The sequence below is a fragment of the Nelumbo lutea genome, chromosome 2 (genome assembly GCF_056320005.1).
Source record: "Nelumbo lutea isolate HS-2025 chromosome 2, American lotus-T2T, whole genome shotgun sequence".
In the NCBI taxonomy this organism is placed as follows: Eukaryota; Viridiplantae; Streptophyta; class Magnoliopsida; order Proteales; family Nelumbonaceae; genus Nelumbo; species Nelumbo lutea.
The window spans coordinates 52,714,832-52,776,959 of NC_142685.1; the positions used below are offsets into that span (position 1 = coordinate 52,714,832).

Sequence of the window (62,128 nt, forward strand, 5' to 3'; positions counted from 1 at the left end):
CTCGATAAAGAAACGGTGAAGGGCCTCCGGCAATTTGCACAGCAAGGTTTAAAGTACCATAACTACTTAACGGAGGCCAAGTTTATTGCGGTCAGCCTGAGTTCGGGTAGGTTTTTAGCTATGCGGTTTCTTGCTTGCTTTGTTCTTTCATTTTTCTGATGTCGAACTTGTTTCTACAGGTGTGATAGATGCGGAGAGAACTCATGGGGGGCGTCTATTCCAAGGTATGAAGAGGAGGAAGCGGGTCACCAAGCGAACTCGTACCGAGCTGCCCCTGGATGAGGAGCCCCAAGTTCTAGACCACATGCCGGAGGATCTGCCCAGGGAGCCCAAGGTGACTCCACCGATGCATTAACTGTCGGGGCGCCTTACGCTGAGACCACTCATACGGGCGCTCCTGCATACTCAAGTGCTCCTACTCACTCTGGGTCTGCTCATACACGGGCTGGGCCCTCGGGTTCGAGAGCTCAAGGGGAGTTCAAGAGCATGTTGACGCCGAACTGCGCTCTTCAAAAGAGTAGGGAGGCTACTTTCCCCGAGGAGGTCGCGGCGTGGACCGATCTTCCTTTGAATCAGGTCGCCTGCTGCGCCGTAACACATGCTATGGTGGTAAGTTAGATTTCGTCTGCCTTTTTCATTTTCTGTCGCTTTTGCTGTTATTGTTCACTTGTTTCTTTTGGTAGGTGAATTCTTCAATTCATGCCTTAGCGGCCCAAGTGGAGAGGAGCTCACGACAGGCGCGAGCTACTGAGGTTGCCGCTCATGCTGCTGAAGAAGCTTTCCATGCTGCAAAGGCGAATACCCGGGCTGTTGAGGCGGCCGCTTATGCTGCCGAAGAGGCTGCTCGCGTCGCGATGGCCAGGCAGGCAAGGTCTCAGCGTGACACCGAGGCCATGGGGGTAGTTGTCAAGCATATGGCGGACTTGAAGTTGGATTTGCATCATCAAGTCGAATATCTTCAGGAGGACATCAGGGAGAGAACACAGATTTTTTCCCAAGGCATTGAAGACGCCAAGAAGAAGGCCGTTGAAGACTACATTGCCTCTCTGCGTTTTGACGATCTGATGGTGGATTCTTACAAGAGGGGATTCAAACTGAGTAGGTGGATGATCCGGAATACATACCCCGAGCTCGATGTTAGTGCCATATCCACTTCGCGTATAACTCAGGAGATGGCCAATGTTGCCGATGACAAGCCGGACTCTGAAGGAGAGGCAGGGCCTTCGGGTGTTGTTGAAGTGCCTTCTGATGGCGAAGAAGTAGCTCCGGGCATGTAACAACCTTTTTTTTTTGTAAGTCCCTTCTGATGGCCAATGTACTCCTATTTCTTGCAACAGAATAAATAATCTTTTTTCCCAAGTGTTCCTTTTCCCCGAACTGATTCGTCGAACTGAATATGCCACTTGTCCGGGTTGTTATACTTTCCGCGACATGTTTTACCGTGAAATCTTTTTGCAGTGAACTGATTTTTTGCCAAGCTGATAATATGCTCGACTTCTTTGCTTGTTTACACCGAGGTTCCTCATGGCTCTGCATCGTGGCACATAGGACCTGATTTTGTCCACTTCGCTTGGCGGTTTATAGGTAGTATCGCCTTAAGTTCACGATGTTCCACGCTCGAGGTACTTGTTTGCCTTCCAAGGTTTCGAGTTCGTATGCCCCCCCCGAGCACTCTTTTTACTTTATAAGGCCCTTCCCAGTTTGGTCCAAGTTTGCCCACGCCGGGTTCGGGCACCATAATCTTACGAAGGACCAGGTCGCCGACTCGGAAGCTTCGTTGCTTTACTCTGGTTTGTAGTAGCGAGCTACCTGCTGCCGGTATGCCGCTGTTCAGATGTGCGCGAGGTCCCTTACCTTGTCCAATAGGTCAAGGTTGGTACGTAACGTGTCTCCGTTCGTCCGATCGTCGTATGTTTCTAGTCGTAATGTTGGTACTTCGATTTCCGTCGGGATCACTACTTCAGTGCTGTAGGTGAGGTTGAAGGGGGTTTTTCCCATGGCAGTTTTTTTTGTAGTTCGGTGAGCCCATAAGACACTTGGTAGCTCTTCGGCCCACAATCCCTAAGCTCGAACCAGACGTGCTTTCAATCCGCACAGGATGGCTTTGTTCATTACTTTCATCTGACCATTTGCCTGTGGGTGCGCGACTGATGTGAAGTTTTGCTGAATCCCCATGTTCTGGCACCACTCTTGGAACTTGATATCCTCGAACTACTTGTCGTTGTCAGAGATTAGTACCCGAGGTAACCCGAAGTGACATACTATGTTCTTCCAAAAGAAGTTCTGTATGTTTCGGGCCGTAATAGTTGCCAAAGGTTTGGCTTCTATCCACTTCGTAAAGTAATCTACTGCAACAACTAGGAATTTTCTTCCACCTGTTGCTGGTGGGAATGGCCCTAGGAGGTCGATGCCCCATTGTGCAAAGGGTCACGGGCTGGCGAGGTAATTGAGGTCAGAGGCGGGTTGGTGGTGGATATTGGCATGCTTCTGACACATGTCACATTTTCTGACGAGCTCGACAGCTTCTGCCTTCATCGTTGGCCAGTAGTATCCTTGTCGAAGTGCTTTTTGGGCGAGTGCTCTACCCCCCAAGTGTCTGCCGTACAGGCCTTCATGAGTGTCGCAGAGTACAAACTCAGCTTCGGCAGGTCGCAGGCAACGCAAGTAGGGGAGCGTGTACGACCGTCGGTATAACCGTTCGTCTATTATGACGTATTTGGCTGCCTAGCGTTGCACCCTCTTGGCCACATTGCGTTCTGCAGGGAGGGTTCCGTCTATCAAGAAGCTCTCGAGTGGGTCGATCCAGCTTGGCTCTGCTTCCAAGACGGGAGCGACCTCCTCTGTCCCCCCGAGAATACTAGGCCGAGGTAAGTCCTCTATGTAAACAGTTCTCATGTTGTTGTGACTTGTGCTGGCTAACCGGGACAGAGCGTCGGCCTCAGTGTTCTCTGACCTCGGGATTTGCCTGATGAAGTGTGACTGGAAGTTGAGCAGGGCTTCTTTTACTTTGGCCAAATATGCGATCATGGAGAGCTCGCGTACTTCATACTCGCCCGTAACTTGGTTGACCACGAGCTGGGAATCGCTACAGATGACCAAGTGTTTTGCCTTTACCTTTCGTGCTAGGTCCAGCCTAGCTATCAGTGCTTCGTACTCTGTCTCGTTGTTGGATGCCGCGAACTCAAAGCGTAGTGCATATTCTAATTTTGTGCCACCTGGGCCGCATAAGACTATTCCAGCTCTGCTGCCTTGCCGGTTCAAAGAACCATCCATGTGAAGGATCCAGGGCTCCTCATCTCAGTTCGCGTTTCGCCTGACCAGGAGAGATGCCACACTGGCTGCTACTTCACAGGGTTCAGACTCTATTGGCTCGGGAGCTCCGGGTTCGCCCGAACTGGGGACCTCGGGCTCGACCTATGGGGCTTCGTGGCTAAAAGTGCACTCGGCGATAAAATCTGCCAAAGCTTGGGCCTTAATAGCGGTTCTTGGCTTGTACTGGAGGTCGTACTCGCTGAGTTCGATGGCCCATTTCGTCACTCGACCGGAAACCTCGGGTTTGAGTAAAACTTGTCTTAGAGGTTTGTCAGTCAGGACGATGACGGGGTGAGCCTGGAAGTATGGGCGGAGTTTCCGAGCTGCTGTCACTAGTGCGTATGCTAGCTTTTCTATCTGCGGGTACCTTGTCTCTGCTCCCTGCAAAATTTTACTAACATAATAGATGGGTCACTGGACCCGATTTGTTTCTTTTATTAGTACCGAACTGACCACCTCGTCGCTTGCCGAGAGGTACAGTTCTAAGACCTCACCCTCCTCGGGGCGGGCTAAGGTTGGCACACTGGTGAGGTAACCTTTTAGCTCGCCAAACGTGAGCTGGCAGTCATGGGTACACTCGAACCCTTTGCCTTTGATTGCTTTGAAGAAAGGTAGGCAGTGGTCTGCCGATTTGGACATGAAGCGGCTTAGAGCAGCTATGCGGCCGTTTAGCTTCTGAACTTCTTTTACTTTCCGAGGTGGTCTCATATCTAGAATGGCTTTTATCTTGTCCGGGTTGACCTCAATATCGCGCCGATTGACAATGTACCCTAGGAATTTGCCCGAGGTGACGCCGAAGACACATTTGTTGGGGTTCAATTTCATGTTAAAATGACGCAGGATTTGGAAGACAGAATCTAAGTCTTGTATTAATTCTTGTGAAAACTGAGTCTTGACGACCATGTCGTCTACATAGCATTCTATCTTTGTGCCAATCAGGGGCTGAAACAACTTATTTACAAGTCTTTGGAAAGTCGCCCCGGCATTTTTTAATCCGAAGGGCATGACCTTGTAGCAATATAGGTCAAACTCGGTTATGAAGCTGGTTTTTTCCTCATCGGATGGGTCCATCCGGATTTGGTTGTAGCCCGAGTAGGCATCCAGGAAGCTTAGCAACTCATTTCCCGATGTCGCATCCACTAGGCGATCAATTCTGGGGAGGGGGAAGCAATCTTTTGGGCAAGCTCGGTTCCGGTCGGTGTAGTCGACGCACATGCGCCACTTGCCGTTTTCCTTTTTTACCAACACCGGGTTGGCCACCCAGCTCGGGCAATGGACTTTCCTTATAAAGTTCGCTGCGAGGAGCTTCTCGACCTCCACGTCGACCGCCCTCCAGCATTCTGGGGCTAAGTTGCGTTTCTTCTATCTAACAGGTCTAACTATAGGGTCAGTATTAAGTTTGTGAGTTATCAGGTCGGGACTAATGTCGGGCATATCAGTCGCGGACCAGGCAAAAATATCTAAATTTTGAAGTAAAAAACTCACCAGTTCGGTTCGTAGGGGTTCCTCGACGGAAGCCCTGATCTGAAGTGTGCGAGCTGGGTTCGTAGCCGAAGTCGGGATTGCGACCATTTCCTCCGTGGGCGAAGCTCGTTCCTCACCTTGCTCCGCAGGCCGCTCCAGTTCGAGGTCGTCAGCCGCCTTGGTTTTTCCCTTCAGGGCGGCAACATAACACTTGCGGGACTCGAGCTGGTCGCCCCGCGCTACCCCCACACCGAAGTCCGTAGGGAACTTCATGGCCAAATAGTAGGTGGAGACCACCGCCCGTAGAATATGCGTGATCGGCCGCCCTATTATGGCATTGCATGGGGAGGGGGTCGCGACCACCAGGAAATCATGGTTGAGTCTGACCGCACAAGGCCATGTGCCGACTTCCACAGGTACTGTTATTTTTCCGAGGGGCCTGACTTCCTCTCCGCTGAAACCCACTAGGGGAGTGTTCGCGGGCTTCAGCTCGCTCCTCTGTAACTGTAGCTGGTCAAATGCTGATTTAAAGAGGATGTCCGCTGAGCTGCCCGAATCTACGAGTATGCGTCTGACCTCGAAGTCATTGATCCTTAGTTTAATGACAAGCGCGTCATCATGGGGGTAGCGGACCCCTTGTGCGTCGTCCTCCGTGAAGAAGATTGGTTCTTCGGTCTTTGGTCTCTTTGGGGGGTTCCGTTCTTCGAGGGCCACTTCGCGAACTGAAGTCCGGGCCGCTGCCGAGGTACACCCCGCTACCACCGAACCTCCCACAATTACATGGATGGTTCCCCGAACTGGCCTCTCTTCCGGAGGTTGTCGAAGCAACGGTTCGGCAGGTCTGCTGCTAGACTCGGGGGCATCCTTTTCGTGCTCCCCTTGCTGATGAACTTACAATTTATCTATAATTTTTGAGGACTTTAGCATGGATTTTTATGCCGGTTTTATTAATTTTTGCCTTAATTTAGCTTAATGCTAAGAATAGGTTCAGGGATAATCAATCCAAGAGAATGAAGGAAAAAGGCAAGAAAAGAAGGTTCAAAAAGACCAATTTCAGTCCAGCCCGGTCGTGGAAGCAAGAGAGAGCACTTCGGCCCAAAAAGAGCAAGTGAATTCCTTGAGAAAACCCCAGAAAATAAAGCCTAGCTATGAGGAGAATTCGGCCCAGCAAGGAAGGCCCATTTTTAGCCCAAATAACAGCCTAGAGTGTAGCCCACATGAGCTCAAAAGCAAGCTAAGTTGTAGCCCAAATAGCAGCCCAAAGGGAGCTAGGGGCGGCAACTTCTAGGAGTTTCTTGAAGAGAATGAGGGAGCACTCTAGAAGGTTCATGAGGGGTGTAATACACCCCATTCTAGAGGCTTCAAGAAGGGGCAAGAGCCCCTTGAAAAACTATATAAGGAGGCCTCTAGGAGGGGAGAAAGTTGTTCAATTGCTTGAGAGAAAGGCTCTCCCACTCTTAGAGGTTCGGCCACCTTGAGAGAAGAGAAGAGAAGAAGGCTAGGCGCAAGGAAGAAGAAGAAGAAGGGCTGAAGGAAGTTCAAGACAAGCAAGCTAGAAGAAGAAGGTGAGTTCGAATTGAGGGATTGTGATTCAAAGATTTTTTGTAATAAATCATTTGTAGTTTCATTCTCTTTTGATTTGAATTCAGTTTCTTAGTTATATGTTCTTTCTTCTTTCTCCTTGTTTCCATTCTTCCTTGATGTATTTCAGCTTGTAAAATTTCAGTTCAGCAATCTAATTCTTTTTTATTCATTCAAATGATCATGCATTGTACTTGAAGTTTCTTGAATAAGGGTGTGATTGCAGATCAATTCGGCCAACTAACCTTCAAAACTCAGATCTGAATTCTCAGATCTGTGATTGCAAGATCTGAATTGCTTGAAAGAGAATTCAGATCTGCAAATTTCAGATTGGGCGAATTAATCTACAGCTTGGAATTCCTAGAGTGCTTGAGAGAGACTCTAAGAATTCAGATCTACTATTCAAGAACTGAATTGAGTGCAAGGTTAGAGATAACTTGCACAATTCAGTTGGTGATCAATTCAGATTTGAATTGATGCCTTAGAAGTGTTTGAAGAAATGCATGCATGGGGATTAGATTCTTGCTAGAGATAGAAGAACCGTCACTCATGCATAGGATGAACATGCGCTTGAGAGAGGCTGTTCATGACCTTGGGGTTTCACCAAACCAAGGCTCAATCATGATTCATTTGAATGATCCAAATTGATAGATTGCTGAATTCTGAGATTGACATTTACTGCTTACTCTTCTAACCTGAATTGAAGGCAATTGGACCAATGATTTAGATAGATTTTAATTTAGGATTTCTTAGCTTTCATTAGAGTTTTGATTTATTTGTTGATCAGATAAGAAATGTTCAATTTAGTATTGGTAATTGTTTCCTAAATCCTCGTGGGAACGATACTTCACTCACTACTTTATTACTTGAACGGCTAGTGCACTTGCTAGTGTCACAATGAGCCACACATCAAGTTTTTGGCGCCGTTGCCGGGGACTTAGAGAAACAATATTAGGAAACATTGAGCATTCTTAATCTGATCTCATTCAGCATTGCATTCATAGTTGGGTTAATTTGCTAACTTTTTCATTTCAGCTTGGACTGCAACTGCTGTACTACTGTAGTTATGTTTCTTCTTTCTTAAGTAGATTACTTTCTTTTTTTTGGTTTCAGTTTCATTTTAATAAAGGCATATTTGATTTCTATTCAATCTTGATGTTGTTCCCTTCAAAAAGAAAAAAAAAAAAAATTTTACATAAACATGAGTGTTGCAGATCTGAGTTGCATTCGGCACTCAGATCAGCAGATTTCAGATCTGCAGCACTCAACCGAAAAGAGTTGCTTGTGTTTCAGATTTTATTATTCTTTTCTTTCATTACAAAAAGAAAAAAAAAACAAATGAAAAAAAAAGGGGGAGATATTTTGAACAACCAGAGGAGCAATTGAGAATTCGGATCAGAACTCAGATCTGAGTTCAGATCTGAATTCTGCTATTGCAGATCTGCAACAGTTCAGATCTGAGTTCCTCTGAACTCAGACCTGAACTGATGAAATTTTGAGGGGAATTGGGTGTCATCACCACCCCAATTCACCCTAGGGCACTTCTGCTATTCCCCAAAAACAATTTGGTAGCAATAACTGAAGGTAAGGCAATTGAGATTTCAGATCCGAACTCAGACTTGAGTTCAGACCTGAACTCTGCTATAGCAGAACTGCAATACTCAGAAAAAAAAAAATCTGTTCTCAGCCCTTTATTATTCTTTTCTTTCGTTGCAAAAAGAAAAAAAATATATATTTAGATAGTGAAAAAAAAAAAGAGAGAGAGAAAGAACCATGGAAACCAAGGATTCGGATTAGAACTCAGATCTGAGTTCAGATCTGAGTTCTGCTGTAGCAGATCTGCAACAGTTCAGATCTGAGTTCTCTTGAACTCAGACCTGAACTGATGTAAATTTAAAGGATAATTGGGGGTTATCGTCACCCCAATACACCCAACAAAAAATCTGCTATCTCCCAAAAACAATTGGATAGTCATGGTTGAAGAAATTCGGATCTGCAACCACCTAGATCTGAACTGGGGTTGTGAACAGAGCAGGATACAGGGCATACTTTGCTGTATTAAATAACTTGTACTCCGATCTATCTAAGCTGATTTGGTTGAAGAAAAGTATATTTAATCTGAGAATTTTTTTTTATGCCTCAAGAGATTTCATGAAAAGTGGCACTTCCACACCATTTTTCTATTAGAGTTCAGACCTATAGCAGGGCTACTATAGCAGACCTGCTACAGCAAGACTGAACCAGGGCAGGTTTTGAACAGGTTTGTATTACAATTAACATTACTAAATTGGCATTGTGAATTGTCCTAGGCAGATCTTTGAAATTTTTTTTCAAGATAGATAGCTCTGATTTCAGCTGTGCATGAATAGAAAGTCTAACAGATCTGAATGGGTGTGTGCAGCCGTGTGTACTACATTCCAATAAGTGTATACTCCATCAAGGGCTACATTGATGGAGCCATGTTTCTTCTCTTGATACTTGATTGTTCCATCCTTAGTTTCAGTTTTAATGTAGCTTATGCAAATCAAATTTCTCTTCTTCTTTTGGTTCTAAAAAAAAATACAAATAAATAAATAAATAAATCTCAAAATGAGTTCAGATCTGAATTGCATTCATCAATCAGACCTGCACTCATCCAAAAAGATTTTGGTTGCATTGCTGTATTTTGTTTTAGTTTTCTTCCTTTAAAAAAAAAAAAAAAGGAAAGAAAAGAAAAATAGAAAAAGAAAAGAAAAAGAAAATAAGATCCCAGCAGCCACACCATGGTGAATACAGGTCTGATTTCAGATCTTTTTACTACTGATTGATTTCGGTTTTGTGCAGATCTGTATACAGCATGTTTCATTGCTAATATCAGTAGGTTATCCTGCTGAATTGCTCAGTTTTAGTATGGCTACTCCATCTGGTGTTTGGTGATGCATAGCTCATCAAAACAGTGGGCTCAGATCTGATATTTAGTAGCCTTCCAATATGGAAATCAGACCTGAGCACAACTGTACTGTTATCAGCAGCTGCTATTATATTTATTGTTGTTCTCAGTGGCTTCTGAGATTTCAGAGCTGATCTCAATTTTGTGTAGAACTGATGTCTGAATTGCTATCAATCCTTTGTACATTGACTTCAGTTTAGTGTATTGACCTTCAGTAGCACAGAAGAGCCTTTTAATATGAAACTCAGACCTGAACACAATCACTGCTGATCCGCACTTGGCTGTCCTCAGTAGCTGCTAAGATTTCATAACTGTATATTACTGTTCTCAGTAGCTACTGAGATTTCAGCTCTCAGCAGTTTAGATCTGTGTAATTAAATCCCGTCCCTGATTTCAGCAATATAAAGAAGAGGAATTTGTAAACTGTTGTTCTACTCAGAGATTACTGAATTCAGACCTGTTTGTAAATTGCTACTGAATTCTGTATATTGAATAAAATGTTGATATGCTTTTAGTTAGCTGCATTTATTTATTTTAGGATGTAGGTTTGTATATTCCAATACTTCACTTTACATTTTCAGTTGTAATAGGATTAGTTATTTATTTTCTTTTGTGAATATTGGCCTTTTTATTGCTTTGACCTTTACAGTTTATGACAAGCAGACCTGAACTGGAAGAGATCCTTTACGACCCGGAGATTGAACGGACTCTCCGTGTCCGTTTGAGAGCTGCTAAGCAAGTCAGACAAGAAGCACAAGAAATGGCTGAACAAAGAACTATGATGGATTATGCCAAGCCTACCCTCACCGGGACTGTCTCCAGCATTATCAGGCTAACTATTGCTGCCAATAACTTCGAAATTAAACCGGCCATAATCCAAATGATACAAAATATGGTTCAGTTTTGTGGTATGGCCCATGAGGATCCGAATGCCCATATTGCTAACTTCTTGGAAATCTGTGACACCTTCAAACACAATGGGGTAAGTGATGATGCCATCCGGCTGAGGTTATTCCCATTTTCTTTGAAGGATAAAGCCAAAGCTTGGTTGAACTCATTACCGGCAGGATCTATAGCCACATGGGACGAAATGGCCAGCCGTTTTCTCTCTAAATATTTTCCCCCTTCTAAAACTGCTAAAATGAGGAATGACATCACTACTTTTTTCCAGCAAGAGGGGGAATCTCTCTATGAGTCCTGGGAACGTTACAAGGAGCTACTAAGGAGGGTTCCTCACCATGGCCTTCCAATTTGGCTGCAGGTGCAAACATTTTATAATGGTCTGACCGATTCAAACAAGACCATCTTAGATGCAGCAGCTGGGGGCTCCATAAACAATAAGACTCCCGAGGTTGCCCATGCACTCATCGAGGAGATGGCAGCCAATAACTACCAATGGCATTCAGAAAGGACACCAGTTAGAAAGCAGCATGGCCTTCATAATGTGGATACATACACAGCTCTCTCTGCACAAATAGGAGCACTTAGCAAAAAATTTGATGAGATGCAGATGGCAGCTATGCATATACAGTATGATAAGTGTGGGGGAGGCCATGATAGCACTGAATTCCAAGTTGGCAGTCAGACTTTTCAGTCCACAGAACAAGTAGACTTTGTTGGCAACTTTACAAGACAGCCAGGAAATCAGTACCATCATGCCCATAACCCCGGATGGAGAGGCCACCTGAATCAGCATGCACCTAAGCCTTTCCACCAAAACTTCTATCAACCGGAACCGAAATCTAACTTGGAGGAGCTGATGACCAAGTTCATAGCTAGTGCGGAAAATAGATTTCAGAAAAACGAAACATCGATAAGGAACTTGGAAACTCAGGTTGGGCAGCTGGCACAGATGATTTCAGAAAGGGCTCCGGGTACCTTACCTAGTAACACCATGGTAAACCCAAGGGAACAAGAGGCTGTTGGGAGAATTCCCAAATCAGATACTTAGTCATAAACTGTCTTACTTGCTTTTTGTTTTTATTTTTCATAGCATTTAAGTTTAGTTAGTTTTTCTTAGAATTTAATTGAATAAAGATACTGATCTCCTCTTCTAGTTTGCAAGTGATTTCTAGCAGAAGAAGTTTTCCACCGACAACATATTGCAGAATTTAAGAATGATCTTCAGGGAAGTCCTCTAAATACCTCCTATTACTTGATGATGCTCTTGCTAGTTTTATTGTTACTGCCTAACACTACGAACATTGAGGACAATGTTCATCTTAAGTGTGGGGGAGTGAGCCCGAGGCTAGGGTATGGGGGCTGAAACCATGCACCCCAACACACATATGCAGGCAATGACATAACCAAAAAAAAAAAAAAAAAAAAAAAAAAAGACTTGAACCCCTCAAGTTCATTACTATTTATTTGATGATTTTTTTAAGAAGGAATTCAATGAGTTGAGGGAGACTGATGTACTTGTTAAGTTTTTATTCTTGTGAATGACCAAATTTGATATATGCATGAGAAAAGGGGAGTTGAATATGCCTTTCAGCATGACTAGCCCTAACTTCCTTCATGTGTATGGAAGCCCTTGATTTCATTGTTAATGGTCAAGAGAGCTAGTGCACATCTGAAGTGCTAATTCTTGAGGTTCAATAATTGCAAAGAAGGACAAAAGCCCAAATTGACTCCGCTATTTTGAGTTGAATAGTAAAACTAGCAGCTCAGAACATGAGTCCTACCTCAAGTAAGTGACCAGTGTGAGATGGAGCATAAGATGCACTCACACCAAAAAAAAAAAAAAAAAAAAAAAAAAAGATAGAAAAATGTGTGAGATGGAGCATAAAATGCACTCACACCGAAAAAAAAAAAAAAAAAAAAGAAAAGAAAAGGGTGAGATGGAGCATAAGATGCACTCACCCCTAGAATTAAGAAATTGTGGTGATAGCTGAGGTTCAAAGGGGCACTCTAAAGTTGAACTCTCATTGAGATTCAGTTACAGATGTGAAACTTAGTGAAATTTGATTATTAACCTTGACAATTAAGGAGCTGATTTATATATGAATTAGGAGTGAAGGGTAGACTATGATGAAATTCATATTCTCCTTTCCTTGGATCTGATACATATCTTAATTGGTAATTTACAAGAATAAGAGTTGAGCACTTACAAAAGTTCCCCGACTACTCAATGCATTTCTATCTTAAAAAGTTCACCAGGTAAATGGTGAGAACAGAAGGGGGGAATGTTAAGTTTATGGCTGATGTCTTTGCTTGAGGACAAGCAAAAGCTTAAGTGTGGGGGTATTTGATGAACTTACAATTTATCTATAATTTTTGAGGACTTTAGCATGGATTTTTATGCCGGTTTTATTAATTTTTGCCTTAATTTAGCTTAATGCTAAGAATAGGTTTAGGGATAATCAATCCAAGAGAATGAAGGAAAAAGGCAAGAAAAGAAGGTTCAAAAAGACCAATTTCAGTCCAGCCCGGTCGTGGAAGCAAGAGAGAGCACTTCGGCCCAAAAAGAGCAAGTGAATTCCTTGAGAAAACCCCAGAAAATAAAGCCTAGCTATGAGGAGAATTCGGCCCAGCAAGGAAGGCCCATTTTTAGCCCAAATAACAGCCTAGAGTGTAGCCCACATGAGCTCAAAAGCAAGCTAAGTTGTAGCCCAAATAGCAGCCCAAAGGGAGCTAGGGGCGGCAACTTCTAGGAGTTTCTTGAAGAGAAGGAGGGAGCACTCTAGAAGGTTCATGAGGGGTGTAATACACCCCATTCTAGAGGCTTCAAGAAGGGGCAAGAGCCCCTTGAAAAACTATATAAGGAGGCCTCTAGGAGGGGAGAAAGTTGTTCAATTGCTTGAGAGAAAGGCTCTCCCACTCTTAGAGGTTCGGCCACCTTGAGAGAAGAGAAGAGAAGAAGGCTAGGCGCAAGGAAGAAGAAGAAGAAGGGCTGAAGGAAGTTCAAGACAAGCAAGCTAGAAGAAGAAGGTGAGTTCGAATTGAGGGATTGTGATTCAAAGATTTTTTGTAATAAATCATTTGTAGTTTCATTCTCTTTTGATTTGAATTCAGTTTCTTAGTTATATGTTCTTTCTTCTTTCTCCTTGTTTCCATTCTTCCTTGATGTATTTCAGCTTGTAAAATTTCAGTTCAGCAATCTAATTCTTTTTTATTCATTCAAATGATCATGCATTGTACTTGAAGTTTCTTGAATAAGGGTGTGATTGCAGATCAATTCGGCCAACTAACCTTCAAAACTCAGACTGAATTCTCAGATCTGTGATTGCAAGATCTGAATTGCTTGAAAGAGAATTCAGATCTGCAAATTTCAGATTGGGCGAATTAATCTACAGCTTGGAATTCCTAGAGTGCTTGAGAGAGACTCTAAGAATTCAGATCTACTATTCAAGAACTGAATTGAGTGCAAGGTTAGAGATAACTTGCACAATTCAGTTGGTGATCAATTCAGATTTGAATTGATGCCTTAGAAGTGTTTGAAGAAATGCATGCATGGGGATTAGATTCTTGCTAGAGATAGAAGAACCGTCACTCATGCATAGGATGAACATGCGCTTGAGAGAGGCTGTTCATGACCTTGGGGTTTCACCAAACCAAGGCTCAATCATGATTCATTTGAATGATCCAAATTGATAGATTGCTGAATTCTGAGATTGACATTTACTGCTTACTCTTCTAACCTGAATTGAAGGCAATTGGACCAATGATTTAGATAGATTTTAATTTAGGATTTCTTAGCTTTCATTAGAGTTTTGATTTATTTGTTGATCAGATAAGAAATGTTCAATTTAGTATTGGTAATTGTTTCCTAAATCCTCGTGGGAACGATACTTCACTCACTACTTTATTACTTGAACGGCTAGTGCACTTGCTAGTGTCACAATGAGCCACACATCACTTGCCGACCTGCCTTATTGTTATTATTGTTGTGTTGTACAAAGTTTCTCAAGTATCCGCGGCGGATGAGCCCCTCTATCTCGTCCCGGAGGTTATTACAGTGCTCGGTACTATGACCATGGTCTCTATGGAAACTACAATACAAATTCTTATTTCTCTCATTCAGATTTCCCTTTAGGCGAGGTGGCCACTTCACGTACGGGGCGTCTTTGATCATCATTAAGATCTCGGTCCGCCTTGTGTTTAACGGCGTGTAATTCGTCCGAACTGCTAGGGGAGCTCGGAACGACTGGTTCAGCTTCGGCTCCCGGGCTGGGTTTTTTCTATCGATTGGGTTGGAGAGCTCGCCTTCCCTCTTTCTTTTCTCGTTCCCGCCTTCAGTTCATTGGTTGATTTCTTCCTCTGTCCTCATGAACTTGTTCGCGAACTTGAGGAATTCGGCCACAGTTACGGGCTGGTCAGCCACCATGTGCCATTTGAATTCTTTGTGCATTACCCCTCTTTTGGCCGCCGCGAGCTGCACTACGGGGTCCAACCGCGGTATCTGCAAGCATGCTTCGTTGAATCGCTTGATGTAGCCCCGGATGGATTCTCCTTCCCTTTGGACTACTCCGAAGATGCTTTCCTCTGTTATGGGGCACCATTGGCTGGTGACAAAGTGTGCGGTAAAGACCTGCACGAACTAGGCCCAGCACTTTATCGACCCGGGGGCCAGGTTCCTGTACCAAGTGCGGGCTACTCCCCTGAGGATGGTGGTGAAGTCCACGCACATGCACGATTCGCTGGCCCTGGCGAGGTGCATTTGGGACTGGAAAGCGTCAATGTTGTCGTTGGGGTCGAAGGACCCGTCGTACTTGTCCAGAGGTGGGAGCTTGAAATTTCTGGGTAAGGGGACCGCTAGGAGTTCTGATGCGAGGGGGGAAGGAACCAAGAGAGTCGGGGCAGCTCCTACCTTGTCCGAGCTCATCTCTTTGCCTCTGAGCTCTGACAAGACACGGGTGGCGGTTCGGCAACTTCGTCGGCGCCTTCGTTGTTGAGTGGGTCTTGTGCTGGCGCTGCTGGCCTCCGTGTTACCGAGCTCGATGGGCCCGGAATGCTGGTAGTCTGCCACCAGGGCACCAAATCGGTTTTCCGTGAGCGGGAACTCGAGCTTGTAGCGCCAGGGTGCCGACCTCGCGGGCGAGGTTCCCGACCCGCCTGTGAGTTGCGAGGCGGGGATGATATTTTTCTCTCTTCGGCCTAGGGACGAGGCCTGGTTGTTAGGGGGGTTCTGGGGCCAGGAGGCCTTCGCCTGGTGGGGGCGTCCATCCTGCGGGGAGGCCTTGACCGGCCTCGAAGCGGGGTGGCGAGGTGGAAGTAGTGGTTGGTTCAGCAGCAGTTGGGGGAACTGCTGTTGATAGTGATACTGGGAGATGTTGTGTAGTACTTGGTGCTGGTGAAGTTGGTGCTGCTGGAACTGTTGCATTTGGGCTTGCATTGCCCGCATGCACTGCATCAGGTCGTCCAACCGGTTTTGGCTGGCTGCCAGGGGGACGGTAGTTGGTTCAGTAAAGGTTGTCTCAATAGGGGGAGGAAAGGGGATGCTTGTGGTAGGAAGGTTTACGGGCGCCACTACTTGTGGCGTGTTCAAGCTGGGGATCCCATCCACCGAAAGGGGGATGGTGAACTGTCCAACGCACACCACGGGGAGTTGAAGTTGTTCCCCGGTGGTGTTTGTCTCTGTGCCACATCCGGCGTTGCTGGAGGAGGCCATGAGTGTAGGGTTTTTTGAAGAAAAGGGGTTATGGAAGTTTGGAGGGAGGCTTTTTGAAGCGTTTCCAACAGACGGTGCCAATTGATGAAGCACGATCCGGCCGGTCTTAGCTGTCAACGACCTTGCTTCTGAATGGGGTAGCAGGGAACCTGAAACGGAGGAGATGAGGAAGCTCCGGGGGGGAACCTGGTGTAGTGGCTCTGAAGCTCAAGTTAGAATCCTTCAAAAGCAAGATAACACCAGATAGCGCAAAGTTTGCATACCTTCTTTGTTGGGGGCGGCAAGGGGCTCTTATAATCACTTCGCGCACTCGCTCCGAGGCCCTTGTCAGGTCGGGTATGATTACCCTTGCGCTTGTCAATTCGGTCGTCGTCCTTTCTGCTGGGACAGAACCGTCACTGCCTAATCGTCTCTCTAACTGGAGATGGCGGTGTCAGTGGCGGTGGCAGGTGGTCGTTTAGAGTGCGGCTGCCAAGCGTCAGATCCCAAGTCAGTCAGGTGCGGCGCCCTCGGGCACAGACTTCCTTAATGTCAGGCATGGTATGACTTGTTTGGTTTTGGTGCCCAGAAGGTGATGCAGAGTGGTGAGCGAGGCGAAGTCTTGAGTTCGGAGGTATCTATAGGGCAGGTCAATTCGGCGAGGTGTATCCCGAACTGTTACAAGGTTGGCCAGTTCGGCGAGGTATATCCCAAGCTGTTACAAGGTTGGCCAGTTCGGCGAGGTATATCCCGATCTGTTACAAGGTCGGCCAGTTCGGCGAGATATATCCCGAGCTGTTACAAGGTTGGCCAGTTCGGTGAGGTATATCTCGAGCTGTTACAAGGTTGGCCAGTTCGGCGAGGTATATCCCGAGCTGTTACAAGGTCGGCCAGTTCGGCGAGGTATATCCCGAGCTGTTACAAGGTTGGACAGTTCGGATTACTCTGGTTTTGGGCCAAGGGTGAGTTCGGGCCCCCCGTAGGGAGTTCGGTCCGCTGGTGTCCCCTTGTTCACGCCTTAGGCTTGGCCCTTTTGCTGAGCTGTTGTTTCTGCCACGTGTCGCATAACTGTGAGATCGGGCCAAATCTTCCTTCATCAGCTACGAACTAAAAAATGAACTAAGGGAAGCTAACTACGAAACTAAAAAGACTGGAACTGAATTGAAGAGGAGAGGCTAAGGAGACTCACCAAGGGAAGACGACCGAACTGGGAAGAATGGCGGACTGGAAAACCCGAGCTGAAGTGCTTAGCCGCGACCTCAAGACGAGCGTTAGTGAACTTATGGCAGAGAAAATGACTGGGGTCACCCCTATTTATAACCGATATGCCCGAGATTCAATGGTTGAGATCAAGACGATCTAACTACTCTCAAGAAAACCGGCTACACGACCCCCGGGTTATCCTTGGTTGAGCCGAGCAGCGAACAGGTCCGACCGGAGAACTCTGACGAGGTGGCCTAGACTTCGGGCCAAATCCACCCATCACGTCGTGAACTCCCCACACCAGGATAGGACCCCTGACTCGGGGAGTTGGGGGCAATTGATAGAGGGTGATTTGACCCGACCTCATCATAAGAGGACACGTGGACATGACTCAACATAAGCGACAACTCAGCACGACTAGTCTGACCAAGATCCAGCGTGGTAGCTCAGCTATGAGATGACACTCCGATTACCCCGAGCTAAGGTTCTTCCAAGTCGGGAATATCCCGAGCTGAAGGCACTTCGGGTAGAGCTGGGAAGCCTCCTAAGTTAGAATAAATTTACTCCTGCCCAAACCTAAGTAGACTACCTCGGGAAGAATCACTTCGATACGACACCTGTAGCTCGGCACAAGGTAGATCGGTACAAGGCAGCTCGCAGAAGAGCAGCTCGGCGTATCACAGGAAGATCTCCTGTCTGACAATCGTACCTGCCAAACTTGGAGACCTACACCCACGTCTCTCGTCAGGTGGCGTCGTGCCTGCCAGCCCTAAGAGGTGTCCCTTGTCTGGCAAGGCCGTACTCTGCAATGGTTACATGCACCCACCAGCTCAACCCTAGCAAGTAACGGCTGCAGCAGAGAATCAGAGGCAGTTATGCCAGATCTGTCAGGACACCGCTATATAAGAGCTCCGACCCTCAAAGAGCAAGGGTATTGCAACTTGCGTGATCTGTACTCTAGCTCTCTCATTTTTACTCTGCAACTCTCTCTTCCTGCTACTAACTTAAGCATCGTAGTGTTCCCACCGGGCAACTCCCCTGGGATCCTTCACCTCCTTCTCCTCCTCAGGTATCTCGTCCGACGCCAGTTAGGAGCAAAGCCCCTTCCAACTAGGAGTGACCAAATCGCGCATCATCAAGAAGGAAGCTTTGTAGGGAGACGGGAGTTGTATATTACCAGGCCCTTTCACTATACCAAGCTCAACGTCTAAGGTGATCGAAATATCCTATCTCAATTGTTTAATTTAAGGCCTAGTGGTTGCCAAGCATTGACATCATCAACTTAGCACACAAGTACGTGGTACTCCCATGGATTGGATGAGCCAAGATCCCCAATCGTGCGCAATGAGCTCATGATCCAATACCATAAACCTTGGTGGAATCATCAACAAGCCTACAATTGACCCTAATATCACAAAATACTTGTCCTGGTTGTGCAGGCCCAAGCATCATGGCACATTGCAGTCGCACATTACGAACATCTCTCCTATGTATGTTTTCATTCATGGAAAGATGTTCCTAAGGCTGCATTTGGTTGCAATGCAAACGCAAATAATATATACTACATATTTATCTTTTTTTTGGTTCATGAATGCAAACACGACTCACATTTTAAATCGTTTTTGCATTCATCTTGTTTGTTTAAAATCGGTGCAAAGTGTGAGCCCATCATTAAATGCTCCAACTATCTCTAATGCCTCAACTTTGGTCAAAAAGTTATATCAAAAGAACACAAAATTGTATCCAGAAAAAAGGTACAGTAATACTCTCTTCTCAGAGTACAAAAGTATCAAAAAAATACATTTTTGATCTGATAATCATCACTTTTTTACATATCAAACAAACGCAAATCGGGATACATAAATACCCAGTTCGGCGTTTGTATCGCAAACAAACAAAGCCTAATGCACAGCTCCATGTGCTTAAAGTGGGTGCATGGAGGATTCTATGAGGAGGAAATCTGAATTCCTCTAAAATCCCTAAGCACCCTCCCAAATAATCTAGGGATAGCTCGATCAAGAAAAATAAAGGGTGCATACCCAACTCATATACATCATTAAACAAAATCTGTAGGCATGTTCCCCTCCCTGAAAATATGCACAAGAAGTATAATATCAACATGATTAGTAAGAGCTTTGATCCCCTCTACATAGGGGCGAGAAAATGGCTAGGTTCTATTGAGAACCAAATGGAATCAGCTTTGAACCAACCCTATCCACTCCGTTATTGGGTAGGGTCTAGTTTCAAATTCTTGCAACTATTCCCTACCCAAGCTAATTCCAAAGTCTAGGGGTGTACCTTACCCGAATCAGCCTTGGTGAACTGACCTTGGAATTGAACTTGCTTTGAAATAAATCCAAAATAATTTGAGGGAGTGGAGAATTGAACCCAAGCACTTATGGGTACAAAGACCGTGGTCTCACTTAACTATTGAGTCACTTAGGCTGTGTTTGGAGAAGATGCAAATATGTAGAGTGCAAAATAGTTCATATAAATTGCAAAGTTGGGTTAGTTTTGTATTGACAAATTTGCCTTCTTACCAAAACAGATTTTCAGTTGCAATGGATGCGAACACGAATTCTAGTAAAGCATATGCTTTTTTTGTTAAAATCCGGGATGTAATATGGTTCCGAAGGATGAACCGGATATGGACAGTTCCAATAAGATTTCATTCTTGAACAAAAATCCATTTTTTTATTTATAAATGTGACCAATTAACCAACCAACAAAACTACTTGTTACAAATAACATCTTGTTGTTGCATCGAAACATATAAATGTTGACTAATCTGGCTAACGTTGAACTTGGTAAAATGAAATGGTTGATTCGATCAATCAAATTCTGATATTGATATGTAATGATTCGGACTAATAAATTTGTTCATTTGTATCCATGCGGGATAATGATAAAGAATAAAGAAAAGTAGGAGTTTCGATTTTTGGGAAGTATCATGATCATCCAATAAAAAGGGTTTCAATTTATTCAAATGAACGATTTGAACACCTATTGATTCTAACAACTGATTGCAGAGCTGATCATTCGGACCTTTCAATTCATAGATGTGGATCTCGGACCTATGAATGGGGATATTCCCGAAACTCACAAAGAAAAAAGGAAGTGACTTAGACAAAAAGAGAAGCAACTTGGACAAAAAGAGAAGTGACTTAGACAAATCTTGTTTGTCGATAACCTCGAACCACTTGAATGCAAATTTACTTCTTTTTCGCCGTTGTGCTTTTACATCTTATTATCAATGTAAATATGCATTGGTCCGTCATTTGTTAATACAAAAATGTAATGTTGTCAAACACAAGCAAAAGTGAGCCAATGCAAATTTACCCTGAACCGGGATTTACACTCCAACTTAATGTTTAGATGTGTATAATAAGTAACATAAAATGTAATATTTACAGAGTTTAAATTATAATAATAAGTTTTAAACAGAACATGTTCCATACTTTTTTTAGGGGGTAAGGGGGGGAGAACAAGCTCCTTGGATCGACGACCCTAATTGAACCTAGAATCACCTAGTCCAGAACCAACCCTGAAACTGATCCTGAGAGGGTAGGTTCCAAATTCTGTCTTAGAACCAAACTTAACCAACCCATGTTCACCCCCTACCTCTACATATTTCCATGCTTCCCAAGGTCCCGCTTCCACCCCGTAATACAATTAATCCCAAAATTCCATCTCTCTTGTAATTCATGCAACAAGACTGATTGAAGTAGCAAAGGCTCAAAGCCAACTATATTTTGACGCAATGAGCCCTCTATATTGATGCAAAACATCCTCCCATGATACGATTGATACCCAATGACCAATGCTCAACCTCATGAAAGAAAGATACTTAAAGTTCCTTGCCTTCAAAAATAAAAAAAAAAAAAAAGTTCTAAAACTAGAGTTATCAAGCACCTAGAAGACGCAAACAGATTGAATTCGAACCAAATCAATCAATATCTAAATTCAAATTCAATTAGACAATTCAATATTTGAATTTGACAAGTTAATTCTTTTGGTATTTAATATCTATATCTATATCTATATATAAAATACTTATATTATTATATACATAAATATATAAAATACTATATATCTATATATAAAATACTTATACTATATATATATATATATATATATATATATATATATATATATAATATAAGTATTTTATATACATAAATATATAAATTATTTATGCAATTTAAATGAATTGAATCAAGTCATATTCCAATTATGTTGAGTCCTGAATTCAAAATCGGATTTTCAGATACGATTGACACCCCTAGACCCGAATATTGCACCCTTGAAACTTACTCATTGTATTAGCTAAGAGAATAAAGAGGTTATCCTATTCTAAGAACTATGGGCGTTCTGGAAAAACCTTCAGTTGTTGGTTAGCTTTTAATGAATTTTGTCTTTTTTACCAAGAAAAAAATTGGTTTGCGACCTTTAGATTGGAGGATGGTCAAAGAGCAAATATGTTTGTGTTTTTTGCTTGTTTTCTTTTTAAAACAATTATTTAAAAAAAACATTTAAGGTTAATCTGGTCATCACAAATAATTAATGGCATAGCTGGACAAATTTTGTTAATGGTGACTTGATGGAAGGTAAGTTTTAAATAGGTCTCTTGAATGTTTTGAAAATTGGGGAAAATGAGAGAGTATTTTAGATAATAACTCTAATAGCAAAAGAAAATCACAAAGAATATATGATGCTAGAAAGACAAGATATTAAGAAGGCTTTGGCCAATCAACTCCTCTGGTGAAACTGCAAGCTCTCCATGGTATGGCCAATGGGCCTCATGTGACTCCTACTCTACCCCACCCGTGATTTCCATGTACCCAAAAACAAAATGCAATCTCTGACCAACACTCAACAAAATTTATTTTGGAGCTATAAGTATAAGGTCAATTTAGGCATTTTATTTGGACTTTAGACTAATTAACTTTTAGACTATACATATAAAGAGCCCATTTGGGAGGGCTTATGCAGTGATAGAGTTACATTGATAGAGTCACATCTGAGAAACTACCTATGAGCTACAATAGCCAAACAGTCAATTTTTGGGCCCCTGTAAGCCTATTTTTTGCTTTCCAAATTTTATCGAATAGGTATTTACGACTTTATGGGTTTTTTTTTTTCTTTTTTACTCATACAACATTAGAAATCATTATATAAAAGGAAATAGGATTCAGTCAGAGCAAAGTTCATTCAACAGCCATCATAGCCTTGCATTGGAAATATCTCCTTATGAAATAAAGCATAGAAGTATGGAGATATTCCCAATGGAAAACTATTTTGCTCTGATTGAAGCCAATCTCATCTAAAAGCCCTCCCAAACAAACACAAAAGCCTTTGTGAGCAACAACTTGAGTGCTTGAAAATGTAAAAAAAAAAAAAAGTACTTTTGACATTTATGAAGCTTTAAGTTATTCTAAGACCCACTAGAAAAAATTTCTAGCTACGCCCATACTCAAGTATATTAAAATGCGAGACAACTTATTGTGTTATTGGTTTGTCTTGTAATGTTGTGGGCCATAGCTAAGAGACAGGTTGTTTAGGTTGAGCCATTGTTGAACATTATCTTGGAGAAGTGCTTTTTATTCTAGTGAGAGTGTGGCCTATGACTAAATTGATTCCATGAAAAAAAGGTGTATAAGGATCTTTTTGGTTGATTTCTAATATCAATACAAAATATAATTCAATTCACTCAATTTTTCTTGGATTTCTCGTACAATTTGTTGCACCTTATGCTTTAGTTATGGGCATGAAAAATGTGAGTGCAAGGAAAAGGCTAAATGGAAAGAGGCTGGTCCTTTTTGTAGAGATCCCTTTACCAAATAACCGTTGAAAAATAATGGTCATGGATTTAATACCCTCCAGTTAAAGAAGTGGTGGGAGGAGTGTTGAGCATGCCTTTTTAGAAAACTCTGAGGGAGGTTATAGTTAGGGGTGTCAATTGGACTTGATTTGGTCCAATCCGATCCGGCCTAATGTGAATCCATTATAAATGGACAGGTCCAATTCGGTTTAATGAATATTTTGGACTATTTTGGACCGGTCCAATTCAATGTATGGACCATTCAATCTGTTCAAATTCATTCTGAATTAGATTGGTTTCAATTCAAACCTGGTCCATTGATCAGATTTGGTTTAATCCAACCTAATCCAATATAAATTTACTAAGAACGGACCAGGTCCAATCCAATCTAAAAAATATTTTGGACCGAATTGGTCTAATCCAATATGTCTTATTAGTCTGTCCAATCTGTCTAAATTGACTTTAGACTTAATGGGATCTAATCCAAAACCGATCCATTGACACCCTTAATTATAGCAGGTGTAAACTCTTATGCTTCAGTCCTAATGGATGTTATGGATCCTAATACCATTTCAGCTGCTACAGATGAGAATGAAGAAGGAAGTTGAACGCCTGTTATTGACGTTCATTCTGATTTGCATGATATTATCCATGCAATAGGTTTAGTGGTGGCATCAATGGAAAAGACAATGGTGGAAGGAGACATCCCAGGAAGTCCACTTGGCTTTAGAGGAACTTTCGGATCATGGAAAAATTTTAGAGCAAACGCTATTTAATGTTTTGCTTGAAAACATTTTAGAGCAAACGCCATGATTCCAAACACCACCCAAAGTAGTCATGAAAGACAGAAGAGTTTGATGTTTCAAGTAAGGGTCGATGTTATTGGGGGAATAGGGAATGGTAGAAGAAGGTAAGTTGTTATTTTGGATATTTTTTTCTTTTTATTTGTTAACAATTTGAATGAAAGAGAGGAAATTTTTGTGTTGAAAGCCTTGTGTTCAAAAACTCTTTGTAATTCTTCTTTTTGTCATTTTATAGCTTGTCAAAACTTGTTACATATTTATGTGGATGAGTACAGCACTATCATTTATTGTTTGAAGAGGTTTGTATTAAGTAACAATTCATTTATAGTGAAGAGAAATTCCTTTACATTTGTCTTTTCTTTTGGTCTTTACTATTTGGTTCCGTTTTACCACATTTTTATACTTGAACTCCTTACTAATTGTTTTGATAGAGCATATATTTTTTAAGATGGTTTGCCTATAATTCTTTCATGCAGGTTGGAGGGAAGAGAAAACTATTTTTTATAGCTTTCACAAAAAGCAACACAAAATGAAACCTTATCCCTCTCAGCCTTCATTAACAATCTAAATAAACCATTCATAGCCAAAGTGAAAAAGTAAGGTGAGGATGAGGATATAAAATAGCCTTGTGAGGACATATTAATAAAACAAAAAATTAACATAAAAATACATTAAAAAATTTTAAAGAACACCAATCTTTACTAAAACCAAAAGCCCAGAGCTGATTTGATTAATAAAAAGTCCCATCTTAAACTATCATGCCTTAGTTTACATTTTACACTGTTTTGGCTAAGGCCATGGCTAAGTGTGCAATTCAACTTGGCTTGAGTTTACATTTTACACTGTTTTGGGTTTGGGTTTTGAATCGGGCCAATTGAAATTTGAACAAAATCCCAAGCCTAACTTGTCCAAGTTCCACCCCTAGCCATAGCCCTTTTTTTCCCTGATCATTACAAAATTATCAATTAATTGCAGATGAGCAAAACACTTTTTTTTTCTAACCAAAAATCTTTTGAGCCTATTAATTAAAATCTTTTCTGGGATTATCACTTTAACTTTTTAGGAATTAAAGTAAAAAAAAGAAAAAATTCATTGAAGTTGGCCAACATTTTATTTTCGGAAAAAATCACCACTCATACACATCAATATATTGACCTCCAAACAAAACTAATAAAAATAGCAGAAATTACATCTATCGCTAGAGCTTTTAAACTCCCAATGCTCTGAATAGCATCTTGAGCCTCTTCCAATGAAGGTATGTCTTTCATTATCTTCATGAGAACTTACCTTATCAAAGAGGGATCCCGACAACCTTCAAATTAATTCTGCCTTTGAGATTTAAAAGCTCCTCAAAATATAGTCCATAAAAGCTTTTATGAGCTATCTCTTCATGTTTATTCATGAATCCACCTATATATTATCATGAGCTTGGATCCATTCAATATTAATTTTCTTCTTTCTTTCTGATCAAAGTTGGCATGTGAAAAAAAATAATAATAATAACATTTTGATCACCCGGTAGTAATTAACCATGTCTATTTAGATTTCTAAGATCTCCAAAACATTTCGCGTAAGTAGCAATTTCTCCATCTGTTTTGTCAAAAATTTAATTTGATTAATTACGTTCTGAGAATGATAAATAAGGGTGCAGTCTGGATAGGACCAACCCAAGCCTGAATTTACCCAGCCCGCGTTTTTGCACGGATTAGGCTTAGATTTTCGGTCTTCGGACTGGATGGGCTCAAAAGCATGGCTTACTGCGCACTTTCATACATATATGCATACAATATAAACATATATATATATATATATATACATGCATATGCATACATATAAACATGTATACAAGATTATATGCTAAATATGCAAAATTCCTATTTAAAGGTTTAAATTAGTGATACTAAATAGGTTTATGCAACTTCTTAGTACATTATTCCTAACAAGCCCACTTGAGCTTAATTGACCAACTCAAACCTGGCCTGAGCTTATTCCTATCTATGTCAAATTTTAGTTCAGGCTGAGCCTGGGGTTGGAAAGGTTGGGCTTGATCTTAGGGCTAATTGAAGCTTGAAGCCCAATTTTTAAGGTTGAGCCTGGATTGACATTAAATCCAACCCAGCCCGCCAGACTTGTACCCTTAAAAGATAGAGACTCCAATTAGGGGTGTCGATTGGATTGAATTTGGTCTAATCCGGTCCAGTCCAATGTAAGTCCATTACAAATGGACCAGGTCCAATTCAATTCAATGAATAAATTGGATCATTTTGGATTGGTCCAATTTAAAGTTCAGACCATCTAATTTGTTCAAATTCATTTTAATTTAAATTGGTTTTAAGCCAAACCCGGTCCATTGACACCTATGTTCTTATCTTATATCAATGGACCGGATAAGCAATATAAATTTATTACGGACAGACCAGGTCCAGTCCAATCTAATAAATATTTTGCACTGGATTGATCCAATCTACTATAATTTTTTGGTCCGTCCAATCCTTCTAAATTGATTTTGAACTGAACGGGGTCCAGTCCAAAACCGGTCCATTAACACCCTTATCTCCAACAATTGATCTAATCAACAATTTGACGCTAGCCTTTACAATTGTTTCACCAAACTGCTTTTTTATTTGATATTTTCAAATCAGATTTTTAAGTTTTATTATGATGCTTGAAAACTAATACGAAGATGCAAACCCACTGGAAAAGAGAGAAGCTTTAAGAAAAAGCTTAATTAATGATTTATGGTTGCTCAGGTATCATACCTTTCTGGTACATAAAAATTGGCTAAAGAGTTAACAAGGCTATTATAGGAGGCTCACGAAATTATGCTTACACTGTTTTTACGGTCATTTTCAGCTGTGCACCGGAAACATCTCCATACTTATATCTTTTTATTCATTAAGAAATGCTTTCAACACATGGCTAAAAAGGGCCATGACAATAGTGCGAGCACAACTTTGTGAGCATCAAATCTGATTTCTACATATGAAAGAGGTTCTATTAAGGATTAAAGTGTCTATCGGATATTGTATCGGACAAGTAGGATACGAATATGAATATGCTTTGGAAATGCATGGATACGGACAAAATATATGAAAATGCATGGATACACTAAGAATAAATATAAATTTCGTAAATACAATAATATCAGTAAATTTAAGATCAAAGCAATCACAAATAGTATATAAATACATAAGAAATGTATATTTTAGTGATACATATGAAGAAATATATTATAATTAATATATCAGGATGCATAGATATCATATAATTTTATTTACAATGCATCATTCAAAAATCTAACACACAAAACAATATGCACCTATTATATTTTAATTATTATACAAATTATTTTTATTCTACTTTTTTAATTTTTTAACATTACCAAAAAGTCAACTAAATATTAAATTCTCAAGTACAAATTAAAATATTAATTAATAATTTATAAAAATCTAATCTTAAGTTAGAGTTTATAATATACATATCATATAAAAACTCATAATTTTTAATTACTAAAATTATTATTCCTTTATTAATACTTTATTTATATAATTTTCTAATATGAAAAATGATTTTTTGAATAAATGTAGATTAATGGATTTGATAAATTCAATTTAATGTTATATTCTTAAATATTTTATAAACAATATTTTTATTTTTTATAAATAATAAATATGTTGTTATTACTTATTATAAATTAAAATATTAATTAATAATTTGTAAAAATATATAAAAAATTTAATTTGCATATCATTTGCAAATTTATAAACTTTAAGTATTAAAATAATTATTCTATTCTTAATATTTTATTTGTATAATTTTCTTGATATTAAAAATTATCTTTTTATATAAACATAGATTTGATAGATTATTTATTGTATTAGTTTATAAAATACTGTTTTTTAATATTATTCTTTGAAATTTTAGTTAGTGTTGTTAAATATAAACATGCACTTTTTGTTTTAATCACATATAGAGACAAAATTTAATACATTTTATTTTATTTTATTTATTATCATAAGAATAAACATGGTTTAATAGCTTAGAATCACATTTAAGGCGCAAGGCTTTAGGTGCTCTATGGTGATCCGAGTATGAATCACTTTGCCTACAGTTTTTGTAATAGATAAGCAGTGTATTAATTTAGGAGAGATCTCTCCTAAATTATCTTTAATTCCTATTTATCATCTCCCCTACTTTTTATCTATATCTATTTAAAGAAAGTTTGGATTAAAAATTTAAGAATTATACAAATATACTAACAAAATTATATAATAACTTTAAAATATATAATAAAAACACAAAAAGTAATTTTATATTTTTAAAAAAATATATCACAAAATTATGTACTAACAATTTAAATTATGTTTTTCTGGATTATCAATTTAAATGTTTTCAAATATTTAATAATATGTAACAGTTTTAAATAAATAGAATTCAAATAATCAAATTTTTAAATATTTTTACAGACTATTTAAATATTTAAATAACCAAATATTTATCATACTAGATTTTAAATAGTTAAAATAACAAAATTATGTAATAAATTTTAAACATTTCTTCAATGTAGAAAAATAATTATAATATAATAATGAAACTAATAATAATTTAATATATTACAAAATTAATAATTAAATTATATAATAATAGTATAAATTATGATTTTATTGATAGTTAATTTAAATAAATATTTAATATTTTAAAATTTAAATATTTTACATATTATTTAAATATTTAAATAACTAAATATCTTAAATAACAAAACATTTAACATAACTAGGTTTTAAATAGTTAAAATAAAAAAAAATATGTAATAAATTTAAAAAAAAAATCTAAAAAGTAGAAAAATAATTATAACTAATATTGAAAGTAATAATAATTTAGCATTTCTAAAAAATATTGTAAATAATTAATTTCACTTATATCAAGTAATAATTCGAGAAAATAACTTTCAAAAAAATTAATATTTATTAATAATAATTTTAAACTCTTAATCTCTATTTATTATATAATTATATATACTAAATTAATATTTATTGTATTTTAATATTTATTTATTGTTTTTGTGATAAGTGTATTTTCAATGATTATGTATAAATTTATTTATTTTTTGTTATTTAATAAAAATCTTTCAATAATTATTGGAGATTAAATTACTACTATTGAATTTTTAAATTTAATTTATTATACTTATTTTATTTATTGTATTTTTGTTATAAGTTATTGATTAATATTTATTAGAGATTAAACTATTATTTGAAATTATACTATTTATTAACTTAGTTAATATATTTTTAGTACTTACTGTATTTTTATAATTTATGTAATTATTGTATTTTTCATTATCAATATATTTTCAATAATTGTGTATTTTTGCTATAAATTTTCAATAATTATTGGAGATTAAACTATTGTTATTTATCAAAGATGAGACTATTAATTTAGTTATATCGGTTTGGGTCGGTTTTCTGGTTTGGTCAGTCGGTTCAAAATATTTAAAATTAAAAATTAAATTTAAGTTTAAAAATTATAGTGCAATTATTAAAAAATAATTTTAAAAATTACAGTGCAATTATTAAAAAATAAATTTAAAAATTATATTTTTGATATAAGACATTTTAGACTAAGAAATATGGAAAATTTCCCACTTTTCCATATTAAAATTTATATTTAAAATATAATCATTCGATTTTGGTCAGTTTACAAATGGCTAAAGTGAAACTGATCCAAATTGGCCGAATTGAGAAATTTTTGAACCAAATCCAACCTAATGTATTAGAAAACCAACCAACTCGGGTCAAGTTAATCAGGTTGGTCGGTTTCATCAATTTGATGAATAAACCTAACTGAAATTGATTATTGTTATTTTTGTATTATAAAAATTTTATTAAAAGTAGTATATAGAATATGAATAATTATTAATTATTTAAAAAGTTAAAAATATAAAACAATTGTATACTCTTATGTGTTTCTATTAGGGTCATTTCCTAGAACACACCTTAGGGGTAACAATTTTCCCCATCCCTAACGGGGACCCGACTTTCTTGACCCAATGGGGCTGAGGATGGAGATTGTTTTGGCGGGGCAGTGACAGGAACGGGGATTAATAGGAATCCCTAGTCGGGATCAGGGTTGAGGATGGGGATTGAGGTTCATGCCTTGCCCCAACCCCGATTATATATATATAGTAAATGTTATTTATATTAAATATACTATTATATTATTTATATTAAATATACTGTTATATTATTTATATTATATATATCAAAACATATTTAAAACATCATTTATAATTAAAATTTTTTATTTATTTTAAAAAATACTATTATCTGAAAATATTTTGGGGATTTGAGTCCCCATGGGGAACCCATCCCCTTCGGGGATCGAGGATGGGGGTTAATTTTAAAATCAGGGTTGAGGATGGGGAATATGATCCCAGCCCCGAATCCGTCTCGTTGCCATTCCTACACACCTTATAGGTTTACATATTTACTTAAACCTATCTTATAATTTTCATTTTACTAAAACATCACATATATTTTATAACTTATTTAATTAATCAACTTTTCATTAAGGAGTGTTTATTTGGCCATTAGGCCCATGATTTTTCATTCCAAAAATACCCTTAAAACTTTTTTGTATAGAAAACAAAATTGACCAAATATAACTAATGGAGTAGTTGCCTATGTCTTATTAGGGGCAAAAATGATATTTTTATTTTTATTTTTTTCTGATTAAATTTATTGAAATAAACAATAGATTCAACATTGTCATTTTCCATTGTCATCCAATGAAAATTTGATTAAATCTCTATTGCAAATTATAAATGGTGTTTTAGTAAATCCATAAAATTATAAAGAATATTTTAGTAAATAACCATTTATATTATTTATCTTTGCATCGCACGTCCCCGCTAGAATCATATATTAAACGAATCAATCACATCTGATCTCCCATGATGGGCCCATTAAAGAAAGGACACGCTACATGTTGGTACAAGTTGCACTGGTAGTACGTAAATCAAGGGGCGAAGCGAAGCTGTTGGAGCGTTTAGGTTATAGAAACTCCAAATCCAAGTACAACCTCCATTCCATTTCGATTTCGTACACCTGATGTGCCATTAACTATTCGCGTACTCTCTCAGTCTCTCTCACGAGGATGGTTGAAGTCAAATAACTCTAAATTGAATTCATAAGAAGACACAAGTTTGCCCCCAACGGCTACTGTGGAGTGATTTTGAAATTTAAAATCCTCACAAGCGGGATTAAATTAAAAAGACCAAGAGGGGAAGACATTACGCCGTTGCCGGGGATCGAACCCGGGTCGCCCGCGTGACAGGCGGGAATACTCACCACTATACTACAACGACTCAATTGATTTCGGATTAAAATGTCATTATCTCATTTATTAACCCACCAAAGACCTTGACCTTCCCTGTTAAATCAATCTTCCAAAGAGAAACCTATGCTGCATATATACAATTTTAATTTCCTCGACTAACAAGCAACTCCGTTCATATTTGGGCATTTGGTCTAGTGATTTACCAGTTAACCATGCGAGACGTTCCAAGGATTCTTGTCCACCTGTGTAGCGCATATTCTTGCAGAAATACGTTTCACAAAAAAAAACAAATTTAAGTCTCATTCCTATTGTGTAATCTTCAGCTAAATAGAGAGGCAGTGGTTAACTTTTTCGCTCAGTCATGTTCTTCCAATAAAGAGAACAAAACAGTTTAAAATTGGGCTTGGAAATCACAATTTCAAGTCTCTCCGTCACTCAATTACAACTGCATTCCAATGATATCAGTTACGTACAGATAGCTCATTTTATCTAGTCACGAGGTTCATAAAATTCATCAATCAAACTCAGCTCATTCCACTAAACAGAAATCTCGTTACAACAATAAATAAATAAATAAACAATAATGTGGTAAACCCTCCTAACTCCTCAATCCACCTGCTAAACTGTAGGAATTTTCTCCTGCTAATTCTTGAATCCACCTACTAATTTGTAGGAAAATCTCAGTGATTTTCTCCTACTATAACTCTAGTTCCTAGATGGAGGGCTTAGGACTCCTTTCTTGCATTCATGCCTTGCAATGCCAGATTGAGGTGCCAGTGCTTCTCGAATTGAGCTTGCTACTGAATCTGATCCCTCGGGGAAATTGCATGAGTTCTTCCCTTTGATATCAACGCCAAGATAATCTGTTAAAACTTTCTTTACTCCAAACCCACGATGCTGTGGCTTGTTGCCACTGGGAAAAGGGGACCTCTCTCCTTTTGCAGCGCTAACCAAAGGTGCAGGTGAGAAGCTTGGAGTTGTAAAAGCTGTAGCATATGGAGTGCTTGAGACAGGCACTGAGTATGGAATTGAAACCCTCTTGTGAGCTATCACACTGACTGAGGGAACCGAAGAATATTGATCCGAATGCTTGGTTAAGTCATCAACATAGAGTAGATCATCAATGCGGGCAATAATATTAAACGCCAGGCTCTCCAATACTCTTGAGTAGCTCTCTAGAATAGATTTCCCAATATCCTGAAATTGTGGATAAAGATGAGGGAGAAGAAGGCATAGATGAGAACCACAATTTCGAATGTGAGAAATACAGACCTTGTTGTATTGGATCTTGCTCATATCCAAGGATGTCTGTGGAAGACCAGGGAACCGCTGCTGCAAGCAAAGCAATAAGCTCTCAGCTCTATCTGCAAGCAACTCCCTCTTATCTCCACCATCAACCACCAACTCCTTGACCATCTCCCAAGATGACTTGGAAGTGGAGCGGTTTGAATTATTTATGGGTTTTGAGTTTGCTCTTCGACGCCAGATGTATATGGAGGCCTCAACGCGGTTAGCAATCTCCAGAGCTTGGTGTTCAGAGGAAAGGTCAAGGCAATCGAGAAGGCATTCTGGGGAGAACTGATCTGATGTAATATACCGGTGGATCACATCGCCTAGGCTAGCTCTTCCGTTCTAAACCCAAATCCAAATAGCACTCAAAATTTAGTCTTTCTTTTATCTCATAAAATCAGAATTCAGAAGAATTGCACCATGTAGGAATTCTGTACCTTTGGTAGAGATTCCAGGTATGATTCAGGGACTTCCATTTCAGCTAAAACAGTACTATTGATGGCCATAGCAGCTTTAAGGATTTGGTTTGTGCATTCACGCTTGTGCTGCAAATGTTTCCTTGAATTTTCATGGAGACCACCGGGAGGAACACGGGGAACAGGAAGCCACCATTTGTCCACTTGGCGCTGAAGTGGTCTACGAAAAGAGGCTGATCCATCAGCATCTGGAGCTAAAATCCCTTGGTCAACATACCAGAATTCTGTGTCGCCAAAACCATCTAATATTTCCTGTGCAAGTGACATTTCAGAAACATTTGCAGAATTCAGAAACTTCATCGTCTCAAAATTATGGGATGGAGACAAGAGCAGTAATATATCTTACAATCAGCATGTTGTCTAATTTACGCAATGCTGGGAGATTGATAAAAATGTCTGATCTGGGTCTGCAAGTCATAACCTGAAATGTCAATGTGAAAGTGAAATTCGTCAAAACAGTAGCATATATGTAATGTACATTATTTCACTGGCTTTTCTTTTGTTTATTAAAATTTGCATATGCTTTCCATTTACAGATATAAGGACTACGAATGAATAAAGGTTCAAGGAGAAGGGATAATATGGGTTATGCATTCAACAAATTTCAGCACTAACCAGTAGAGGGGATTATTTCTCTGTTCAATGGACAACTGATTTCGTGTGCCAAGTTCATAACATATAACACTAAGAAACGTAAGATAAAGATGAACTAATTGGGATTACCTCAAGCTTGCTTCCATCAAGAAATGTTTGCCAAGAGGGTGTCAATTCGACAATGTGGTCACTAACACAAAGAAGGCATTCGATCTCCCTTCGCCACATTGATTTTTTCTCAGGAGGTAGAGGTTCTAATCTCCAAAGCTGCCCAAAGAGGGTAGCTAAAACACAATGCAGAGAAGGAAATAACCATCAAAAGAGAAGCTGATTGAGGTTTTAATACAAAGAAAAACCGGTCTTCTATGGAGATGGAGCAATGCTAATAAATTAGAGCTTAGAGGCAAAAGAAACCGTACCACAGAGATTAGTAATGGCATTCGAAATGGCCAATGCTGTGCAAACCCCTTTCCCACATCCCGACATATCTTCCCCAAGCAACAATTTTGAGAACCTCTCTTTCATAAGTTCAACCTCTATCGAAAACCTCAAAAAAAATTCAGAATCAACGACGTTGTAAAATTATCAAACAAGAAAGTGTTATCAAACAAACGAAGAAATAATAGGTGGAAAAAGGAGAACATTACATACCTGGAATCTTTGACCCTTGTTTCTCTAATTTACTATCTTCCAAGTGGGGCTTCTTCTCATCCCCAGCGACATCAGAAATTGAACAGATTTGCATCTCCGACTTCCCAACCGGCCAACATAGTGATGGTGCTGAAGAGGACTCTTCTGAATTATTAGGGATTCGTTCTTCGTTGGTAGTTCCACCAGACGTCAAAGCATCAGAACTCGAACTGCACGAACTGCTTTCCCGAGACTCTTCTTCTCCAGAATCCGTAAATGGCTCACTTTCACCTCCATTTCCATGGAATCCAACTTTCCTGTCTTCAATTACATCCCTCTTCTCAACCAAACACTCCATCCCAACCTCCGTTGATTCGTTAAAACCAGCAGAACCACAGAAAAATGAGCTCTTCACGACCAAACCCGAACCAAGAACCCTTCTTAAAACGACCCCATCTGAAACTCGAGCTCTGAAAGATAAGCTACGTAGAGATTTCGAGACCCAAAAGCTCAACACAGAAAACGGGCTAACATCAGCAGAGGTTCTAAGCTTCGCTAGTGGCAGACAAAGCTTGAGCTCCTGCACTGTTGTTTGTCTTTCTTCTTCTTCTCGGGAAGAAGCTCTATCCATAAGGTTTCAAACATTTCTTAGGCGTGTGAAGGAAAATAGGGGTGTATTTATGGTTTATTTTTGTCTGCGCCTTGTCTGTCTCTAGGTGTGTGTGGAGGAACTTCGTATATTTATATGGGAGGAGTGAAGTTGGCCATGATTACTAAACTTGCTCAAACACAGGACATCTGAGAGACGAGGCTAGCTTAGCTTCTCTTTTTTTATTTGATTTTCTCTTTTCAGAGTTCCTCCACCACCATTTCTCCTGGTTTCAATCTAAATGATAACCGTCTCTTGAATCGATTTTCATTGCACTTTAAAAGGAGGATTCAAAGGCTTCAAACACTAAAACATTGTACAAATTTTCCAAATCCGTTTGAAAAAAATTATAAAATAACGCTGGAGTCGTAAATGACGGATCTGCCATCGTGTGGATTTCCATTTAACCCCTTTACATTAGAATGGATTGACCAGCATGCACTTGGGTTTGGACCGTTTGGTGTGAAACGACCTTTATGGAGCTGTGATTCTGTGAGGTTGCTTGGTTGGCATCTCGGCCGAGTGTGTAGTCTGTCATTCAATACACGGAGACCTAACAACAGTGGCGTCTGTTGATAGTGCGCTATCTTGGAAGTTGGAAGCAATGCGAATAAAAAGGAAGCTTGGTATACACTCTGGAGCCTGGACTAGTGGACTGGGGGACCATCAAAATTATGGGCCGAAACAAGTTTCGTCAATTCTCAAGAAGGCCCCATTTAATAGTCCAGTAATAAACAATAATAAGACAGAGTCTAGTAATTGAGATTTGGATTTGGCAAAGAAATAATGCTTGGGCCTTATATGCATCCAAGCTTAACAGGTGTAGAATTAGGTGGTCCAACTCCAACCAAAGGCAAACTTGCTCGTGAGTCGTGAGCCACGCACCACATGGATCATGGATGGCAACTTGGAAACTTGTTTACAAGGAATTACTGTCGTTACAAATTTGGGGGCATCCAGTCGTTATAAGATTAAGCTTGGCAGTTGGCAATTTTGATGTTGTGTGTCCCGTTCTAGATGGACAACAGAAACTATAAGCCAAGGGCTTTCCAGTAAATTCATTATTCATTGTCCCTTCCCGTACCCCCAGGGCCCAGGCCCCAGTCCAGCAGAACGGAGGGTTAAGGCCTTAAGGGGGGGTTGGTCGTGGTCCTTCCCTCCTTGGTAGGAAGGAGGACAGAGGAACTGGACCACATAATCTCTCTTAAATCTTAACTAAATGTCTCTTTTGAACCCTCTTTGGATGTTTTGCAGCTTTTGTTGCAACACACAAGCCCCCCCAAGCTTTGACTATTTATGACATGTTTGGATAACAAGATAGATGTGAGCATTTCTGGTGGACGGAAAACGGGCCACACCAAACGCCCACTGAACAGACATGTAACATGTTGGCAGGATCTTAGGATCTTAGATCAAAGTTTAGTAAAATTGTTGATCTCTCTGGACCCACAATAATAAAGTAGAGGAGAAATGATAATGGGGGACACATAGCTTGGGAAATTGTTGATCTCTTCTCTCTCTCTCTTCTTACTTTCCTTGTAAGGCTTTGTGTTCCCCAACATCTTTCTGTTTGTTAATAATATTCTCTTTCCTTGATTATGTTGCCGGTTGTTCCAACTGAAAGAGTCCTTTTTCCTCAACGGCTAGTAGGATGTGTATCCGGACGTTGAATCCGTATTTAAAATAAAGTTAGAAAGGGGAAAAGAAGACCCCATATCTGATAGCCGTTTGTATTACACAAAGCGACGACTTTCGCTTTGATGATGTTTGTCGTTTTCTCGACTTTCTTTTATCCCATACCTCAGATTCCACCAAGCAACCAAAATAGGAATGGTGGGAAAATGAAAACCAAATAAGAAAAAGAAAAGAAAATTTTAAGTGTTAAATGCCCTCTCTCTTTTCTTTTTTTCTTTTTTTTTTTTTTTTTTTTTGTTGAAAAAAATGCTACCTGTTAAATGCTCTATGTTTTGAGGCCTAAATTTTCCCCTGGAAACCATTGAATTGACGTCAAAAAAGAAATATTGAATTGGGTATGGCTTTTAGAAAGCTGAAAAAGTGTTTAGTGCGTACCTAATCACACTCAAGCCCTGCCCTAGCCCCTAAGGTGGTTGGGTCCTAACTGCCTAAGGATTGCTCCAATCCCACCCCCGTCCCTACAAAAAGTGTTAGTATTCTCAGTACTGAGAAGAGGATCCCTTGATCTCTGTGAATTAATTCTAACAAATTCGACTGGCAAAGCTCGAGCCGGAAAATCAATTGGGCTGAGTCTCGAATTGAAGGCCGCAAACATGGACGCTTGAAAATCCACACAATTCCATATTAGTTGGTGGTTGGTAGAGAACTGGAGATATTACATTACTGACAATGGGCACTCTCTGTCTCTCCTCTCATTTAGCTTAGTTTTTTTTGGATAATATCTCAATTAACTAGTTTGTTCCTACAATTCCAACAGTAAAAGAGAGATTCCACTCCTTGGTTGCATTAATTAATTATTTAAACGGAATATTTAAGTGGCAATATCAGAATGCGGTAGAGTAGAGGCAACAAAATTAATTTATGAGAATGATCAATCAGCCCAGATCAGAATTTTATAAGCCCAAAGTACAGGGGAAATGCATCCTGATTGTGAATTAATGTCAAATTCACAAACAGGATGTTGTTTATAAGGGGGAGAGGGCTAACACTAGGAGGGGCTGGAATTCAGAATTCTGCATCGCATGTATCCCTACTTCTTCAAATTAATTTCTCTTCGGCTCCAATGTCCACGTGTGTTAATCTCATTAATCAGAATTATTTAATGTTTTATAGTTTAATCTCCATAAAAGCAAAGTATACTAATAATATTATTTCATTTATTTAAGATGTAGGTGGTGGTCCTTGGTCCTTGCTCTGGTCATGAAAGCGGAGGGTCCACTTTGGCAGCCTTGAGATTGGTGAATCATGATAAATTTGAATTGATAATAGACAACTAGACATTCTCCTTTCGTTTTTGTTTTTTGTTAAGCCTTTTACACCTTCCCACGATCCTCGTTTCTCAGGCTAAACGGCCGTGGGCCGAGCTGTTCGGACTTTGAACCGTTTTGAAATGTTGACTTTTTGTGTCGTTTAACGTATAGTTTTGCGGGGGGATTTAAATTAAAACATAAAAACTTAGACTTTGGCTCAAATGTTGTACACATCTGAGTTAACGGCTAAATTTCGATTCCAACTTTTGATTTTGAACTTTACAAGTGGTGTGTATACTGTATAGATAAAAGGGCTTCCTTTCAAACATAGTAAGCTTTTCGAATTTGAACTACTGCATTATCATCTGTTCCTTTGCTCCAGCGTTGACCTTTTAACCTATTGGTATTCTTCCTTTGGTAAGCTGCAAATGTTATTCCGAATTAGATCCCATTAAGGGTGACCCGTATTCGACCCATTTATAATTGGACCGAATATCGATGTATCCTTATCCCATTCCTAAATTTGGTTTGAATGTTGAACATGTTTAATAATAACATATAATATTTTAACTCATGCAATTAATAACATATGATATTTTAATAGTTTTTAGCAATTATAAATAGATCAAATTTGAATATATAGTATAAATGACCAAAAAAATTTTAAAATTTAATTATTTTTTAAATTATACATAATAATGCATGTAAATATAAAAATATTAAATTCAGCAATGATAAATTTTATATTGGACTTAGATTTTAATCTTTAAATCTACACCCAAACTGATTTATTATCGGATGCAACATCTAGCATCTTAATCCGGAAAATTCGGATTCGGAGTCAAAACGGGTATGAGACATTGGGAGTTTATTTGACAGCCCTAGGCGGGCATATGCCATAAGTTTGACAAATTCTAACCAGGCCGACAGGTTTTATGTAGGATGAAGAAGACTTTCAAGTGGAATTAGACCTTTAACTTCCCAGTTCCCAAGACTTCATTAGCACTACATATATTGCATCATTTTTGAGGATGTTCATGTTCCTGTGTACACTTAATATTTCCACTTGAAAAGTGTGAAACATTGTTTGAAAATCCTAGCTTTGAAAAATGGGGGAAGGACAATACGGGTTCAAGCAGTAAATTTAAATATTTGTTGACTTATTTTGTAACAAAAAGAAATACAATATTAGATGAATCTGAATGGAATTGAAGGATTCATCTTTTCGAAAGGAGGCAGTTGATGATTGATTCTCTTCTACAAACGAAAATTGGGTCACTTTGTTTCAGAACGCAAGTAGTCGATTTCCTAACATTGTCTTCATTAAACTCTTTATTCAAGAACCCTAGCTTTGATATGTAAAAATGACCGACTTTAAAAAGCTTATTGAATCCCAATTCCCACATGAAATCATTACGATTTATCAACTTTGAGCAGACACATTAGCCAATTAGTAAGGCCTGTTTGCTTTTTGGATAGTTATTTATCCAGGTAAATGTTTCTCAAGAAAAACTTATAAAAGTAATTGCATTTACCCATGTTCTTTAATTTCTCATGTAAATAAGGTAATGACTATTTTAGTCATAAAAATCTATTATTAAAATGGGTATTTTTGTCCTATTCAAGTATTGGCAATTTCACCTAAGTGAAAAAGCTATTTATCCACTTGACCAACTTTCCCCCCTCCCAAAATCCAAAAAACAAATATCCCCTAAAAGTTAATTTCTAATTCTAAGAATATCCCAACAAAAAGCCCAAAATCAAATCTCTTATACGCATCCAATGGAAACTGGAACTACATCTAGGATAATATGGGGTCACAATATTATTCACAATTTCTGAAGAAATGCGATAGGTTTTACCAAATACCAATCGATGTACCACCTTTGCAACTCTCTCTCTCTCTCTCTCCGTTGGCCGATGTTATGCGCTACAATGAACAATCATGAAGTAACATGTTCCACCATACCAAATTTTCCACCATTTAATCGAATTTGCTGCACCATGGAGACTCCCTTGGAGTGCAAGAGAAGATATGGCTACGGAAGAAGGATAAGAAATGATTCAACAGGAGCCGGAAGATCGTATTCGCAAATAGGTTCACCTGACTCGGTAGGGCTTTAGGAATTAGGACTCTGCTTACTGTTGGCCAAGCTTTGGCAATGCTACAAAGGTATTAGATACCATGGGCTGGGCTTGAATGAACTTTTGGCCCGATTATTCGTCTTCCATTAGCCTATCACGGTGAACTCTTAAAATATATTCAAACATCCAAAAGGGCTGGTCCGCCAAGAGGCCCAGGTGAATTTATAATTATGTGTCCAGTAACTTTGTCATGTGGCAATAGACTTTGCTATGTCGATGGTTAATCTGGTAAAGCCCAGACCCTCAAATCAGATAGGGAGACCCTCTGGGTAGGGTTAACTTTGAATCTTTGACTGTTGGGGGCCAACAGTCTATGCTGTTGAGAGGGTTTTTGGGCTGGACACGTTCATCAATTTATGTGCATGTCTATGTTTATGGGTAAAAGTAAATAGCGGGCGTTACTATTTTACCCCATTCTATGGTAATGTAGCATTCCCAAAAGTGTTCTCAACAGCATAGGCTGTTGGCCCCCAACAGCCATTTTTTTTTCCTCTGGCCATACCATATGTCAAGTGTCCTTAATTTGTCCATAGAATTTCATAGCTGGTGTTTGGTATCGTTGCCATTGTTTCAGAACCATTTTCTGAGAAAATGGTGCTGTATGAATGAGGGTCTGTTGCACTGTATTTTTAGAAAACAGCTCCCTTTTTTTTTTATTATTTGGCATCAATGCTTTAACAAATGATGTTTTCTAGGGAAACAGCACTGGTTTAATTTGATACCATTGCTATATAACCATTTTCAGCATTGGTCTATATTATCCAACACTTTAGATAATGTCACAATGGTACCACATCATTGTATCGCTGGCATCAACAGGCAGGAATCTCAGGAAACGTCATTGAATTCGATGTTTCCTCAGACCATGCTTTCCCAATTTTCAAGGCATGGTTTGGGATAACATTTTTTTCTGAAAAAACAGAACCAAATATCTTTCCATTTTCTGGGCCGGGTAACGGCATCATTGCCAAACACCGCCATAGTAAACCATGTATTCAGCCCTTGGTTATGACTTCAATTGTTTTTAGAAAGTCAATAATGAGAAACCATGCCTATGGGACTTAGGACCTCTTTTACTTATCTTAAATGCAAACCAGGCCTCTGAGCAAAAGAAAATTGATGAAGGCAATACAAGTAACGAGATGGATGCAAGTGCTTAAAAGTCTCTCTACATATCAAATTTTCTCATGGGATCAGTAAGTTTGCAAAAGAAAATTGATGAAGGCAATACAGTATGACCAGTGTGCATCTTGTTTGTGGGGGGTTAATTTCAATTCCATTAATTGGTCTTTAGATTTGAACAAACAGACTCTAATAAGAAATTTTTCTTCAAATGTCATCAGTGAGAAAGAATTATGAAGATGAATCTACAAATGGGAGAGCTTTCATGCAATGGATTTTAGCTTTGCTAGGTATGCAACACATGGAAAGTCTAGAAACTATTTTTGTGAAAAACCCAAAATGCCCAAATATGCTTTTATTCAGTTAAGAATTTGACTTTTCAAAGAAGCTAGTTTTGGTAGTTTCTTTACTGCTCAGTCAATACAGTTTAATCAAGGCTGAAACCCTCCCAAATGGGCACTTAAAAGAGCTTTTCACACAGTGGCTTTTAGCTGTACATGATGGGATTCACATGGACAATTTATAAGTTATGTTTAGGGGCCATTATTTTTATGGATTTGGAGAGGGGGAAAGTTGATCAATGGGATAATCTTATGTTCTTTTTTCAGCTTTATGTGGGGACTAGAGAGTTTATTTTCGTGGGTATCACTTACCCAGGAAAGTGATAACCATCTCGTAGGTGGATAAATAATTTTTACGTAGGAAAGTGATACCCATCTTATAGGTGGACAAATAACTTTCCCATATAGGGGGACAGTTGCCAAGACTTGAATGGAACAAAAAATGTCCATTTTAATAATGAATTTCAATGACTAAAATGGTCATTTGCCTTGTTTACCTGAGAAATAAAAGAACATGCATAAATGCACTTATCTGGGCAAATGTTTTCCAAGAAAAACTTACTCAGGTAATTGCATTCACACCAGATAAATAACTTACCAAAAAACAATGAGACTTCAGTGAAAATTTCCAAAAATCCCAAATATGTTATCATTCAATTAAATTATTAGTTTTTCCTAAAGCTTGTTTTAGTAATTTCTTCAAAATTGCTTAGTGAAAACAGCTCAATCAAAGCTTCAGCCATCCCAAATGGGTCCTAAGATTTAGTCACCATTATTCAAGGATTCATCAATTGCCTAATGAAACACCACATACTGACTCCAAATCTGCTACCCCCACTACCCATAAAACATTAAAACCATACATAGAAACATTTCCCCTATGAATGGCCATATACAAGTAGAGGAATTTTACCCATGTACCGTTGCAATGTCTTTGGGTGGGTGTGGGTAGAGATCTTCTGAGTTACAGATCCGAACACCTAGATACATTCTCTTGCATGATAAATTGGATGTTAGTGTAGAAGTCGACTTTTAAAACCATAACAATCTAAAAGCCAAGGCGTTATTAAACCCCAAAGCGCAAAGGCTTTACCTTTTATTTGGACTACGAACTTTTGGACTTCAAAAGCACAAATCCTGAAAGATATTTATTTAAACACAATCTACACTATTCTCTGTTTTATATTGGAAATTGGATGAACAGAGAATTGTTAAAAGTTGAAACATAAAATGAGTTGCTTGTTGAAAGTTGAAACTATGACAGTGCCGCACGCCCGTCCCAAGTCTTTACAGCCTTGCGTTGGAACTTGGAAATATCTTCCTAGTTATGTGACTTATCGACATATTTTGCAAGTGTAAGGGTTGCTGGGTGCGAACACCGACTTGTCCTGATAGAAGCCGAACTCGGCTATAATTGCTGTGTTTGGTCGTAGAAAATAAGAGAAAAAGAAGGAGATTGAGAGTTGAGGGAATTATCACGTAAAATCAAACGACTGTCTACGTACGGAACAAACAATCAAGGACAAAGAATATGGACCCAACCCTAACCAAGAAATTAATTAAATTAAAAAAAAAAGGGGAGAGGTCAAATTCTGGAAGAATTCCCGTTACACCTCACTCGCTCTTGGGCTCTTTCACGATGGTTATTGGGCAGGACGCATGTGTAATCACGTGATTGGTCACGCTCCCCAACAAGATCCTAACACCAAGCAGAAGGCATGCATGAGAGGGAGAAAGAGAGAGAGAAGGAACTAATAATAATTAATTAAAAAAGAAAATGATAAAATAGAACCTTCTGATGGTGCTAAGTCCTCTGCTGCCCATAACCAAGGAGTCCAGCTTCAGATCCTCAACCGCTGAGCACAGTTTATCTCTTGCATCACCCAAATACAATTTCCCTACCACGGTGGCCTGCACAAAGTAAATCCCCGGCCGTTTGTCAACATCACAAAAGACAAAACCACTAGTATAGTACTAGAATTAATATAAATATAATCTAATTAACCTCCTTTGTGTAAGCGGTTTCAAGCAAATCCAAAACATCGGGAGCCATTTGAATGTCGTACTTTTTCATCAGCTCTGGGTCTAGCAACTCCGACAACGGAATTAGAGCGGTTGCTACCAGCCAATTGAAATCCAACCGTCAAGAAGAAACATAAGAGACAAATTAAGAGGCAAATACAGGTGAACTAGTGAAGCGATCGATGTGTCAATGTCAATGTGTGTAAGTTAGTAATACTGACGGGAACCGGTGTTGGCCCAGAGAACGTGTCGGGCCTCGTCGCCTTTGTCGTATTTGACGTGAATGACGTAGAGGGTATCGCCCTTATCCAGCAGGTTTTCAATCGTCCAGTTGAGAGCGCTCCTGCTGCTGTTCGAGAAGTCCAACGCCACCCCTATCTTCCTGTCTCTCGCCATTCTCCCTTTCTAGATCTATGTAGAAGTTATCTATCAAGTTATATAAATAAAAAACCAACTACACCAACCGGCGATATATACGATTTTGTGAATCAGAAAAGGCGATGATGCTTTGGGGGCTGTGGAATTGGATGGCTTTTATATATACAGGGAAGGGCTGCCAAAGTCCATAGTCCAACAACCTCCAGTCCCTTTTTGTTCGAGGCCCCGCGTGGAATAGGTAAAAGTATTGCCACGTGTCAAATACTTCCTATTCCAAGCACACTCGTACCCCGAAAATATCATATGCCTCGCAGCTAGCCTGAGTGCCTTGTTTGATCGATCAAAGTACGGATTCGATTCCCGCTACTACCGATTTTGGAGAGGGGTTGTTCTTTTCGGTAGATGAGGAGCAACCAGACCCCAGACATCACTCAAACAGATACATCAGAGAGAGCACTAGAGAGTGAAGAAAAGAGAGGAAAGCCTTTTTTTTTACTTTTTCTTTCAAATCAAACATGGCTTGAGGGAGAGGGGATGTTGGGGAAGATATACTATGGTAGCAAAAAAGGAGTGTAAAAACAATGAGAGGACAACAAGAACCTTTCCCCTAAGTTTGTGTAATGAAATAGATTTACCAACAACAATGATAACAAATAATCAATTCAACCAAGTAATAGAAAAATATAAATAGTAGTCATCACATAATAGCACATCAAAATTTTTATATAAAAAACCCCAAAATGGGGGGAAAAACCATGGGACCTACGATCCATAAAAGTCTTCTACTGATTCAGAAATTAATGGGTACAGTAGTCATCTCTAATTGCAACTAAAGTCTTACAAACATCAAGGAAATAATCCTTGCATCACAAGTATAACATTAACATCACCGAATGCAAAGTGGATACAACAAAAACAAAGGTTTAGATCTCACCAAGTTGCTATAAATCTAAACTGAGAAGAAGAAGAAGGAAGAATCAACAAATCTGAACTAGAGTGAGATTCTTAACTCCAACACTTAATCTCATCAAAACAGACTTGAAACACCTCCGAGCTTGGCCTTAGATGGAGCAGAAAAATCAACTCTCTTCTTCAGAAACTTGAAACCCAGAAACCCTCGGTTTTTTGTTTTCTTCTCTCCTGTTTTTCTCAATTCGATGGTTACGAACATATGAGACCCAAAAACAAAAAAAAAATGTGAAAGCCTTTTTGGCTTCCACTATACATCTCCTTCTGGGGGCATGTAAAAGTGGGGTGGGTCCCTCATATGAGTTGGACTAACGCCCAACAATTCTCCCCCTCCAACTCATAAGGGGGGGTTTTAGCAAGCCTGCAGCTTCTTTGCAGAATTCAAATTTGTCTCTAGGCAAAAACTTTGTTAACAAGTCTGCAACATTCTCATCAGTATGAATCTTCTCAATAATCAACAACTCCATATCCAATACATCCCGAATCCAATGGTACTTTACACTAATGTGTTTGGATCTTGAGTGAAAAGTTTGATTTTTAGAGAGATGGATAACACTTTGACTATCACAATAAAGAACACATCTTTCTTGCTTCATGCCCAATTCTTGTAGGAGCTTCTTCAACCAGAGGATCTCCTTACAAGCTTCTATACATGGAATGTATTCACCCTCTATGGTGGACAATGGAACACATTTTTGAAGTTTGGATTGCCATTAAATTGCTCCCCTGCAAAAGTCATTATGTATCCCGAAGTAGACTTTTGGGAGTCAACATCACCAACCATGTCTGTATCCCATCCAACATGGCTTTACTATTCCCGAAGCATAAGCATATATGAGAAATAATTCTGAGATACCTGAATATCCATTTTACTGTTGTCCAATGTTCTTTGCCAAGGTTAGAGAGAAACCGATTAACTATACCAACAACATGAACAATATCTGGTCTCGTGCACACCATAACATACATTAAACGACCAACTGCTGAAGCATAAGGCACTTTCTTCATTTCTGTTTTGTCTTTCTCACTTATAGGACATTGTTTAGTGTTGAGCTTGAAATGACCAGCAAGTGGAGTAGTAATTGGTTTTGCATTGCTCATGTTGAATATCTTAAGAACCTTCTCAATATATTTTTCTTTGGATAACCATAACTTCACATTTTGTCTATCTCGAGGGATCTTCATGCTAAGAATCTATCTAATCAATCCCAAGTCCTTCATTGCGAAAGACTTGCTAAGCTCATTTTTCAACATGTCAATCTTTCTAGAATCATGGCCAACTATAAGCATATCATCAACATAAATCAAGAGAATAATGAAATCACCATCAGAAAATTTCTTTACAAATACACTGTGATTTGAAGTGGTCCCGGTGTACCCATGATCAACCATGAAAGAGTCAAATTTTTTGTACCATTGCCTTGATGCTTGTTTCAAGCCATATAAGTTTTTCTTTAACCTGCACAACAAATGTTATTTTCCTTTTTTTTTTAATATTTCTGATTGTTTAGTATAGATTTCTTCTTCTAAATCACCATGAAGGAAGGCAATCTTCACATCAACCTGTTCAACTTCCAAATTTAGACTTACAGGTAGTCCAAGTACAACTCGAATAGAAGACATTTTGACCACATGAGAGAATATTTCTTCAAAATCGACACTCTTTTTTCTGACTGAAACCCTTCACAACCAGGCTTGCCTTGTATTTTAGTTGTGAGCCACTCTTATCAAATTTCAGTTTGTAAACCCATTTATTTTTTATGCCCTTTTCCCTATTGGTAGTTTAACCAAGTCATAGGTGTAATTCTCATGCAAGGATTTTAATTCCTCTTGCATTGCTTTCAGCCACTCATCTTTCTTGTCATGTGGCATAGCCTCTTGATAAGTCTCTGGCTCTCCCCCATCCGTTAACATCACATACTCATGCGGAGGATAAATAGTGAAAGTTCTTCTCTCTCTAGTTGAGCTTCTAGGCTAAATTTGTGGTGAAGGAATTGGAGGTACCTGTTCATTTTGCACTTCCTCTATATTTTCATTTATAGGAGTTTCATCACTGGCTGCATCATCTTGTTCATTTGGTACAGTTCCCCCATGATCACCATCAAATGTAGGTGGGGAAACTGGATTCAAGTTGAATGGAACAAAAACAGAGGATTTTGTTTTCTCAATTTTTATATCTTTAATTGTTTGATTCTCAATAAATACAACTTCTCTGCTTCTGATCACTTTCTTGTCCCCTAGATCCCATAACCAGTACCCAAACTCTTCATGCATATAGCCTAAGAAAATGCATTGTTTAGCCTTGTCATCAATCTTGGATCTTTCATCTCTAGGAATATGAACAAATGCCCTATAACTGAACCTTTTTAAATGACTGTATGATATGATTTTTCCTATCCAAACTCTCTCTGGAGTATCTCCATTTAAAAGAACTGAAGGAGAAAGGTTGATAATATCAACTGTAGTTCTCATAGCCTCACCCCAAAAGGATTTAGGTAATTTAGCATGAGAGAGCATGCATCTGATTCTGTCAGTGATTGTTCTATTCATTCTCTCTGCTACTCTATCAAGTTGAGGAATCTTAGGAACACTTCTCCCAAGCCTGATACCATGGATCTTGCAATATTTTTCAAAATGACCCTTATATTCAAACCATTATCAGTTCAGATGCACTTCAACCTTTTCCCTGTTTTTCTTTCAACCTTAGCATAAAAATACTTGAAAACATCCAACACCTAATCTTTAGATTTCAAGGTAAATGTCTACACTTTTCTGGAGTAATCATCAATTAGTGTCACAAAATATGATGCACCACCAAGAGATTTATCTTTCATGTAACAAACATTAGTGTGAACTAAGCCTAAAACATGAGACTTTCTAGGTGGAGGAAATTTATGAAATGCAACTCTACTCTATTTGTCAGTTAAGCAATGTACAGATATTTCAAGAGACATACATTTCACATCAGGAAGAAGATTTTCTATGAAAAGTATCTGAAGCCATTTTTCACTCAAATGTCCAAGCCTCCAATACTAGAGCTCAATGGATGAATCATGAATTACATTCACCTCTCATTTGCTCAACATTGCTTGCATCACATAAAAAATATTGTGCTTCTTTCCCTTTGCCACAATGAGTGAACCTCGACTAAGCTTCCATTTTCCATCACTAAAGGTGTTTGCATAACCTTCATCATCTAACCTGTTAGTGGAAATAAGATTTAGGCGGATATCAGGAACATGTCTAACATTCTTCAAAATTTATTTGCAACCAATATTGCTATCTAAACAAATATCTCCCATGCCAACTATTTTGGATGCATTAACATTCCCCATACGAACATGTCCAAAATCACCTGTAGTGTAAGATGTGAAAAATTCACTAAGGGGAATAACATGAAAAGAAGCACCCGAATCTATAACCCTTTGGGCATGCAAAGTTGACATAATTATCATCACAAACAATAATGGCACCTTCAGCTGCAATAGTTATAAATCTATTTCTTCTTTCTTGCCTTCACCTTTTCCTTTGGCTTGTTCTCTTTTCCAGATCCTGCATTCATTCTTGTAATGCCCTGGTTTATTATAGTGATAACAAATGATATTTTTCTTGGACCTGAATCTTCCTCTAGTTTTATCATATTTGTTACGGGGACCTCTTGTCTTACTCCTTCCCTGTCTTTCTTTCTTTTCTATCACAAGAGCTTGAGATTCTGAGTAAGTTCCTTGTTCTTTCCTCCCCTTAATCCATGCCTACCCACCAAATTGTAGCTCAAAATTCCCTTGTTTGACCCCCTATCAAGCCTAAATCCTATTTCAACAAATCTCATATATTAGAGCTTACTATCCGGCATCCCAATTTCATAGGACCAATCAGACCTTATCATTGTGTTCGAAGATACAAAAAACCCAACATGTCAAATTTCATGACCAAACGTCTCTGTTTGACCGTTAAAAAAGTAAGATTCCATTTCGGACCCTCTCATTGATTAAAAAACCATAAACTAAGACCATGATCTAAACTAAATCTGTTAATCCACATTTTTTATAAAAGATCCATCACTCCCATTAAATTCAAGACGTTCAAAAGTGCCAACCCACCAAATTCAATCCCAAAATTCCCTCGTTTGGCCCTTCATCAAATAGTAGTTCTATTTCAGCAAATCTTGTTGATCCAAATTTGTCAGCCAGATATCTCAATCAACCCGACCCTATTTAACCAATCAGACATCACCATAAAAATATCATTTCGACGCACCATATTAAATTGCCACATCATTTGTCCCAACTTGAAACTCAAAAGGGTGATGGTTGATGTCAGACCCATTCTTGACTCATTAAAACACTTGGACCAATGAAACAAAGACTAATAAACCCAAAAACGCTAAAAACCCAAGATATCCTTACTTAAGGCCAAGAAAAGACGAAATAACATTTTAAAAGTTATCAATTTTACATTTTCTATCATTGACAGCCCCAAATATGAGACAATCATGACAAGTACGCCCCAAGCTCCCATTGGATGCACAAAACCCGTAAAAACCACCCCTAAATCAAAGAAAATGTTTAATTAAATAGGAAAGCTTGACTGGGCATCTATTTTTTTGAAGAATTTTTGCCTATTTGTGTGAAAAACCTATGTTGAATCCCAGACACTATAGTTGAATGAATTCAGACTTGCCCCCTCCCTTTCTTTATAAATACTGATCTAATTCAAGCTCAAAAGGGGGACTAAAGAGAGGAAACTTGAGGGAGGCCCCTAGAGAGAGAAAGAGAGAGAGAAGAGAGCTTTCTCTAGGGAGGCCCCTAGAGAGGAACCTTAGATTCTGAATGTCTCATCCATTTTCAAGCATAAGTTGTTGTAGCTAAACATATTCCCTAGTTCAAGAACCCATTTGAACTTCATTCTATCCTATCCTAGTTGTTGGAAAACTTTTGACAAAGTACATATGAAAAGTAAGTCTTTTTTAGAAAACCATCACTTGCATTTTCTTCTTGATTGAGAATAGAGGTAGAGAAGCGAGGGTCTTAGGGAAATCAGTACTTAAGACCCGATAACATTATCTCAAAATCAGTTTTAGAAGAAGTTAAAAGCATGCTCCTCCAGATTTAAGAAATTCCTACAACTATTTTTGTTTTTTCCAAAAAAAAACTAAGCCTAAACAACTCTAGTATTGGGCTGCTATAACAAATTGGAAAGAGGGGTGCCTAATACCTTCCCTCTCCAATCCTTTGGACTCGAAATCTCTCAATTGTGTGCATTTTTTATGGAGAATGGAATCACTACTAAAGACTTAAATCGAACTTTTCAAACCTGAAAATGATGGCCCATTTCCTCTAAAAAATGGATGGTGACTCCATCTCTTTGAGTCGACCATGAGCTTCCCAGAGCTTACAATATGTTATAATTTATATTATATAGTATATAAAGTAAATTTTATATATGTATTATATAACATATAATATAAAATATTATATATACAGGGACAAACCCTGCATGGCCCAGCCCATGATCGAGAGTAGTGACTTCTATCAGGGCAAACCTGTGCCCACACCTTTCCAATAGCCTTTTGCAACCTTGCATTGGGAATATCTCCTCATAAAATAAAGTACATGAATATGAAGATATTCTCAATGCAAGCCAATAAAGGCTACTCGAATGGGCTTTGCCCTCATCGAAGCCAAACTCCCCATGATCACCCCTATTTGATGTTTTCAATTAATGTATGAATGTGATAGTAGCAAGCAATGTTAGACAAACATTCTTTTATGCCACCTTCCCAATACATGCAAGTTTTTAAATATAATGTTTAAATAATATTTTTTTTCATATATTGAGGGAGGAAAGTATAGAATATTAATTAGTGATGTGCCAAACATTTTTCTATTACTTGGTTCAGTTCTAAATGAATACAAATACAAACATGTAAAGTGTAAAGTCATATATTTTATATTAGTTTGTATGTATCTATATTGTACATATTTGTATTGTATTTATAATCTTTTCAAAATATGCCTTATCAACAAATTTGGATTCTTCCTACGTAACACTTTCCGGAGATGAAACAAAGAATAGTGGCAAGTGATGGTCTATAATGTTATAAACGCCAGTCGGTTGCTCAAAAATTTAAATTGCATTGGATCCAAAGCACAATGCAGTTCAACCCAATAAAAATACACACGCATAAGGTGTAATTTGGATTAGAATCCGTTGAGTTCACCATTTTAACTCTGAAGTGGGATTGAACCCTATTCCGAGTCTGAATTAGTTGAAATTCTTCAACTCCACCGATATGGACTTATGTTTTTTTCTTCCATGGGCTATACAGCGGGGGTAGCCCTTCCCCAACCCCATCATAACACCCCCAACCATGGTAAACGCGAGATTCAATTTCAGATCTCTACTCCAATCAACTGAACCAGGATCAGTTGGAACTCCAATCTCACTTGTATCTTATTTGTGGTATACCGATACAGCGGTAGCGGTGGGAGCGGCAATGGTCAATCTATTAGCATAATTATTGATTGTCTGAACATTTTTAACCAGTACATAGCACATTAAACACCACCTTAATTATTTAATGGTTTAGGCTCCATTTATTTGCACTGCAAATTCATTTGCTTTGGTACTGTGGTACAAATGCATGTGAATGCAAATTCTGATTCATTTTTTATTCCAAATTTTAATTAGTTCTTCACAATTGCAAAAACCAGAGATTTCTTTCAACTCATTCACATTCCTATACTTCTGTATTAACACAATTGAAGTTGCACTGCAAAGTGCAAATATACAAAGCCTTTCTCACATATTTGCACTTGCACTATCCCCAAAGTGACATTCTCTCTCTCTCTCTCTCTCTCTCTCTCTCTCTCTCTCTCTATATATATATATATATATATATATATATGTATATGGGGTTAGAGGTGGCAATTGAGCGGGTTGGATTGGATTCGGTTTACATTGAGTTTCAATCTAAATCATCAAATCCGTCAATTCATTAATGACCCATTAAGATTAAATTAAATGGGTTGGGTTCAACTCAAACCCATCTTGACCTAACCCAATCTATTCAACCCATTAATCTATATAATTCATTAAATGATACATATAAATTATAAAAAAAAAAAGTGTAACATAAGTTGAAGAAAAATACAGAAATTATAAAAAAGAAAAAGAAAAAATAATAGAATTTGCAAAAAAAAACATTGCAAAAATTATATATAAAATTAAAACACAAAAATTCCAAAAAAAAAAAGAAACCACAAATTACACAAAAATAACAAAATTGTAAAATAATATAACAAAAATTATAGAAAAAATATAAAAATAAAGGAAGCAGAAATTATAGAAAAAATAACAAAAAACTACACAAAAACAAAGGAAATGAATATACACAAACCGGGTGTATAGAGGAGGTGAAGGGGTGGCTCTAGTAATTGAATATTTCATCGCAACAGTGAATGAAGTTGGAGTGGGAACAATGACAGCACCCAACTCAAACCCTTGAGTTCATCTCTGCCCTCTGATTTTTTCAGTTTGTTAATCATCTAATGAGAAGTGAATGATGAACAAATGAATAAGAAAAAAAATAAGGCACTACCGCTTCGAGAGAGCCATTGATGTTGTTTCGTTGATCCATAAATGATCAATGCATTTGTTCTCTCGGAATCTCATAAATATAAAAGTTTGAAGCACCAGAGGGGAATAGCTAGAAGAAAACGACAAATTAATTGATTAAACTAGAGAGAACTCAGAACTTTGTGATGTCCTTTGTTTTCCTCTGCTACCAATACCAATATCTTCATTTTCATTTACCATGGCACCATGGATTTGGTCATTTTCATGAACATCAATGATGATACAGGTTTCAAACTGGTTTTGATTCGTTGTTTTTTGAGCTTACAAACGGTAGTATTTGCAAATAAAACCCTAAAAGATTCTTTGTGAGTAGATGAACAAGGAGAGAAGAGAGTATGCCTATCGAAATATGAAGAGGCTATTAAAAGGGTTATCCGTTGGATATCCATGACTCAATCCACCCAAACCATTAAGTCTCTCTCTTATAAGGTTACCAACCCACCAGACCCCAGACTAAATGGATACAACCCAACCCACCAATTAATGGTTGGGTTGAGCAGGTTAGCGGGTTGGGTTGAAAAATTGCCACCCCTACATGGGGCTACAGAATGGGGTTAGCCCCCATACTCATAGGCCATAATCCCATTGTGTTAATCAAACTAGATTTGGTCTAATCTGATCTAGTCCAATATGAATCCATTACAAATGGACCTGGTCCAATTCAATCCAAGAAATACTTTTGACCATTTTGGACTGGTCCAATTCAATGTCCGGACCACTCAATCTTATTCAAATTGGTTTTATTTTATATTTGTTCTAATCGAAACCCGGTTTATTGAGACATATTCTTATCTTCTATCAATAGACCAAATATTTGATATTGGTTCAATTTGAACCAATGCAATATAAATCCATTGCAGATGGATCAGGCCCAACCCAATCCAATAAATAGGACCATTAAGTCTTATTGGTCTGTTCAATCCGTCCAAACAGGACCCAAGCCAAAACCGGTCCATTGACACTCCTATCCCCAACCCTCATTTTAGCCGGATTTGATCCCGTATCTTCACTGTAATCAGTTAAAGACCCCATCAACTGAGTCACCATGAGTTGGTATTACTCCTCATTCTCAAGTTCGACCTCCTACTATACATTTTATATTGAATAACTATGATATAGTTGGTTAAAGAAGCCTTACTCCACATGCCTTGCATGGAGTAAGGGACGTGGATTCCCAAAATGAGGGACGTGGGGTTACATTCAAACGGTCCACCCTGGTGGGAAAAGAAGTTAATAAGAAAAAATATAAAAGCTATTAGAGTGGTCCCTCTTCTTCCTTGCCCCACCTTTATAGCCTATCAATAGTCTATATCTCCAACCAAGTTCCACACTGTCTTTTGCAAAGGTAAGACCATATTTATAACATACATTTCTTGCAACCAGTGGAAGATCCAGAACCTTTGATTACTGGGGGAAGCACTATCATAACATCGACTTAGTCATAATAGGGTGGTGATAGAGCGCGATCCGGCTGGTCTTAGTTGTCCGTTACCTTGCTTCCGAACGAGGCAGCAGGGAACCTAAAATGGAGGAGATGGAGAAACTCCGGGGGGAACCCGGTGTAGAGGCTCCGAAGCTCAAGTTAGAATCCTTCAAAAGCAAGGTAATACCAGATAGCGCAAAGTTTGCCTACCTTCGTTGTCGGGGGGCATGGGGCTCTTATAGTCACCTCGTGCACTCGTCCCGGGGCCCTTGTCAGGTCAAGTATGATTACCCTTGTGCTTGTCAATTCGGCCGTCGTCCTTTCTGCTGAGACAGAACCGTCGCTGCCTAACCGTCTTCTAACTGGAGATGGCGGTGTCAGTGGCGGTGGCAGGTGGTCGTTTAGGGTGCTGCCGCCAAACGTCAGATCCCAAGTCAGTCAGGCGCGGCGCCCTTGGGCACGAACTTCCTTAGTGTCAGGCGTGGTACGACTTGTTTGGTTTTGGTGCCAAGTGATGCGAAGTGCTGAGCGAGGCGGTCTTGAGCTCGGAGGTATCTATAGGGCAGGTCAGTTCGGCGAAGTGTATCCCGAGCTGTTACAAGGTGGGTCAGTTCGGCGAAGTGTATCCCGAGCTGTTACAAGGTGGGTCAGTTCGGCGAAGTGTGTCCCGAGCTGTTACAAGGGTCAGTTCGGCGAAGTGTGTCCCGAGCTGTTACAAGGTGGGTCAGTTCGGCGAAGTGTATCCCGAGCTGTTACAAGGTGGGTCAGTTCGGCGAAGTGTGTCCCGATCTGTTACAAGGTGGGTCAGTTCGGGCCCCCGGTAGGGAGCTCAGTCCGTTAGTGCCCTTGTTCCCGCCTAGGCTTGGCCCCTTTTGCCGAGCTGTTGTTTCTGCCACGTGTCACGTAATAGAGAGGTCGGGCCAAATCTTCCTTCATCAGGTGGGTTTGGGGTGAGGACAATATTCCCCATTTTTAACACCAATATCTATCAAGGAAAAAGGTTAACCTCCCTGATCCCTGATGGAGATGAATTTCTTATCAGGTCGAGGTGGGAATTTTACTCCCCATTTCCATCCTTGTCTTTGATTAGATTAGGGAGGTTGGGTACCTGATGAGAAAAATTGTCATCTATAGGTTTGAAGAGATGAAGTAAAGAATTGTTGAGGGATGTGAAATGAAGAAAAATAAACATAAGAAAAGAAAAACAAAAAAAAAAAACATAAAAATTGAAACCCTAAATTTCAATCTCATAACTTGGCCCACAGGGTCCACGGATATGAGCATCTCTCTCTCTCTCTATATATATATAGTGGGGGTGATTGCCACATTGACTTCAACATAGATCCACTAATGTTGGCAAATCTTTTATGCCCATTTTTTTTCTTTTCATTCATTCTAACCTATTGGTGAGAGATCACCAATGCTCAATATTTCAAAGCCATGCATTCCGGCCTCTTTTATCATATTTTCTGCAGTTAGCACTCTAAACAAATACACAATCTCAAGGTAAAATTTGTGATTTAGATACTGACATTATATCAATTTATTAAAACATAATAAGTTAGAATTCTATTAAATTTTATCTGTAATCGAACACTTAAACTCAGTTTGGAAGGAGTACAAATACAACTATGTCGAGTGCAAAACATTGTATTTTGTATTATTTTTTATGTATTTGCATTGTACATATTTCTATTTGTACTTCTTCCAAACTGAGCATAAAAAACAAACCTTTTTAGATGTTTGATTTCATCAATCAGAACTATGATACAAAATTGAGAAAACAAAATTTTCTTTCTTATCCATCTTGTCTTGGCATCCCAACTAATTATAAGTGCAACCAACAAGTAATAGTGTCAATGGACTAGTTTTGGATTGGACCCTGTCCAGTCCAAAATCAATTTGGATGGATTGGACGGACCAACAAGACAAATTGGATTGGACCAATCTGATCCAAAATATTTATTAGATTGGATTGGACCTGATCTATTCATAACAAATTTATGTTAGATTGGATTGGATTAAGCCAATATTTGGTCCATTGATATAAGAGAAGAATATATGTGTTAATGGACCGGGTTTGTGTTGAAAGCAATCTAAATCAAAATGAATTTGAACAGATTGGACAGTCAAGACATTAAACTGGACCGGTCCAAATTGGTCCAAAACATTCATTAAATTGGATTGGATCTGATCAATTACAATGGATTCACATTGAACCAAATCCTACCAACAAACTATATTCCCCACCCCCCACCCCCCTTTCTTTTATCACATGAGACTACTGATGTGCATAACGGAGAGTGGTGGAATCTCAAACATCAGCTATTCCCATTGGAATCAACGTTTTAAAAAATAATCCAGAAATATAACCATTCTGGCCATCAGTTTTTAGATTGATGGTCCATCCATCCGGTTTAAATGGATGATTCGTTCTGACAAATAAATTAAGAATAATTAAAATATAAAATAATCAACACCATTAAATGGGTCAATGGGTTGATGATTCGACCGCTCAGATCAATGAATTATTAATTTTTTCAATGATTTTTTATCAAAAACTAAATTTAGGGTAAAACAAAATTGATTGTCTAAATAGTTCTCAAGCCAAATGGTTCAACCGTCCGAATCAAAGGTAGTTGAAAAACCTTGATTGGAATAACTCAAGGCTAAAATCGTGAATTACGGCTTGCAGGTGTATTGATGGTATTACTCCACCTTCAATTGCATGAAGTTACAGGCCATGGTTTTACAGTTTTTGCCCAGCTTTATTATAGCTGATTTCTCAGAGGAGATAAAAGATTCCTATTTTATCTTCTATAGATGGGAGAATAAAATCGCATCCTCTCTATCAAAGTGGTTGGGAGAAATTTTGCTAGGCCACAGCTATATAGCCTCAGGTTTTCACGTTCAACTTCTGGTGTTATAATAAAGTGCCCGTTTGGGAGGACTTTACGGCAGTGGTTTTAAAATCAATTAATTTTACGTTTGGTAAAAATTTGGAAAGTCGACACATGGTTTTAAAAAATAACCTGAAAACTGAACCGTTTTGGCCATTAGTTTTTGGGTCAATGGTTCAATCATTCGGTTCAAATGAATGGCTCGTTCTGACAATAAATATTTTAAAAATAAAAAAATGGCCAAAACCATTGAATAGGTTGATGAACTGATGGTTTGGCTGCTCAGGTAAATGGATCATTGATCGATTCAATGGTTTTTTGACTATGGACTGAGTTTGGAATAAAACCGATTGCCTGAATGATTCCCGAGCCAAACAGTCCAACCTCCAGGTCAACATCAACTTTCCTTGAATCGGTTAATCAACTCTTCCTTAAAATTACTCTCAACTGGTGTTTTGTATCAATCCCAGTGCTTCAGAACCGTTTTCTAAGAAAACAGTGATGTATGGATGAGGTTCTGTTCACCGTTTCTAAGAAAACGGCTCCTTTTTTGTGTGGCATTGATTCTGCTACGTAGGAATGATCCACGTTATCGAATGCCTCCTTATTTGGATAACTTTTCAGCATTGATCCATGTACATTATCTAATTGTTCACATAATGCCACATTGGTGCTAAGTTATGGTACCGTTGGCAACGGTTCCAAAAATAGGAAACACCAATTTCGATGTTTTCTCAGACCACGGCTTTCCAAATTCCAAGGTATGGTCGTTTTTTGGAACAACAGTTCCAAACAAGCATGTGCTTTTTGGTGTACTGTTTTTTCTCCCGTGGTGCCAACGAACGTGGAATCGTTTTATTGGGGCACATCGATGCCAAATATTGTCTCAAATTTTACCTTGTAAGACCAAATTATCCTCTAAATCTATTCAAAATTATATTGAGTACCCACCAGAAGACCAAATGACACGTCTTTTTCCTTTATCTTAATTACTGCGTTTCTTCTTCTCCTTTTCTACATTGAAGAAGAAAAACTAGTTTATTATCATAAGATGATAAGAAAAACCATTATCATAGCGGCCAAGATTTACTAGATTTTATTTGAATATCACTACTAATTTTTTGTTTTATTAAAATATTTTTGTTGTTAAAATTTAGTAGAACATTATGTGGCCAAAATTTGGCACGTTCAGTTACATATGCCATTTTAATAGTTACTTTTCTATTTTTTATTTCATTCTGATAAAAATATATTTTTAATTACATTTTATTAGAACATAACGTGGTACAAATTTGGGACAGTTAGGCTCAGTTTGGAAGAAGTACGAATATAAATATGTAGAGCATAAAACGCCAAAACCTTGTATTTTGTTTATTTTGTATATAAATTGTACTCTTTTCAAACTGAGCCTTGATACAAAATGTCATATTATATTTTAATTGCATAATACGTGGTGAATATTTTACGAAACAAGTTTTGTACACTACTATACCAGTTACTAACGTAGTATTTTTGTCATGGTGGCTATAGAACATGGTTTTACCAAATATGAACTATTCAGCTTTTAAGTTCTAACAACTTTTGACAAGCTGTTCAACTAAAGCAGCTTCTTGCTAGCGGCTCAACCTAAGTAGTTCACCCAAGGCTGAAGCCCTCTCAAACGGCGCCAAAATCTTAAAGCTTATGGGGAAGGGAAATCAGACCGCTTACAAGTATGCTGAGTACATGACTGTAAAAGGATGTACAAACGATGTGAACACGGTCTTGTAACTGATCTCTAGGGAAAGGGAAGGTAGGGGAAGGTCCCCACCACCGCCAACATAAATGATTTTCAACCTCACCTACCCCCATCTATATACAAGGGCTAATAATTCTCCTTTTCATTTAGAGTAAATTTTTTAAACTATCCTTATTGTTTAGCTAATTGATTAATTATACATTTAATATTTGATTAGTTAATTGACTAATTATATATTTACTGTTTGACTGATTGATTAATTATATCCTTACTGTTTAACTATTATCTTACGCCACGCCTGTTATTTCTGACAATTGACATCATCGTTAAATGTTAATAAAAAATAACAAAATATTAAAGTTGCCTTTCATTATTGTTCAAATTTTCAAAATAAAATCCAAATTTCATGAAGATAAGAAGCATATCTTTGTCGTCTCAGGCTCCATCTTTGTCCCCATTTCTATCTCCATCTCTGTCTACCAACCACATTGTCAGGGGAGAAAACGGATACCAAATGCATGGCCATGCTGCTTGTGAAAGTAGCCAAACCTTTCATATGCCAAAGCCAAGGGCAGGGCCTACCTACTGGTCTCTCTCTCATTCTATATCATATTTTTCCCTTTCTTCTTCTCTTCTTCTCTTCTTCTCACAGTTTTCGTCCCCGTATCACTGAACCAGTGGTGGTGACTTTGGCCGGCCCTTTTATCTTATTCAAAAGCACCATGCAAGTTGGAATCGTCTTCTTTATTCAGAATCATCGCAGGAAGCTAGGCTTTTTCCTATGCTTTTCAACACTACAGGTCAGTGAAAAATACCATTATTCTTTGATGTGCTAGATGGGAGACATCGGCTTTGATAATTGGAAGGGAAAGAGGGGTTTCAAGGTTCTGGGATTCTACCAAGGGTTGCTGCAGGGTCCAATACCTGAGACAAATCACACCAAGAACATCTTTTCTTATGGCTATGTTTAAAAACGATGCAAATAAGTGTGAATGCAAACATGTAGTGTAAAACGGTCTATATAAATTGTAAAGTTGGGTTAGTTTTGCATTAACAAATTTATGTTCTTACCAAACAAAATTTTAGTTGGAATGAATACAAACACAAATTCCAATAAAACATAAACTTATTTTTATCAAAAGCCCCCTTGAATGTAAATTTACATTTTTTTTATTGATGTACTTTTTACATCTTATTATCAATGCAAATATGCATAGGTCTTTCATTTGTAAATGCACCAATATAATATTGTCAAACACAAGCAAAAATGAACCAGAGTACAAATTTACCCTGAATCAGGATTTACATTCCATTTGCATCATTTCCAAATGCAGCCCATGTTTCTTAGAAACCCATTATACAAAAACAAATTTGAAACATAACCCAACCAAAAGTCCGTACCTATCTTCAACTAAAACAAACATATAGTGAAAGAAATATAAGGCCCCAACGGGAATTTAGCATGTTGATGGTTTATTAATTGAGCTCTTCTTTTTATCAAATTCTTCCATGGATTCTTAATTTCATTATGGCTCTTGAATTATTCTCTCTATCTCTCGCCGCCTCACTAATTCAATTTTGAAACTAAACTCAAGATCTGAGATGCAACAGTTCAATTCAAAATTTCAGGGATCTTTGTTCGGAGATGCTTTCGGTGACCTACATTTGCTTCGACTCGTTTCTTCTAATTTCTGCGGTTTTATTTTACTGTACCTCAGCTGTAATGTAGGTGTATGGTTTTCCCCCTCTTTTGCTGTTACTTGAAATATTAAACCTTACAATCAACCTTTTAGTTTGACCTCATATTTATCTTGCTTTCTATTACATTGATTTAACTTCTGCACCCCTTAATCCTATCAGATCCAGGAGAAGGCGAACGACATGATTATCTTCTGTTTTCGTTCTCAAATCCAGCTTGATTTTAGTCATCAACCATCGTTCTTAGAGCAAGCAGCTGTGTTTGTCTCTGCTCTTACAACCTTCTCGTAATGCCGTATTCAAAGGGATCTATAGTTTGTTTACAGTGAAGTGGGGAGAAAAATAAAAAGGGAAATGAGAGAAAGAAGTGGTTTAGACCGATGCAGAGCTGGGACGGTGGAAGAGCGGACGGCTATCTTAGTGCCCGTTCCCAGTCATCGGAGAACATGGGACAGAGAGGGGGATGAGAAAGATGATAAGAAATGGTCAGAATATTGAGGGGAAAAAATGAAAAGAATAATATTGAGTTAAAAAAAAAATGGTATGTACGGATGTTAACGAAATATAAAATAATAATTAAAAGGTCAATTAATTAAATAGTAAGAACAGTTTAAGAAATTTACCCTTTTATTTATTTATAAACAGTCCTTCAAAACAATTTTAATTCGTAGGTATACCATTTACGGCTGTCAATGGAATTATGGAACATCTGTTCTGCTATCCCATCCAATTATTTCAGATTTGGATGATTCCTTTACCTTTAAATAATTGATCGGATCTGATTCTGAAATCCACATATGATATCTTATCCAACTATGCTTCAATTTCAATTAATATTTATAAGACACATATAAATTATATGTATGATTGTATGCCTATATCTGGATATTGCACAATCTTAATTATAATGTATAAGGTGAAAAATCTATTTATTATATTTATTTAATTTCCTCTCTTTTTAAAATTGATGAAATTCAGCTTAAATCTGAAACCCGAAAATGTAATAGAACATTAGGACCCTACATATCACCCCATAAAGCCAGTTTCAGATGTATGCTTTTGATAATCGAATTAAATTCGAATGTGGCTGAATCCAATCTAAAATCTGCTCCAATTACATCTAAGGACCAAGGACCAGGGTCCCCATTTTAAAATAACTAATTAATCTTTAAAATGTTACATCATTTATATTGAAAAAAAAATAATAATAACTTTCGATAATAGACAATAGACATTGGGGATTGTGACATTTAACCAATTAATACACCGACGCACGAACATGCTGGCGACTCCTTAAAAAAACTACCACAAACAATGGGATATTTGGTCCTTTGAAGCCAAAAATTTTGGTGCATCAAGCGGACAAAAATCTGCTTGAACTAGGCCAGCCCATTTTAATAATGGACCTTAAACCCAGAAATGAACCTTGTCCAAAAGTTGAAAGTATAGTCCGATTTATCTTCCCATGGTAGTACCAGAAATAATAATTTCATCGGGAGATACACGGCGGGGATGTGCTATAGGACGTTGTGGGGCGGCCCCTTGTAGAGCGCAGTTCTGAACTCTCACCTATTTGGACTCCAAAGCATTTTGTTAAAGCCAATATTACTGTCAGGGGTGGACATGTAATAAAGTGGGTCCTTGCCCACCATAAAAAGTCCCATTAAATTGTAAAAAATTGCTCTTTAGGGCGTTGTTTGATTGCACTTTCCAGAGGTCTGAATTTGAAAATGTTGTTTTTCAGACCTCACCCCTTGTTTGGTTTTACTTCTTAAACTGGGTCTGAATTTGATTTTCAAATATGAAAATAACAAACCTTGGGCCAGATCTTAACATGCTCAGACCCGTTTCAGAGCCGGTGTATAGTCCAAAATATCATTGTAATATTTTGGAAATGATGCACGCTACCCCTATCTTCTCGTGCACGACTGTTTTGGTTTCTCTCTCATTCTCGCTCTCTCCCCTGTCTTCCTGCCATCGCTGCTGCAACTTGCAATGGTCTCTCTCTCTCTCTCTCTCTCTCTCTCTCTCTCTCTCTCTCTCTCTCTCTCTCTATCTATCTATCTATCTCTATCTATCTATCTATCTATATCTCTATCTCTCCCTCACACTCGGGGGATTGAGGTTTTA

At 38.5% G+C, this 62,128-nt stretch overlaps 2 protein-coding genes, 1 long non-coding RNA gene and 2 other non-coding genes across 5 annotated transcripts; 1 reads left to right on the top strand and 4 right to left on the bottom strand.

Moving 5' to 3' along the window:
• Window positions 1–10,424: 10,424 nt before the first annotated feature.
• Window positions 10,425–10,531, bottom strand: LOC148870691 (small nucleolar RNA R71). The gene has a single exon (XR_016108598.1). It is a non-coding gene; the product is annotated as a small nucleolar RNA R71 (small nucleolar RNA).
• Window positions 10,532–30,996: 20,465 nt separating this feature from the next.
• On the bottom strand, window positions 30,997–31,068 carry TRNAD-GUC (transfer RNA aspartic acid (anticodon GUC)). The gene has a single exon. It is a non-coding gene; the product is annotated as a tRNA-Asp (tRNA).
• A 482-nt stretch (window positions 31,069–31,550) lies between these two features.
• Window positions 31,551–35,006, bottom strand: LOC148870693 (rop guanine nucleotide exchange factor 7-like). Its single transcript, XM_088967215.1, has 7 exons — window positions 34,052–35,006; window positions 33,820–33,936; window positions 33,530–33,684; window positions 33,153–33,227; window positions 32,768–33,058; window positions 32,313–32,672; window positions 31,551–32,237 (listed from the first exon to the last, which is right to left on the bottom strand). The coding sequence occupies exons 1-7, from the start codon at window positions 34,659–34,661 to the stop codon at window positions 31,746–31,748; spliced, it is 2,100 nt and encodes a 699-aa protein (XP_088823341.1). The 5' UTR covers window positions 34,662–35,006; the 3' UTR covers window positions 31,551–31,745.
• A 7,347-nt stretch (window positions 35,007–42,353) lies between these two features.
• LOC148870694 (universal stress protein PHOS34-like) lies at window positions 42,354–43,764 on the bottom strand. Its single transcript, XM_088973881.1, has 4 exons — window positions 43,476–43,764; window positions 43,238–43,350; window positions 43,025–43,143; window positions 42,354–42,931 (listed from the first exon to the last, which is right to left on the bottom strand). The coding sequence occupies exons 1-4, from the start codon at window positions 43,648–43,650 to the stop codon at window positions 42,847–42,849; spliced, it is 492 nt and encodes a 163-aa protein (XP_088830007.1). The 5' UTR covers window positions 43,651–43,764; the 3' UTR covers window positions 42,354–42,846.
• Window positions 43,765–58,750: 14,986 nt separating this feature from the next.
• LOC148870695 (uncharacterized) lies at window positions 58,751–60,103 on the top strand. The gene is made up of 2 exons (XR_016107820.1): window positions 58,751–59,100; window positions 59,930–60,103. It is a non-coding gene; the product is annotated as an uncharacterized LOC148870695 (long non-coding RNA).
• Window positions 60,104–62,128: the final 2,025 nt, after the last annotated feature.

What these genes read in the sequence shown, in the direction of transcription:
- LOC148870693 (XM_088967215.1), bottom strand. Translation starts at nt 34,661, where the DNA reads ATGGATAGAGCTTCTTCCCGAGAAGAAGAAGAAAGACAAACAACAGTG. An exon ending in ACAAGGGTCAAAGATTCCAG is followed by an intron (nt 33,937 to 34,051) that starts GTATGTAATGTT and finishes GGTTTTCGATAG; the next exon opens with AGGTTGAACTTATGAAAGAG. An exon ending in AATTAGACAACATGCTGATT is followed by an intron (nt 33,059 to 33,152) that starts GTAAGATATATT and finishes TCACTTGCACAG; the next exon opens with GAAATATTAGATGGTTTTGG.
- LOC148870694 (XM_088973881.1), bottom strand. Translation starts at nt 43,650, where the DNA reads ATGGCGAGAGACAGGAAGATAGGGGTGGCGTTGGACTTCTCGAACAGC. An exon ending in CTGGGCCAACACCGGTTCCC is followed by an intron (nt 43,351 to 43,475) that starts GTCAGTATTACT and finishes ATTGGCTGGTAG; the next exon opens with CAACCGCTCTAATTCCGTTG. An exon ending in AAACCGCTTACACAAAGGAG is followed by an intron (nt 43,144 to 43,237) that starts GTTAATTAGATT and finishes TACTTTGTGCAG; the next exon opens with GCCACCGTGGTAGGGAAATT.